Genomic DNA, 72089 nt, shown 5'->3' on the forward strand with positions numbered 1-72089 from the left:
AAATTCTTCATTGCCTACCTTATCCTGATGTTGTGGCTTTTTTTTTTTCCCCATGAACCTTGCAGAAATGTGACTGTCTTACAAACTGAGCTGCTAGGCAAAGGCAAAAATGTTTGGAAGTGTTGGGGTGTCTTTTTGAGAGGGAGAATGGTGTGGGGAAAGGGATGGGATGATGGACAAAGCTTCCACTCATAAAGCTGTTAAGCGCAAAAAGCCTGACAAGGGCAGACTTCCCAGTTGTGTGGATTGTAACCGTGCCTTGCTGATGCTTGTGTAATTCCGAAGGTATCACTGCTGCTGTGCTGGAGGAGGTGGCCCTCACAGAATTGTGCTGTGTCCAGTGTGGTGCAGTGAAACAGGGCTAGGAATTGGTAATCCACAAGCAGCACTATGCAAGAAGCAAATAGCACACTGCAAGAAGGTGAATGTGTTTGCTTTGTTTATAAATTGGGGATCAGTATAGAAATACAGATTTATTATCATCTTTTTTTAAGCCTTAAAATAGGGAATTTAGGCCGCTGCTTTTGAAAATTGCATGCACTTAAAAGTACTAATAAGGTGTGGGAGATGTTGTAGAAACACCCACACAATTATTCATGCACAGGAAAAGATGTTTTAAGTAAGTGACAAACTGTGGGTATCAGTCTGTCCTAAAGGTGATTCAGTGACAGCCTGCAACTGCTTTAGTGGGGGGAAAATTTGAAGGTTAAAGGCTATTTTAATCTAGTAACCTAGTGGTGTATGCGCATTATGGGATTATGGGAAGTCCCTCTATAAATAAAGACCTTAGTAGTCAGCTCTAAAATCTCGTCACTGGCTGTATTTTGCCATCATTGTCTTGCATTCATGTGACTGTCCCTGTGTGTAACAGGGTGAGCAGCCACCACTCCTGTGGATGTCATTAGGCAGAATCTAAAGCACCTTAAAAGGCAAACCATACGAGCTGGCAAGTGCATTTTATTTTTAACCTTCTCTTTAATGATGTACCACAAAAAAATGCAAGTTGAAATATATTTTTCTCCAAATATATATATTTATATAATATATAATCTTAGTTAACTCAAGTATATACATTGTATAATAAATAATGCTTATAAAAAGAGAATTTTTCTGAATATAAAATAAAAAAAAATCAACCTCTACAACTTTATACAAAACTTTGGATACAGCAGATTGATGGAAAAAGATCTTCCATTCAGTGCTAGAATACCTGGCTACAGTAAAATAATTACAAGGCAATAAATGTTCTATTTAATATTAAATACCTTTTCTCGATTAAAAACAAAAACAACAACAACAAAAAACCAACACAAAAGGAGTTTTGTTTAAAGTCAGGTACTTGGAGTCTTTCCAGACGTAGAATTTAATATATACGTTAAATAGAATGCATGTCAGAAGATGGCTGATTTCTGGAACGTGGAGGTTTCTTAGAGCTCTGCTGTGATCTTTAATTTTAGAAAACTAATGCTTATCAGGGCGTTCAAACCCAGTAGCTCTTCATCATGCTCTACAGAGGAGGGACTAAGAATTTTGGTCCGATCACAGGTGTGAGTGTCAGCGCCATGTACTGTGCTCTTTATATGAGGGGTCTTCCATCATTTTATTGCTCTTTGCAGGACAATCTACTACTCCTTCCTGTGGACAAAGAAATGAGTGGAGTAGAAGACACAGCTATAGAGTTTTAGACATTTTTTGCAACTTCTGTGTTAAACCACTGACACATGAGAATTGGCATGGGAACATGGTTATGTGGGTCCCCTTATATTGGAAGAGCCTGCCAGGAAAAAGAGAATTTTTGTTTTGTTTTGTTTTTTAATTTCAATGTCAATACACTATGAAAACATGAGCCCAAAGCAAGGGACAATGGGGTCAAGGAGCACTGGTGAGTGGGAAGAGGGACAAATGCTGGTTCTTCTGCACTGGGATGGGTTATGGGATGTGTGCGGCCACACGTGGGGCCCAAATCCCTGCTAATGGCATGGAGCCTCTGTGCTTGACGTGGTCCCATCATGAATGAGTTGCTGATAACTTAAATCCCAAGGGAAGGAGAGGCTGTGCCTGGGATTGTGACTATTCTATGCAGATGGATAAAAGTCTCCCTTCCCCATCTGCCCTTGCCTCTCATGCTGGATGAAGTGGTTTGAACAAGTCTGTCAGATGGGAGAAGGCAAGAAGGCTTGGGCAGGCATTTCTTCTTGCTATAGCTTCTGTCTCCTCATCCATTGTTCATGCTGAAAGCTGGTGTAGCAGCTAGCCTGGCAGACACCCTGTTATCAGGGAGGTGCTCTGAGCTCACTCTGGAACATAAAAAGTCATACTAGGGAATGCGTGGTAAATGGGTGCATCAGCGGTGTGCACCTGCCCAGATCACATCTTTGGCTGCCCTGGAAACATGGCAGCAAAACCTTAAAAATCTTCTCAGCAGCTGCACGGCAAAGAGCACGCTGGAGCAGTGGTGTGACCCTGCGTGAGAGATTGCAGCTTTACCACACGGGCCCTGCTCTTCCCTGGGACTTGGGCCAAATGCTGGAGGAGCATCTCTGGATTCTGGTTTCCTGCTGTGCTCCTCAGGGGAATTTGGGGAGGTGGCTTTGGAGCATGGGGAGCAGAGCGAGTGAAGGGGAGACTGGCTGTAAGGCTGTGTGTGTACTCAGGTTTGTTTCTCCAGCATAACCTAGAGCTGGAAAGAAGGGGCCTGGCTGTTGGGGGTTGGCTCCTTCCCTGCTCCTCGCCACAGCTGCTGAGGCCAGGCCAGCCCATGCCAGCAGGTGGGGGAACATGGAGTTGTTCTCCTTTCACTGTGTTAAATTCATTTCCACTTGAAACCCTGCATGAACATCTAGGTGGGCCAGACCTGCAGAGGAGGTCAGAGCTGAAAGCTGTGCGTGTTGCGTTACAGCACACCGATGGCCGTGGCTGTGCGGGCCTGTTGTGTCTCTGCTCTGCCCCTGCTTCTCCCCAGACAGCCTCTCATGCCAAGCAGCATGAGAAAAGTCAGCAGATAAGTGATCTCATGTGTCTGCGGTGTCGGGTCTAGCCTCGAAGTGTCTTGTGTGGGTGAGGCTGGGTGATGCTGTGAGTCCTCTCGGCAGCGCTGCGGCTGGTGGTAGGAGGGTGTCTGCTCCGACCAAATTGGCCAAGAGCACTAGGATTTTTTTGTGCCATCCTCTGAAGTGTGAGGCCACCATGTAGAGGCTGATCCCAGGGCTGGTGACCCCCTGGCCCTGCTCTGTAGCAACCTCCCAACAGTTGGAAACCTGCCTGTGTTTACTTGCAGGTGTGGACGTCATAGACACGTATGCACTCCTGGCAACTCACGTAGCAGCACCAGTGGAAGATGCAGTGACACTTCTCCTTCCGTTTCTCAGTTCTGGTGTTATGGCCACGACCACAGCACAGCAAGTCACAGCCGTCGATCCCATGCGAGGTGACGTTGCATGTTCTGTCCCTTGTCCCAAAGGATCCTGTCTCTGGGTTGGGCTCGCAAAAATTGGGGGAGTTCTCATAGTAGACCAGATCCCGCTCTGTCGGTGGCTTGAAAAGAGCATACTTGGCCCTAAGAGTTTCTACCCATCCCCGAGATTCCCGGTGCTTTTCAACCACCATCTCAGAAGCACTGTCATATTTATCCTTCAGGTAGTCACCAATGGCCCGAAAGTCAGGCTGGGCCCACCAGCAGGTCTTGACTTCGCAGCTTCCCGAGAGACCATGGCACTTGCACTTCAGGTGCATGTGGTCCAGAATGGTCTGTCCAGGGGAGAGAAAACAGGCAGTCAGCAGTGGATTACAGTGCCGCGAGCTGGTTTTGAATCACCTGCCTCTGCTACCTGGATTCAAACATCTGAGCTTGGTCTGGAAGGTGTAGGGTAGCAGTTAATGCATGGGAGCTCTGGCACGTGGCAGAAATATCTCTAGCTAGATATGTAGCACTGGAAAAAACACTGCTAAGGTGGGCAGCTTCTCTAATCCTCAATCTAATGCCAAAGTCTGATCCTTTCAAGAGAAGTGTTGGGATCCTCCCTGTCCTATATGTTGGACAATGAGAACCCAGAGCAGTTGAGGGCTGGAGGATGTCTCTGACACCCAGATGTGGACTGACCCCCTTGTCATGGCTTTGCTAACAACCCTTCATTTTTTGCCCTGAGTGTACTGGTTTGCACTAGAAAAGGAATGAAATTGTGAATCTAGGGTAATTATACACTCTCTTCCCCAGAAATCTCATCCATGTGGTGCAACATGATCACTGATTTTTATTGAAATTGTTAGACCTGTTTTTTTTTTTTTTCTTTTTTAATTTATTTTTTATTTTTTAAACAGGAAACTCAAATCATTTAACACAAGTTAGAGATTTGAGCTCTTGCCCTTCCACTTCTGTCTACTGTATTATGGAACAGTGATCTCGAGAGTTTGCTCTAAGCAAGGTCTCAAGCTAATGTGGTTAAAACACACTCAGTTTGCAAATGGCCTCGAGCAGACAGCGGCACAGGTGCCTGCTTACAGCCCGAGTCCCCAGGCTGGGGCTGGTTGTGCTGGGCATGAGGTGTGCTTTAGCTCTCCTTAACCTCCACCTTCAGGTTAAGAAACCTGCACCTACAGAGAGTGGAAATGCTGTGCCCTGGAAACACCCCTAGAAAGCTCCTGCTTGGGCACTGTTGCGGTCCAGTTCTGGAGCCAGACTGGGCCATCCTTGCAGGCATGGATGGCCTCCACTGGGCCCGCCGAGCACTCACCGTCCTGCCGGCCTCGTTATTGTGTCTGTTCATGGCCGAGCGGGCGTCTGGCCGGTTCTCTCGAGCATCTGCGAATTCCCGGGACACCAGTACACCAAAGTCGGCATCCTCGCTGCATCCCCCCCATTTCCAGCCGTCTCCTGGAGGCCCTTTGTGGTGGGAATCACAGCCGCAGATCGTGGACGTGCCCTCGGCACAGGAGCGGGTCACAGCGAAGGCCACACCGGCTGATGCGATGGCATGGACAAAGGCAGACTCTCGCGTGGCTGGGAATAAAGAGAGCCCATGGGATTATCTGTCATGGTAGCACTTTTTTTTTTTTTTTTTTCCTTCCCAACATTCTCCAGTGTCTTCCAAATCTCATTAAGTCACTAAACACTATTTTACTCATTTTGCAATGAATATTTTTGAATACAGTGCTGCTGGCTGGCATTGCTTTTTGAAACACGTAGGCAGGAGCAGCAGTTAGGAGAGAAGCGTGGCTCCAGCTCTGTGTATCACAAGTGAGGTATGTGATCCAGCACAGGGGACCCTGCTTAAACAAAATGACCGTGAGAGCTTAAAGGGCCTCATGAAAGAGTTACTGGAGTAATTAATAAATACCCTGGTCTAGTGGGAGGTCTCCCTGCCACTAATAAACTGCCTAATACCAGTTCCCAGTGGGTGGGAACTTGAGCTTTAGGGTCCCTTCCAACCCAAACCATTCTGTTATTCCATTCTGGGATTGTTTCTGGTCTGGAAACCCAAAGAGGACTAAGGGACTCAGTGCCTGGAATTCGCCCAAGGAGAGATGAAGTAACTTCTCTACATGCTGAAATGGAGAAAAGGCAGATACAGATGATACAGAATAGATGAACAAAGCCTAAGCACTAGTGATTATAGTTAAATTAATCTAGACTAAACGAAGTGACCGTACAGCAGTGGATGCTATTAGCCACCAAAAAACCTTCCTGTCACCACTGAATTCCATGCATGATGGCACCAAAGCTGTCCCAGAGATGCTGCACACCAGCCCAAGCAGCTGTGAGCAAAGACAGACTGTGGGGCTGCAGACTGGGGCCCTCCTCACACACTGTGGCTTGGATACACTGTCCCCATTTTAACTTATATTTCAGAATTAAGCTTGGACTTTCTCACCCAGAAAATGAGTTCCTGGATGAGGTCCCTTCTGACCTTTTGCAGGCAGCAAGAGACTGTCGAGGTGTCCAGCCTGCCATGAGAGTAACAGCAGAGGTTTATTCACCTCCTGGTGGGGGACAGACAACAGGATGGGGCAGGCTGAGAGCTCAAGATGAGATGCTGGGCCTGGCTGAGTCACTTCTGCTTCAGCTTCACGTGTCAGAGTATCTTTCCAGGCTGAAATGCCTTTGTAGAGTGGTTAACTGTTCACCTACACACATTTAACCCACCTGGCTCTGTAGTAGACTAAAACCAGCTGAGGGTGTGAAGAAAACCTTGCAGTTGCTCATTAATTAGTAAACAATCCTGGAGGAAATCAAAGCAGATGAAGCTCAAGTGTGACAAAGGAGGCGAAATTCTGAGTCTGTAACTATTGGCATTCTCCATGTACGCAGTCACAGTGAATAAATTTTGACAGGGACAAAGCTAGAGAACTCCTGAAAGCACTGAATGCTGAATAAAAGGTTAAATAAAATGTCCAGGATGCCCGAGTGAGCTGGGAGCTAGGAAGGGCAGCATGTGTAGATTCTCTGTGCTAAGAGAGAGGAAATGTTTCAGAAGAACAAAGATATACCCGGAATCCACATGAAGATGAAGGTGCAGGGGGTTTAATGAACTGTAGCATCTCTGTCCATCACCTCTTCCAACCGTTGCCACGGCAGGGGGACTTTCAAGACCTCCCCTTCTCCGGTTGTTCTGTGGGGTCTTAATCCAGAAAGGACGTGGACTTTGGATGACGGCAGCCAAAATGCACATGGGTATGGGAAAGACACCAAAACCCATAAAAATGTTTACATTGACTTGATGCTTCAGCTTGTTGGCTCAGAACTGGACAGTGAGATTGAGCACACCCTCAGCAAGTTTGCCAATGACACCAGTCTGTGTGGTGCGGCTGACACACTGGAGGGAAGGGATGGATGCCATCCAGAGGGACCTGGACAGGCCTGAGAGATGGGGCTGTGTGAACCCATGGCCCTGCACTTTGGTTGGGGCAATCCCAAGCACAACCACAGGCTGGGTGGAGAATGGATTGAGAGCAGCCCTGAGGACAAGGAGCTGGGGTGTGTTGGTGGACGAGAAGCTCGATGTGAGCTGGCAATGTGTGCTTGCAGCCCAGAAAGCCACCCGTACCCTGGCTGCACCAAAAGCAGCGTGGGCAGCAGGGCGAGGGAGGGGATTGTGCCCCTCTGCTCTGCTCTCGTGAGATCCCACCTGGAGTCCTGTGTTCAGCTCTGGGCCCCCAGCACCAAAACTGCCTGCTCTGTGCCTGAAGCCTGCAAGCTCACATCAGGTGCCTGAAGCCAAGAAGCTGCTGCCATTCTTTGTGCTCTGAAACCTCTCCAGCAGTCCTGCATGCTGCACTGCACTGTCTGAGCATCACAGCCATTCCTTCCTCACCCAGTGATGGGTTCCAGAAACATGAGGACAATCTGATTACGATGAGTTGTTCTGGGCAGAAATGAGCAAAGCCCAATATTGAAGTGCACCCCTTAGATGGCAGTGTGGGTGGCTCTCCCGAATAGCACACCCAAAGCAGTAGCTGGCATGAAGCAATCAAGACAGATTTTCCTAGCTTCCTGCTACCAGACAAAACTTACGAGATGTTAGAAGCACCAAAGAAAAAATACTATAAATGAATATAGCCCTGTTGAGGTTCTCTTTGTCTGTTCTTGGTCCAAACTGCAGAGCATTTTCTGGAAAAGAGATCTCACAGCTATTCAGTCAAGACCTGGTCATGGAGAACTTCAGGACTGACTTCCCTGCATCCCTCATGCAACTGTGCTGCTGAGGCAGAGGTGAGTGCGTTGTCTGAAGAATGAATGAAGAGAACAGGGAGAGGCCACCAAAAACACTGAAGACCTAGATCTAGCTTTAGACAATGGAAAAGGGGATGCCCTTGTCTGCTCTTAAGTGTACAAATAAATGGTGGCATTTTCCTACCATGTGTTCTTTGAATTTAATGCCACCTCATGCTGGTGCTCTGACTGATAGCCCTTTTAAAGCAGGCAAAGGTCTAACTTCTTTGAATTTTCAACCTGAATCAGTTTTTTTTTAAGCCCAGTCAATTTAGATCCTTTGTTCCTGAGCTCACATTGGTTTTTACTTCAAGTAGCCTTTTATGGTTCTTGCATTTATTTCATGGTATTTTTTTTCAGAGCAAACCTGACATTTTACTATGTTTCAACATTTGTTTATTTTTTCCATAACATGTTGCCTGCTCACTCATCAGACTGTCTACCCATCTCTGCATTTATTCCTGTGTTTGATTCCTCTCTCCGGCATAGTGAGGAGAAGCAAATGGTTGTGCCCAGCTGAGGACTGTGACATGAAACTTTGCTCCCTGGACTTGAGAGTCTGGGGTCTTGCTTTAGTGACCTGGATGCTCAGCTACGGGGCTCTGCTAGAGATGTTTTTGCATTTTGGAAGTAATATCTCATTCTCAATTTTTTTCCTTAGGGACATTTTTTGGTCACACTGGTTCAAAGCATCTATGGTTGAACCTTACTTCCTAGTGGGTCAAAGTCTGCATAGGTACAGCACCCTGGTGAATGACACTGGTGTGCTTTAACCACCCATGGCATCTCATAAAGATGAGAGCTTCTCCCTCTGGGATAAGGTTGTCTCAAAACATCTCCAATGGATATAGTGGAAGTGCCTTTCTCTTCCTGAGAAAGCTGGAATGGCCCAAGGCAAAATTCGGCAGCCCTTGATGGCCATTTTCTCTGCTTGCACTCTCTGCACAAGGCCTTTGTCTTCTTCCTCTGTGAATTTATGCAGCTAATTTAGCACTTTTTCATAAATTCTTTTTATCTCCTTCAAAGTGTCTTTCCTTCTGCTCATTTACATTTCATCTTGTCCTCAAATATAGCTTCTAGCCCTATCTTCTGCATTGTGTGGGGTAGGAAAGGGAAGCAATAGGGATGTTTGGATGCTATCTAAGCAGCTCAGAGACCGAGTGGCCCAATGTACAGGAGAGTGGAGTTGTGATCAAGGTGGATAGTCAGTGACTGGGATATTCCAAGTACTGCTTCTGGTGCATGGTGCCTCGGGTACACTGCAGGAGACATTTCCAGGTGACTCATGGGTGTAACTTGCCTAAGTTATCAGGGCAGTATTCAATGGATGTGGGATGAAAACAGAATTTTTCCCTGACTCAAGACTCTGGACACCGTCCCGTCTTCCCAGAGCAGGGGTCATGCTCTTGCCTCCTGCCCTGGGGAGGTATTGGTTGTGCCAGTTTTTGCTCCTTGGCCTGTAGTTTTCACTGCTGAGGTGCAATCTAGCTCCTGGAGCATCCAAAAATCAAACCTCTCAAGCAAATCTAATTTCACCTCTTGTAGGCACTAGAAAGAGGCAACTCATGGGTATGTGCCAGACAAAGAAACATGTCTCTGATCTGACGTTGGGAACTCTTATCAATGATGCCAAACATAGTCCTAAATCAGGGCTGCTCAATCCTGTCTTTGCTGGTGGGATTGTGCCATAGTTTTCACTTTTTTTTACTGAAATTCTTCTCTCCTTGACATTCCTGCCTCCAATATGCCAGTACAGGTCCAGCCTCTGTCTGTCAAGGCAAAGCCTGTTTTCCTTAGTTATTTTTTATTGCTGCTCATAGGGGGACCACTGGGGGCTGTGGGCCACAGGTTGAAAATCACTGATCTAACTCAAATTTTTCAGCCTGACAAAGGCTATTTGGGTGGCCTGTGATCTAAAGCAGATCAGATTAGATGAGCTCGTGAGCCCTTCTGGCCTCAAACCAGGACAGCTTGAGGACAGAGGGGGAGGACACCAACCACTCTGCTTGCTGACGTGGCTTTGCTTTGCACCCTGAGGGTAGGGGAAAGCAACGGGCACAGGCTGAAGAGCCACTGCGTGTTTCGAAGGTCTCTCGTTAAAGAGCATGTCACTGGGACAGCGGGCTGTGTGACAGTGGCTGTGTCGGTGCTGTGGACAGTCCCCATGAGCTCAGCTGGGCTGCACCGTGCTCACCGGGCAGTGGCACAGCATGCACCAGGGGCCACTCGATGGCCACCGACCCCAACCCCTCCAAGCCAGCCCCTGCAAATGGTGTTGGGGCAGGGAGGGGGTGGCAGGGAGCGAGCTGCAAACACAAATGCGTCGCCTAGAAATTCTCCCCTGGGTCTGGGCGAGGAGCCGGGAGAATTTCCCAGAGATGAAATGAGGGAGCAGAGTTCCCAGAACCAGGGGAGGGGCTCGCGAGGGAGGATTAGAGCGATCTTGACAGTGCACCACTGCGACTGTCTCCCAGCCAGGCCCGTTACCTGCTGGGACACTCAATTTGCCATTGTTCCCGCGGTGTCACACTGTATTACCAGCATAATGCAGAATGTTTCCGCCGGCCAGCGTACCCACGGCACAGAGCACTGGCATTCCCCAGGAGCACCTCGTAGCAACGGGGCAATGTTCCCCTGTCCTGCCGTCACCCTCCAATCCCGCCAGCCGGGCTGGGAAATCCCTATTGATGGCTCTCCCCAGCCCCCCGCCACCGGATCAGAATGGCTAAAGGGCGTGTGAATGGTGCAGCAATTTGAAACGACTGCAGTGCTGGGATGGTATCACTCGCCCTGCCTCACAGTAGGGGAGGAAGCTTAGCTCTTTCTCATCAGTATAAGCTTATTTTTCTCTCTCCCTCTCTCCTTTCCCTCCCCCTCCCTTTAAGCTGTTGAGTTTATATCAAGACGGCCCCTGATCCCACACACCCCTGTTTAGATGCAAATGACTGCAAGTGTCATGGCTGAGAAAAGCCATGGGTTATCTTGGTGCGGTCTGCCTGCCTTTTCACAGCTCGTGTCAGGGGCTTAGCCGAACTCACAAGGACCCCGAAGGCAGCCCGGGCCCAGCTGCTTTTCTGCACCTGGCCCGGCCGCCGTCACGCTCCTCACGGCCGCGCACGGCAAGTGAAGGACCGGTGGAACCCGCAGCAGGCTTGAGCCTGCCTCAGAGCTGAGGAGCACCCTCTGGAGAGCTGTCGGCATCCTCCTGGAGACTGAGAGCGAGCAAAGGGCGGCTGCTTCATGAGGAGATGGGGGAAGAGCGGATCCCCTGGTGTGCAAGAGGTGGAGAAGCAGGCGAGGCCGCTGAGGCTCCTGCTGAGCTTGGTCCTGCAGGCCCAGCCCTGCCCGCAGCCTCTCCTCTGTCCTGGAGATGGTCACCAGGTGCCTGTGGTGCCATCCCGCCCCTTGCGCTCACAAGAGGCTCCTTTTGGGCACTGTGCTTCAGCCAAAATCCCAGATTTCATCGCTAACACAGGGAATTATTGCTTGCTGTCCCAGCATGGCAGTGAGTCACGTGGCTGTTGGCTTTGGTGTAGGACTTGGCTGGAACAGACATTGTCTTTTAACAAAAACTGACCTTATTTTAAGAAAAAAAGAGAGAGAGAAAAGAGAGAGAGGGAATCAGGTTTTTCTTCCCTCTTTGTCCTAAAGCTGCCCCAGACTGCACACCTGCAGTATAAATCATGCTGGAGAATTTGCTTGTAAAAACATGATCTTACCATCTTACCCCAGATTCTGGGGTTGTTTTTTTCTTTTTCTTTTCTTTTCTTTTCCTTTCTTTTCTTTTCTTTTCTTTTCTTTTCTTTTCTTTTCTTTTCTTTTCTTTTCTTTTCTTTTCTTTTCTTTTCTTTTCTTTTCTTTTCTTTTCTTTTCTTTTCTTTTCTTTTTCTCTTTCTTTTTCTTTTTCGTGGCCCAGGTTAGAAAAAAAAGACATGCAAAAAAGAAAACTCTAAGGAAGATAATCAGTGGCCTGAGGAAATCTAAGGCTTGCCAGCTACTGCTGCCCCTGTGAGCTGGAATTTTGGGTAGGGCAGTGGCACATGGGTGGAAACCAGGTTGTTCAAGGCAGAGCCCTCAGCAGAGGTTGGTGCTCAGCAGCCCATGAACAGGATCATTTCAGCCCCCAAGGTTTCTGCTGTGCTGTAATGGCAATGAATTTGTGTGAAGCCACACAAGAGACTGCAGAAGGAGATTAGAGTCCTATGGTTCAGCTGGAATGAGAAGTGAAATGGGGATGTGATGCGAGGCTGTGAGAAGATGCAGGGGCAGGAATCCCCCTGACTGTTTCAAGGATGGATGCCAGCGCTTGAATGATGTGCCCAGAGGGAGGCAAAGGCAAGAGCAACCAAGAGGAGGCTTCAACCTGTGTGCCATAAGAGGGGTCTGTGCAGCTGAGCTGCAGCACGTGGCTCCCTTGTTTTCCTGCACTGTTCTGCTCTTTAGACTAAGTTTGATCAAATGGAAGCAACTGTAATTAATATTTTCATAGTTCCTTTAAAATGGAATTATCCCCAATTTCTTTTCAACCTGTATTAGACATGATTTTCTGTGCTACTATAGTGAGAAATACACCTTTGAAGTTTTTTTTTCTATAATACCAATTTTTTTTCAGTCTACCAAAGGGAGAAATAAATGAGATTAACCTAAATGTCACTCTGATACTTAGAAGTGATTCCATCCAGATAGTTATCATAGCTTAAATATGGGCTATTTTGGGCTTTTATTTGATGTCTATTGGTCTAGTGTGCAGTGCAAACTGCAATAATTATTGTGATCTTAGTTTGAGCTTTACTATTAATTAATGGTTCTTAATTTGTGGGGCTACACCCCTCTGTGTGTCCTGGCTAGGACTGTGGTTACCTGAAAGCCAACAAGTTGAATGCGGCGATAATCACTACAGGTGCTCAGGGCCTGGCTGGGTGTAAAACACAGGTGGGGGTTGTAGATCTTGATTCTGGGTTATGGGCTTACAACTCTTGATTTTGTTGTTTCTGCAGCTAGGGAAGGTGGGACTACAGCCCAGGAGACAGTGATGTTATGAACAAACCAGATGTGTCCAGCAACCTCTTCCACGGCCCCCTCAGCAGGGACAAGCAATGTTGGTCCCCAGGTTCATCACAGCCAATGTGTTCTATTGGCAGGACAGAAACATTTTTATTGCCAACATTAGCTCTTAATTCAGCTGAGAAAAATGGCTGAAAACATTGCATTTTTCCCTACAGCTACTCATGCTGCAAACCTTGGGAACTGCTAAGTACTACTTAAGGTTACTCATTGGTACATAGATGAAATGAATCCAAACCCTTCTCTGCTCATTAATTATCAAGGCAGCAGTGAAAAGACATTAGCACATTTTAAAAATGTAAATAATAACCACAATCAAGTGGCTTGGACTTTGATGTATCATGATTTCTGGATGATATTGTTTATTTTTAACTGTTCTACTTACATGTTAGTAAGACGTGAGAATTAATATGTTTTTCAAGCTAATTCCTAGCAATACAATCTAGAAGACTATTGATACATTATGGGTTGATTGGGAAAGCTGTATAGCAAATATGCTCAATATTTTTTCTTCTGTCAGAAGAGTTTCAGAGCTATAGGTGATATTTTATTTTGTCAGCTTGGACTGCATGGAAATGTCGAGGCATGTTAGCATATGAGGTTTTGCTCTAGTCCCTGCAGCTGAAAGAATCTTAAAATATTCTTCATAAATTCAAAGTTCAGTTTGCTCATTAAAGGGAGGATGGTTCAAATCCAAATTTTTAGTGCTTTAACGATGACAGAAATGGTGGTGAGAGATTTTTCAGTGCCTGAATGCTATAATAGTTCTTTCATAACATGCTTAAAATTTTTATGGTAGTTTTAGGGGAAGTTAAGAATTTCTGATCTTGCAAGTGCTGAAGTTTAGGACATGTATTTATTAGGTAGCAAGTTTGAGTGTGACAAGCCTTGGTGACAAATTGCTTGATTGTTAATATAGCAGTTATCCCAAAATCATCCTGGTAAAGCACATAGAAATTGAATCTCGTGGTCCCTATTAGCACTCTAATGTGACTTCACAATCCTCATTTCAATAAAGATTCTTATTTTAATCCAGATGAGTCATTTTCTTTGAAATATGCTACTGATATTGCAGGAAACTGCACTGTTATTGGAAGGTTGAATCTTGAAAAAAAAAAACATAAACTATTTACATGCAGAACATTGTAAGTTTGTAGTAAAGATTCACAGTTATGTGACACTGCAGGAGGCTATTAGGAAGTAGTCTAAAGTCCTAGCTTTCAACCCTAATTTCTCCAGCTTCTTAAAAGGCTGTACCATGAGGTTCCCCTTTCCAAAGTAGCACTGTAAGAATAATTTATTTGAATACATGAATTCTTTGAATATATGGACTTCACTGAATTGTAGTAATTCAGGGTGTATTGACACCAATGAAGCTAAACTTTAGAAATGATTTTGGTTGTATTTACGAAGCTATGAAACCAAGCTGACAATGTCGCTTGTCCCTCAGTATGGAGTCAAGAGAAGGCATGCGATGGACATCCTGGCTTTCATACCTCCCCTCTTGCATTTGAGCAGTCACCTTCAGAAAGACATTTCTAGTTTGGTTCTCACAACAAAGTCTTCCAGAAGTCTCCTTTCAGACTGCATTTTTCTGCAGCTAGATAGGTGCCTAGCTATCTTGGTGCCCAATATCTCACTTTTCTCAGTGTAACGCCCAGACCTCACTGGGATTTCCAACCTTATTGTGCCTCATCAACATGTTTCCAGTGTTCCCAATCTGTGCATCTGGAAAGGTGGCCTTTCAGGAGGAAATGATGAGGAGGAGCAAGCACTTGTGTTTGGAGAGAGGAGAGGGAAAATCATTTTGTTCTATGGAAGAAAGAAACTGGAGAAATTAGGGTTGAAAGCTAAGACATCAGAATCTTTTCCAACAGTCTCAACGTGTTCCCAGCAGGATGTTCAGGGTGTGTTTTGGCTGAAAACCAAATGGAAAGGAGACAGCTCTCTCTGCCATGGCAGTTGCATCTCCCCCAAGCCCACGACTTTGCTGTTTACCTTTGTCCAGGACAGGCCCAAAGATTGCCAGGCTGTCATCAATGGTGGTGCAGTTCCAGCGGCGGCCTCGGAACTGGTGCTGGCACTCCTGGATGCCCAGCTTCACCCCCTCTGCCACGCTGGGCATGATTTCTATGTAGTTCCGGCAGAAGCGGAGCTGCTTTGGGACGAGGCCAGGGATGGAGCCGCAGAGGATGGGCTGGGACCCCAGGGAGCTGTACTGCTGGCCTAATGCGAGGGACCTGCAAAGGAGAGAGAACAATGTGAGGGGTGGGAAACCATGTGGCATCATTCTTGCTGCCCCTGCATCAGTCCCCAGGGGAATTCGATGCGTCGGAATGATCCAATAATCCAGGGAGAGTGAGTCTTGAAAAAGAGGGATTTTGTAAGAAAACAAGAGACTTCTTACTGCATAGCACAGAAGGACTTTCACACCTGAAGATACCCTGGGCTGCAGAAGTGCATGCATTAATTTATCATTCTTTGTGGACACAGAGGGAGGGATTCAGCTCCCTACATGGAAGCACCTAAAGCCATTCACAGTGGTCCCAAGTATCTGAGACTTCCCCAAGGGGCTGATGGATCTGACAAGTGCCCTGCAGGGAGCTGTACCAAGGGGAGGCTGGGCTGTCAGGAGACACTGACGTGAGGGTTTCTAAAATTTGGCCAGTGTGGAAAGTATCCTGTCTAATGCTGAGTTCATCACCACATACTGGAGAGAGGCTGGTCTGGAGTCAGGCATGTCAATGTCATGTGGTCGAGCCTCTCAATGGTCCCAGAAGATGTTGAACCACTATGGTTCCACCCTGACGGACATCAGCCTCTAGCTGCAGCTGTGAGCCAGACAGGAGGCTGGAAATGCATGGTGAAGGTGCTGGACAGCAGATTGGACCAGGTATTTTCCTACTGGTCTAAGGAGCTGTCGGGTCCCAAGCAGAAAACATGTGGATCAGATTGTTTATTTGTCCAGAAATGATCAATGCAGGGTGAAGATATATTTGCTGAAAAAGATACCTGCTATTACACAAAAACAAGGATAGTCCTGCAGCTACTGCTGCTCAGCATCCAAGCCCCCTTCAGTGTATATCCAGAACATGTGGTAAAACCTGTGAATGAGCAGGTGGCTCTGTAAAGGAGAAACATGAAGCACTCAGTTGCTTCCAGTACAGAAATCTCAGTCCAGATGTTATCATGGGCAAATACCAAAGAGCTTTGACTTAATATGTCCATATCTCTCTTGTATTGGGGAGCTGAGAGTTGAATAGAGGATGCCAGATGAAGTATCTTTTTCTGCATACTGCTTTGTAGTTGGCCTGCCCTCACTCTGCATTGCTGCATGGGGTTATTTCTCCCCAGATTCCTTGGTTGAACTGCACAATATTCCTGTTAATGACATTCCTGTTCCATTGCCCAGTCAGTAGAGGTCCCTTTGAATGGCATCACAAACTGGGGTATGAACCATTACTCCCAATATTTTTTTCTTTCCTGCCCACTCATACCTGAAGAATGCTTGTGAGCTAATCAATCATTTTATAACCACAGATTAATTCACGTTGGCAGAGACCTCAGGAGGTCTCCAGTCCAATCTCCTGCCCAAAGCAAAGCCAGTTTTAAAGCTAGATTTTGTTTCTCAGGGCCTTGTCCTTCTAGAATTTGAAAACAACCAAGGATAGAGATACCACTGCCTTATGGGACCTGTGGTTGACTATGCTTGTCCTGAAATGCTCATGTTAAAGCAAATGTGCTTATTTCAACAACTGCCAAACATCACTTTTCAAGAGGTTGCAAATGACTCATCAGTTAGTCCCAAATTGGTCATGGCAGCCAGAGAGGCTATTTGCACTAATATATCCTGATATCCAGCTCAAATGCTGAGATTGCACTTGATCAATATGCTGTAGAATTCTCAGCCAATTCCCAGGGTCATTACTTTGCATGTTAAACAAACAGATGGAAATGGCAGAGACTCCTGCCCCCAATGAGCTGAGTGTCTTCTGCTGTTTTCCTCACCCCACATCTCACTTTTCCCTGGAGGATGCCTAGGCCTGAGGCACATCCCATAGAAACATGGGGATCTTCATCAAAACTTGTTGTAGGATAAGCAGGTGCAGTAAAAGTTGGTTTGCTGGGAACAATATTGGATAATAAATGGCTCTGGGAGAGCCCTTGTTGCTGATTTGACACCCGTAAGTGGTTGCATTAATTGCACCCTAAAGATTGTAGGATGAAAAGGAAATCCCAGGGTACCAGCTATGGAGAGAAGTCACTTTGGCCCATTTCTCCTGCACCTCCCCTGCTCAGCAACCCCACAGCAGGACAGTTCTGCAGCTGCCAACACTTCAGGGCAGAGCACAGGATATAATTTTCTGACGTCATCTCCAACACGCAGCAGAAGGACACACGACAGAGGGGCATGAAGATACCGTTGGGAGGCAGCACAGTATAATGGGCCGTGCACGAGGACTGGTTCCCAGAGCTGCTTTGTGCTTCCAGCTCCCACCAACTGAAATTTGATCAGGGAAGACAGCATTGCTGGGAAGACCTGTCAGCTCTAAGCAACAGTTGTAAATAATCTTAACCTCACCATCCATCCAGCAGGGCCAGCAATGATGGAAACAAGCAGGGTGCTTGAGTTGCCTTCCCCCAGACATCTGCTCTCGCCGATGGATTCATCTGTTCAGAGATTCCCTGCACTGTTTCATACAGTGTTAGAGGTGAATTCTGTATTTAGTGTCAGAGCTCACAAGGCTTTGCCTGTGGCAGAGGTTTCTTGCAGCAGTGGTGTTGGGTTGCCCTGGTGTGCTGGCCATGGGCTCCACCCCATTTCATGTGTGCAGGCTACTGGTGCTGCTGCTCACCAACAAAAATCTTGCCCTAATTTCTTATTTGGATCGTAAATTTGATCTTTGGGGTGCTTTAACACCAGTGGGCAGCTCACCTCCACCACATTGCTCTCTCACTCTCTCTCCTCAAAATAACAGGACAAGAAAATACAATGAAAAAGTCTCATGGGTTGAGATAAGGACAGGGAGATCACTCACCAATTATCATCATGGGAAAAACAGTCTCAGAATAGGGAGATTAATGAAATTTATTGCCAACTAATGACAGATGAGAGTAGTGAGAAACAAAAGGCAAACTAAAAACACCTTTGCCCCATCCACCCGCTTCTACATCCTCCCCATATGCGGTGCAGGGGTACGGAGAATGGGGGTTGTGGTTAGTCTATATGCTTCAAATCTGCCACGCCTCCATGGTCACTCTCTGCCCCTGCTCCAACGTGGGGTCCCTCCCACAAGATTTCGTCCTTCCTGAACTGGTCTTGTGTGGGCTTCCCACAAGCAGCAGCTCTTCAAGAACAGCTCCCACATGGCTCCATACCACCGGGTCCATCCATCAGGAGCAAACTGTTCCAACCTGGGTCCCCTGTGGATGGCAGCTCCCCTCAGATCCCCTGTTCCTGCATGGGCTCCTCTCCATGGGCTGCAGCTCTGGCCTGGGGCCTGTTCCTGTGGGGGCTCTCCATGGGCCGCAGCCTCCTCCAGGCCACATCCACCTGCTCCACCGGGGGCTCCTCGACGGGCTGCAGCATGGGGCTCCATGTGAGACCCATGGGCTGCAGGGGGACAGCCTGCTCCACCAGGGGCCTCTCCACACACCACAGGGGATCTTCTGCTCTGTGCATGGAGCACCTCCTGCCCTCCTGCTGCACTGACCTTGGTGGCTGTAGGTCTGGTTCTCTTGACCTTTTCTCACTCCTATCCCCCAGCTGCTGTTGTACAGCATTTATTTATTTATTTATTTATATTATTAAATTTGCTCTCACAGAGGCACAGCCAAGAACACTCATTGGCTTGGCTCTGGCCAGCAGCAGGTCCCTTTGGAGCTGGCTGGAGCTGGCCCTTATCTAACATGGTGCAGCTGCTGGACTCTTCTCACAGAGGCCACCCCTGCAGCCCCCCTGCTACCAAATCCTTTCCACGTAAACTCAATGCAATCATTCTGGGAAACAGACCCCATACTTTCCTGTCTTTCTTTCCATGCTGGCAGCCTTCCTTGCTATCAGAGCCTACATTTCTCTAGTTCCCATTGCATCAAAGGGAAATAGCCTTGTGTATTTTCCCAGCATCAACTCACAACCCAGACATTTTGCATGCTCGAGGGCAGAAGCCATAAAAGCCAGACAGTTCTGCCTGTCCGGGGGACTCCCTTTCATCCCTTCGTGTACAAGTGTGAGTGGACAGATGTGCACATAAAGGTAGGCTTTTGTGTGTGTGCGTGTGAGCACAGTGCACAACACAAGGAGCATGAGTGCCTATGGCAAACACATGGGAAATCCCTTTTTTCTTTCTTTGCTTAATCCCTTAAATCTCTCAGGAGTCCCGACACTGTCTGTCAGGCCAGTGACTCCTTTTGTTCCCGTCCAATAGCACTAGAGTGAGCAGAGCAGTGGAACCAGCAGCCTCGAGTTGACCCTCCATGACTCCCATTGGTTAGGGATGAGCTTTTGAAGCCCTGGAAGGAGATGGGCTTGTGCAGACCCTTGTGGATAGGTGCGTCCTTGAAGAGGTGACTCATGTCTTTGCACTGCCTCAGTGTGGAAGATAATGTGCCCACCTCTCAGCTTCATCCTTCCTACAGAGATGACTGACAAACTCATCTGTTTGGGTCACTGGTTGGACATGGTAATGAGAAAAATTTAACCTAATAGTATTTGACAGGAGCAGGATTTGATCAGATTAGAATTGCACCAAAACATATAAGTTTTTTATGTTTGCAATGTTTGGAATTTCTACGTTATGGAATTTTTAGGATGAACACTAAGAAAGGTTTTCTGCTAGCAATAGCAAAAGCTGCTAGGACATTTATTTTCTTCTTTTCTCTCTGCAAGAGAGTGGAAGCTGCATTACCCAGGGCCCTCAGGACCGCACATTGCCCCACAGGCTGTCTGTCAGAGCTGGGTTTTGCTGCTGCAATGTGCTGTAAAGGAGCTCTTTCTAGCTCCAAACTCAGCAGCTGAACACAGCTGAATCTACATTGCACTTTTTTCCATTTTTTTCCCACCATATTGTAGACCTCACCAGCCCTCTGGCCAGCTGGGCAGGAAAGCTTTGGGCCATAGAACTGCATGTCTCCAAGGGTGCGTCTTGTCCTAAGGAGCTGGACACTCCCAACATTGCAACCCTTCCTTGTCTCCTCTGATAGATCTCCCATGGAAATGTAGACATGCTCTGGGGATCCTGTACAACACTGTGACACTTCCCTTAACTAACTCAGTAAAAGGAACTTGTGTTTTCATCCTGGGAGCTCTCAGCAGACTTAAAGGGCCATGCAGAAATACATGGTAGTGAACATCACAGATGATGCCGGTGGTGGTGATTTCAGTGCTGAAGTGAGGTCACAGCAATCACTGGGCCTATGGGACATACATTTGTAAGTGCTATGTGCCTGGAAGCTCAGACTTTATTTGGCTGCCTCCTATCCTGGAGCCTGGGCTGACCTGCACAAAGAGCCAAGTTCATGGGTCTGCTGTGTGAGTGCTCGGGGACATAGCATAGCCACCTTTTCTCTCTGTCTCAGAACTGATTAAATAATAAGTGCTTTTCCTAAACTCTTTGAGATCCATGGCTAGAAACAGTCCTTGAGGGCACCAAGGACCTGGTAGAAAGTAGGCTCTTTTAAACCGCCCTCCCACAGCAACTAAAGCCACTGCAGCATAACATTACAAAGCGAATGTCTTCTTGTGCCCTCTACCATCCTTTCAGTGCCCCAGTATGGATCCCTGCAATATATGTAACACACTGGGAGAACTAGGAATCAGCAGGACAAAAGCAGATCACAGTTCAGGTTTCTTGTTTGCCACCTGCTAAGAGAAAACCTTTCTCTGCCTGAAGGATTTTTCTTTGTACCATTTTCAGATGTATTTTGTCATTTTCCAGTTCTGGGCCATGTTCTGCTTAAAATGGACAATTGTACAGTCTGGCATCCTACCATTTTACAGTGCTTAGTGATGTCGGGATGATACATTGAAATGCACACTAGGAGACAGCAGTTTTCATTCTGTCTCTTTCTCCGTATTTAGTGCTGCGTGAGCCCTTCCTAGCTGCCAATTAAGGTATTTTGCCTTTCCTAGCAGGGGCATCATCACACACTTGCTTTCCAGGTAAGAAAGGGTTGTACAAAATCACTGCAAGCTGATGTTACAACATTGCATGTTAAACAAAAATTTTCCAGCCAGACATCCAGACCTTGTTGGTTTCATTTTGGTACATTTTTAACTGTCTGACTAGCTCAGCCTAGCTCATGGGTCTCACTCCAGCAGATGACTTTGTCAGAGGTGCCCTTATATACAAAGTGCTTCCAAGCTGCTAATTCTGTTCTGCTGCCTGACCTTAGAGGGGTTATTATGTCTGGTATAATATTCAAATATTTTAATTCTTGCAGATTGCTGACTACAGCTCTTTGTGAATAGAGTAAGACACAAATTTTGGGGTTTGTCTAAAGATCAAGAGCAGCATGAGGGATATTTTTGCAAGTAAAAACATGCAATATATATATGAGCTTGAGAAATGCCAAGTCTTGACTGAATAGGCAGATCAGATGAAAAGACGACAGAATTTGAATACGGAACACTATATTTTGCTAGAGAACTGGATATTATTAATGATCCCACGTCTTTGTTCACAAATCACCTGCTACTTAATCTGTGCTGAACATGCCTTGAGTGGGCCCTTCTGTCCCTGGTATGAGATATCACAATTACCGCAGACTCTCCACCAAACTTTGCAGTCGTTGCTAAGCTATAAAAAGCAGACCGAAAATTAATATGAGAGAGAGATATTCAACTGCCTAAGCATTGGAAGCTGATCCCCCAGATGAGGGCAAGTCTCATGGGCATGAGCATGGATGTAGTTTTGCTGTATTACAGCCCTTGAAATGCTCTGTAGACATTACACGGTAGTGTGATGTGAACTTTTGAACACGAGGGCTTTTTTCCACTTGGTGTGTTTTCAAATTGCCTCATTAACTAGCTTGTATGAACTGCACGATCTGCACAAAATCAAGCAGCCCACAAGGCCAGTTTCTGCCCAATTAAGATTCTGCCTTAATTTAGTCACACCTGAGGACCAGAAACCTTTCTAAAACCTTTACAAAAGCAAATGTTCACTTAGAGTTTCTCCCAAAGCCATGGTTGCTTAGAAATAGGCTAAGTATCCATCTGGGAGCTCTCCCAAAGGAACATCCCGGGTTGTTTCAATCCCTCTAGGTCCCTCATACATGACTTTTGTTTATTGTCCATAAAACTAAGTCGTGCTCTATGAAGTCATTGTCTACTATTTACAGCTACGGAGATCCTCTTCAAGGAGGGCTTAATCCTTCCACCAAGCATTGCAGGACAGAGAGACTTTCCCAGTGCTGGGAAAGTGACCCATGGGAGGATTAAGCAGAGGCTAGGGGTGGCCAGCCCATGTTGTTTAGGGGCATATGTTTCATAGCACCTGCTGGTTAGAAATTTGGACGTGCTCCATTCACAGAGAAATGTCGATTATTTCTAGAAGAAGACAAGGGGAAAGCTCTTAATGATTATGATCCTCTGAGAGAGGTATCGTTGATGCATGTGCTTGTATTTTGAGATATCAGAATGATGATTTCTCAGGTGCTACAGAGATGCTAAAAAGAAGGCTGCTTAGGGTTTGAGAAAGTAGAAGGAAGGGCTAGTATTTTATTTTAGTTTGCCATCAACACTGATGTTGAAACTGAAACACATCACAGACTATATCTACACAAAATCAAACAAAAAGCCTTCCTCATGTTGGCCGAATACCAAATAGCCTGGTCATTCTGGAGTGATGGTCTAATTTCCCTGTGACCTATTATTCAAAAGTATCACAAGTAACAAAGCAGCCAAGCTCAATAAAGCCATTCTTAGAGTTGACTAACACATGACAATGGCACTAGTTTAGGGGCTTCTCTAAGTGGGGCAAAGTACCACAATTTCACTAAAGAAAGAATTGCAAGGCCTCTGGCTACTCTCCAAGAATCTTGCAGCATGAAGCACATGAGTGTGTTGTTGCTGAAGTGTGCAGAGGTTGATGCACTCTGAATTCACACCTGGGCTTGCTGTGAGCATGTTTCCATCCTGTCCGTCATCTGTGTGTTTTGGAAATAATGTCCAAGATGGTGAAATATCTTTTGCAAGAGGCTAGGGGATCAGGTCCTGCTAGGTATGAAGAGCTGCCAAATCACAGAGGGGCACTAGTGAACTGTCATCTGTTGATGTTATGCCTAACAGGAAGCAAGCTGGAAAAGCTTGGGCTGTGGGACACTAACTCAGTCCACTGGCATCTGCTGACAGATACAGAAGAGGCCAAACTAACTGTTCTGCCTGCTCTGTGATCCTAGGAGCTACTGCCAGATCTTGGAAAGTCAAGCAGTGCACAAGAAGGAAAAGAGTGAAGAAAAAATTAAATGCTACTTATGTCACAAAACTTGCCTCAAGGTCACCGGAGGCTGGCTTCATACAGAAGAATATACCTGGGCCAGCAGCAGCCTCTGAAGAGAGATGGAGAGTGTGATTCCTCTGACTAGATGTATGGGTCTGCCTGGCTGAAAGGGCCGAATACCAAGCCTGACTGCAGACATGTAAAATTTGGGGAGGAAGATCCCCCTGCACTCCCAAGCTTGTGGATTTGCAGCTGTTAGCAGCAGTCATCTGGGGAGTACTCCAGTGACCCAGGAGAGAGCCCAGACTAGAGCATTGCTGGGCTGAACATGAACTGCTGCATTATGTTAATGCTGATTGCTAAATTGTCTCATCCTCAAATCTGTCAGGAAAGGAAAGACCAAGGGAAGTGTGCTTTCAAAGTCCTGCATTGGAAAGGTCTGGACCACTCAAAGTTGGATGGATGGGTGAACTCAGCCCCAACACCAACACATAAAGAAGACAAATTTTTCTGATTTCTATGAGATGGGGGGGGTCCCCAGCCAGTTTCCTAAGGGCTCAGAAAGCATCAGAGTAGGGTGATGGGTCTGATAAAGAGTGGGTTGACAGAAACAGTACAGCACAAAAAAAGTATATTATGCACTAGGGAAAAGGGGCCAATTCAGGCAATATGAATGAAGTGCCAGTGAGTGGACGGATGGAAGAGAAGGCAGGAGAAGGCTCGCCATGTAGGCAGACTTCAGGATTACTTTAACCTCTGAATATTTAATCCCAGAGAGATAAGAATGAGAAGAATGGCAATGGGTATAGTTATATTTCAAGAAGGGAAAGCCAGAGAAGGAAAAAGGTAGGATGAGACTGAAGGAAACATCAAGATGAGCATTGGAAGGAGGTAGCAGGGGAGGAGCTTGCTATGCTCAGTTCTGGTAGACCTCTGTGAGTGTTCATATTCATGTTTACATTCAACATCAACCACCGTTTTGTGTAGTTCCTACTGTACATTTTCAATCATTAGAAGAAATTGCCAAATGATGCCCTGTAACAATAAAGCATCCCTCCTAAAAAGCGCAGTCCTATGTTTGTTTTTTGTTTGTTTGTTTGTTTGTTTTTTCTTTTCTTCCTCTATTCTAAAAAAAGTCACTGATGTGAGTGAGATGTGGTTTCCCTCTTGCCCCTCATAAGTTGCATCCACACTCACAGGCTTAGTGAAGCTTAAGGGCATATAGGGGTGCAAGGAAGATGCTTCACTCAGAAGCCAAACATTCATTGAGGGTTTATATCATGAAATGGTTTCTTAGCTGAAAGTAAAAGTTACACATTGATGGTGTGGTCAGTTATTTCAACACTTAATCTCCAAATATATTTTCTTCAATAACCCACTGACCTACCAAATAATCTGCATAGTATTTACCATCTCAAATGCCTGCATTTTGCAGATAATGTCCCTTGCTAATCACAAGGTAGGAATGCGCTAATCCTCAGCTTCTGTCTGCTGGATTATTTTACAGGCAGTCAGAGGATGTAAGCACGAGGACCTGGCTGAGCTCCCATGCATTGAGCAGCAACAATGCGCTCTTCCACTGACACATTTGGTTTGGGGTGAGTGTGTGGCATGTGAAAGATGACTGAATCCCACTTCTGCCAAGAAGATGAAAACTTCTGTGTGAGGTCAATGTCCTGGAGATAGGACACTAATTCTAGGAGGGGACCATCTCCTTATAAAGTAGCTTCTCAGTATGCAAGCTCTGGGAATCAGGTGTTTTCCCACTGAAGACTGGTCTGCTCTAATTTTGAGGTTAGGACTTTTTTCACATTCATGTTCCTCCTCTCAGACAATGGAAGTCTGTTGCACATCATGGACCATCTTTGGTAGAAAAGACTGACTTACAGTCACACCACAGTCTCCATCTAGATCACCTCCAAATGTAGGAGCCAACCCCTGGTGAGCACTTGGCTGTGTAGCTCCTGGATGCAAGGCAACCTGTCTCCCTCTGCATCTGGCTTGAACAAAATGTACTAGAGGAAGCCTTGTGCTCTGAAACTGCTAATTGGCCAACATCATTTGGGCAAGATAAAAATGCCACTGGGTGGTGTTTGGAGAGTCATGTATTCAAATGGAAATACCTGTGACCCTTTTTTTTTTTTTTTTTTTTTTTTTTTTTTTGATGCTGCTAGCCTTGCTGTAAGGACTTTTAGGACCACTAAGCAGTGTCACCAAGTAGCTGTGTGCTGGCTGGTTCACACAGCTCCACGATATAACAGCCTATGGTGGTCCCAACAATGCCAGATGTGAACCAAAATTATTGCACATTTGAAACTTAATATGAACTGCTCCTGCCATCCCACACTGTCCATTGCAGTTGGCCATTATCTGGAGGGATGGTAAATACCCAGGGTCGTACTGTCTGATGCCATAGGCATCAATCCTTTTTGGGCAGGGTATGGGCACAGAGTGAATTTCCTAACATGCTTGATGCACAGCACTCCGAGGAGATCCACTCTGGTGGGCCTGGGAGGAGGCAATGACTTGCAAGCAATTGGAACAGATGCAAGGAGTGGCAGAGCTCTCACTCAAAGATTGTGAATTTTGGGGTTGAATGGAAGAGCAAGTGCAGAAAAGAAGGTGGAGGCATCCAGCTGAAAAAAATCACCATGGTGGTTCAGCCATTTGAAGGTTAAAATCCTTGCAGCACTAAATCATTTTTTAAACAGTTGATTAAAAGATGTAAAGATTGTGGGAGTCGTTTGTTTCTGAGTTCACTCATAGTTCCTACCGCTGAAATGGCTCAACATGTCTGGTTTGTACCCAAATCAGCGGTTGCTTGTGACACCAACAAGGCAAACCACTTACTGGGCTTTGTCAGTGTGGGTTTAACACATCGAGGGAAATTGAGGGTACTCTCTTGGTGTTGGTGACACCAGACTGGGAACTCTGCATGCAGTTTTAGGTCCTTTTAGGTGAACTAGAGAAGTAAAGAAAGTGGTTGGTCTCCAACAGATAAGATCATGATAGTCAGGGGTTGAGAGCATGTTGTGCAGCAGGAGATAAGGAGGGAACTGAGCTAGTTTAGGAAGGACAAGAGAAGGCTGAAGGGTGTCTAAAAGGCCTACAACTGTATGTGGGGAAGTTGCAAATGTGATGGAGCCAAACTCTTCCCATGGTACTGGGTGATATAACAAGCTGAGTTTTGAAGTTCAGATTGGCATTAGGAAAAATTCCCCTTGCTGGAGGGTGCTGTTACCCTTGGGGGGGGGGTCTCCATCCTAAGGGGTTTGTAGGGTTCAGCTGGACAAGACCCCAGCTGCCTTGGGATGATGCTGGGGATGGCCCTGCCCCACAGAAAATTGGACTGGAGACCCTGAGGGTCCCTTCCCACCAGCACTGCTATCCTTGGCCTGTAACAAGCTCAGATTTAAAGGCAGAATGGAAAGTATCTATACCCTCAAAGGCACAGCTGTTATATCTGGGAGTGAGGCAGGAGTGTGCTGGCAGAGGCTGCATGAGAAGGAAACACAGTTTGGGACAGAGAAGGAGAAGGAAGGGAGAGCACAGCTCCTGGGACAATTGTATAGGTTGCAAATCCCTATGCCTCAACAGCTGTATGAGGACACAAGATGATGAATACCTCTAAAATAACTGCAGCAGAATCTCACTTTTGGTCAGCATTTCAGTGGTACCTGCCTGTTCCCTGTGTTTGCTGCCAAGGCAAACTAGTAGACTGTATTTTGACAAGGAGAAAACAACTTCAGATTTAAACATGCATGAACTCTGTTGCTAGTTGGACACAGAATTCACACACCAGTCTATTTGCAGAGGTTTATATCTCATGCCTTCTGACAGGATGGAGGTGGCAGCTCTCATCTGCGAGAAGCATCCTTCTTTAGACAGCCCTGTCAAAAATGATCACCCAGCTCTGAAATATACAGGAATTAACCTGAAGATAGCTGAAATTCAGTGCTACCATTTGTGTGCTCCTTGGTCTGGTCTGGCAGGGACTGTCAGGTCCATGGGCCCTTACACTGATTGCTACCAGGTTTCAGAAGAGCATAAGTTCTTTGATACGAAAGCCTTTAGGGAAGTTCAAATAGTGTCAGTACAAACAGGTCTAGACTAAGACCAGAAATAATTTGGCATGTGAAGATTCATCTGGATGATGAGATGGGTGCAAGGGCCAGGACGTGCTGGGTGCTGTTATGCAGGGTCAAAGTTTCACAACACATAGATTTATCTTTCTTCCTAACCTGGCTGTCGCTCACACCAAACTGATGGGACCTCCTGTTTTCTCTGTCACTGAGACCAGGTTCACTTCTGCACTTTAAACTCCATGTGGCTGCACCCAGTCTTACTGGGTATAGAAAAGCGGGCACCAATGGGGCACGGTTAATCTGGTGGTGTGAAGTTACTGTAGGGAAGATAAATTATACTCAGCCCCACTGACTACACAGAGACTTAGGGAATGACGTTTCAAATTCGGTCAAATGAAGTTGTCCTTGAGGCCCAAATAATTCAATGCCCAAGGGTTTTTCTGAGTGATGACCAGCTATAGAGGAGAATCACCAAGGGCAGACCTCTAAGGCCTGAACAAGGGCAGATCTGCAGTGAGATTTTTGCCACATGAACTGAGTTCAATCTTGTTTTTATTCCATTTTGTTCCTAGATCCTTTTCTCCTGTGGGCATAGGATGAGCTGCACTTGCATGTATGAACTTCCCACCCAACACCCACACCCCTGAATCTCCTCTGCCAATATGTCATGCAGCGTTCACTGTAGAAGTTGTAGCTGAACTGCAATAAAATAAAATAGGATGACTTACCTGCCTTGCCTACCCAGGTGTTCCCTCTGCCAATTACTTTACTTTCAATTGTGCTGAGTTCTGATGACTTAGAAAGTCATTTTGTTTTTCTTTGATCAGAAGAGAGGAGAGACCTACCACAAGTGAAAGGGTGGGAGAATGGCTGGCAGGGAGCACCAGGTGTTGACAAAGGGGAGAGATGGAGCATTGGTTCTGCCCCTTTCTGAGAGGGGTAAATTGTTAGACTGACTTTGCTGTATGAGGTACCTACTGTCTAGGTAGAAGTCAGCTGAATGAGGCTGAAGAAATGCAAAACCTCTGGAGGACACCTAATCTGAACTTCCATATTCATCTCTTAGGTAGTGCAATGATATTTGGAACATGGAAAGCTCAGAAATATCTATTGAAAGGGTAGTAGAAGGTGCCAGATATCAAGGTTCTTCAAGAATGACCCTAGTGATGGTCATCATGTGGCTGTGATTGCCCAGCTGCCTGCTGTGGCACTCTGCTTTTTCCTTGTCGTGACAAAACCTCTCTCTGCTACCAAGACAGGAGGTAGGATGAACTGCGATAGGAAGTGGCTGGCTCTAAGATGAGTAATGAGCCGGAAACAGGGTCTAAGGCATCATGACTTGCTGGCACTGACCAAACCTGTAGGCAGCAACCCAGGGACAGTGCAGATACAGCTGATGCCTGATTTGCAGCTTTCACAAAAGGTCACTCTTTCTGCTACACCCATTGCTACAAGACCATCTACTCAAAATTGCAATGTAAATGTACTATTGATATTGTCATATCAAATGTGACATCTAACAGCAGATGGCTTGTATAGAAGTCAGTGCAGTACTTTGTTGAAGCTTGTGTAGACTGTAAGTCATAGCCTTGTATAATGGTATCTCTATGAGAATGCAACCATCTCCTTTTACATTCAGTAAAGCTAAATAAGACATCCAAGGGGGAAGACGGCAGTGTCATGTTTATGAAATTGGATTACTCAGCTCCCAGGCTCTGAAGGTTGCCTACAGCTTCTCTCCTGGACATGCTAAGGATGGTTTTGTACTTCTGTTGCCTTCATTGAGTTCTGGCCAAGTATATGCTCTCTTATCCAGTCAAGAGCAAATGAAGCAGCAGCCATTACTGCAGAAACCAGAGTGTTTTATGCCTCCTCCTTGTTCTAAATGGGATGTTAAACATGGAGAGGGGACAAAAGAGCAATAGCAGTGAGCTGAGGCAGTGGCTTATGTTGACAGTTTGATTGGTCTATTGGAAAGACTTGTGAGAGATTATTTAGTTACAGTGAGAAGAACGGGAAGATTAAGACTTTCTGTCCAGCAGAAGAGGGCAAGACAATGCCTGGCGAGTAGGAATTCAGACCAGTAAAATGCAAAGGCACAAGTCAAAGAAAAAGATGAATGTCAAACACTTGTTGCAGATTCTATAACTGGATGTCTTCAGATCCAGCTTGTCCTTTTCTGAAAAGAACAGTTTGAGCCAATACAAATGAATCTCTCACCCTTGGGGTAAAAAGATCAAATTCAGTGGTTGCAGCACACAGACCTGCCTGGTTTTGCAAAAAAAGGATTTATTATTATTTTTTTAAATTTATTTTTTATTTTTCTGTCTTACAACTTCATAAAAAGGGAAAGCCCAGATGGTCTGTGTTTTGGTGGGATTTATGCCATAATGGTCCTCTGTGCTGATCTATAGTGGCTGTGCTGTCAGAAGCAGCAAAATAAAGTGAATGGTCTTGGGCAGCATTAGAGAAGCTTGGATACAGATGTAGTGTGAGGGGGACTTATCCCTTATTTCCCCTCTAAACTGAAGTTAATTCCTCCATTAGCTTTTGGTAAAATGTCATTAAGTTATTACACATGGAGGGACATAGGAAATAACATGACAACTACAGATCACACATGAATCCCAGAGTCCGTAGTGCAGGGGACAGAGGAGGATGTTGTGTTCCCCATAATGGCTATACTGAACATCCTCCCAGTACATGCCAATGGCATGTGATGCTGAAGTGTTTTCCTCAAAGAGCACCGAGGAATGTTCCTCTGTCCCCTGTGGATTTTTCTTTGTCCTACCTCCTCTGCTGGATCTGCTTCATTCCTTTTTTTATCCAAACAAGCTTTGTAAAACAGTTAGCTTTAAGCATTTTTCATGTGCTCTGCCTGGCGTGTTGCAGAAGCATCCACAGTGAGCAAACACCAGGGGAAACTGGGGTCTGCTCCCACCACGCTAGGAGACTGGCCAGTTCCCCCCCATGTCCTGCAGTGTCTGTCTTCTGAGCACCTTCTTAATAGTCTCAGTTGGGTTTTGAGTCATGATAGCTCAAAAGCAGAGAGCCCTGCTGCAGGGCCCAGAGCAGACCTGCATCTCAAGCTGGGCCCTGTAGCAACTGCAACATCTCTGAGAAGAGTGTCCCTGGACCAAACTTGTATCGGTTAACTGATCTAGTTCAGACTTTCTGCATAGCCTTTGCATCTTTTAGTTCCCCATCCTTACTGGGGATAATTTGCTTTGGAGAGCAAATGTGTGGAGAAAGCATACTTCTCAGGCATTTGCTATAGCTGTGCTACAAGCATGGCTCATGCCCTGCACACCCAGCTTGTAAAGCAGCTTCCACACTTTTCCCATGTAGACAAAGCCCTTTTTGTCGGAGACTAAGATATTTCCTAGATCGGGACTTTGGTTGCCTCCTCTTAGCTCATGTGAACAGTTGTGTAGCATGGAGCTAGGGAGTGAGCTGACGTGACTTTCATGAGAGCAGTCCAGACACCTGTATGTGCTGACATTAGTTTCTGACAAGAAGATGAGGAACACAAGACATTGTGGTTGAGAAGACTGTGGCAAAGTTATGTCCTCAGAAGGAAGACCTGCAGCTTCTGCTAAACTATTGCTTTTTTTTTTTTTTTTTTTTTTTTTTTGAGTGAAAAGAGTCCAAAGTGAACAAAATAATAATAATTTATGTTCCCCAGGATCGTTTCTTATTGTACAGACACAAACACTGTCTCTAGTCACATGGAATTAATAAGTAGCAACCATCATTTCAAGCTAGCAAGTCTTCAAAAGCATTTACCTTCTTGCAGGGGCCTGGCACAAAGGTGCACCAGAGATAGTGGTGTAGATGTGGTTGGAAATCTAGTGATGATAGTTAAAAAATCAATTAAGTTCAGATGCTTGTGTCAAACGGAAGGAAGATTAAGATACTGGCAGTGTTTAAATGACATGCACAGGAGTTTCAATCACACAGGCTAAGAAGAGCTCTTCACTGCCATCAGTTCTTTTTGGAGGCAGAAAAAAGTGTGTTGCTGGACATTTCATTGCCAAAAGGAGAGAGGAGAATGTGAAGCAAACTGGCTAATGGAAAAGCAAGAACTACCAATGCTGGAAGAATGTGGTTATAAAACCAGTAAGGCTACAGCAATATTAATTCATCTGTTACAGTGAGTCATTGTCAGGTTGTATCTATCTGTAAAGTAGGATTGCCAGATTATGATTGCATTTGGTAAATGGTTTAAAATAACTTCCAGCAAAGAATACTAAAACATCCAGAAAATTCTAGATTAACAGATTAGAGCAGTTTGATCACATAGTCCCACTGTTATAATGCAGCTTGATAACATCCCATAGCCCCTCAGCTTTGGGTTCTCTGAGTCATGTTTGGTTAAAACAACAAATATTTCTTATGTTAAAAGGTGGATGCCATGTACCTGGCCATATTTACTCTATCCATTAGTCTGGACAGGGAAATGTGTGTGAGGAGAACTGAGCTTCTGATTAATATGCTGGGCAAGGAGAGCAATACCTGTTGTGAAAAAACACAACAGGATGACAGTAACAGACTTCTGGAAGCTCTGGCCCAACCTGTGATGTGAAGCAGGATAACCACTAACACTAGGCCTCCAAGGGTGAAGCTTTCCTACCTCCATAGGCACCTGCCCAACAGCTGCAGCACTTGTGCATTATTCTTTCCAGGGATAATGCACATAAGTCTATGGGGCCTGATGGGATTCATACTAGGGTACTGAAAGAGCTGGCTGATGTTGTTGCAAGATCTCTCAGTTGTTTTTCAACAGTCGTGGGAATCTGGAGAGGTCCCAGTCAACTGGAAGCTGGTAAATGTTGTTCCAATTTTCAAGAAGGATAAGAAAGAAGACACTGGAAATTACAGGCCTGTAGTTTCACTTCAGTGCCTGGTAAAAATATGGAGAAAATTATTCTGGGAGTTATTGAAAGACAACAGTCATTAGTCACAGCCACCATGAGTTCACAAGGGGCAAGTCCTTCTTAATGAACTCACTTTTCTTTTACAACAACGCTACCCATTTAGTTAGTCAGTAGATGCGGTGTTTTTTGTTTTTTGTTTTTTTTTTTTTAATTTTGGTAAGGCTTTTGATTCTATCTCTCAAAGTTTCCTTCTGGACAAAATGTCCATGCATACAGCTAGACAAGTACATAATATGATGAGTGAACAATTGGCTGCTGGGTCAAGTTCAAAGGGATAGAGTAAATTGAGTTACATCAGGCTGGTGGCTGGTCACTAGCAGGGTTCCTCAGGGCTCTATTTTGGGGCCAGTTTTCTTCAGTGTTATAAATTACCTGAGTGCAAGACTTGAATGCATACTAAATAAGTTTGCAGATGACACTAAATTAGGAGGAGCTGTTGACTCCCTCAAGAGCAGAGAGGCCTTGCACAGAAATTTTGGCGGACTACAGGGCTGGGAAGTCACCAGCCATATGAAGTTTAACAAGAAAAAGGACTGCATCCTGGATTCTGGGATGGGGCAACCCTGGGTATATGTACAGACTAGGAGATGAGAGGCTAGAGAGTAGCCATGTGAAAAGGAATATGGATGTTGTGGTCAACAACAAGTTGAACATGAGTCAACAGTTCTAAATACACTTCAAGGGTTCAGCATATTTGATCAGGTCATAAACAGCCCCCTCCAAGATGTAGCTGACCCTTGGTCTTTCTGTTGGGTGATCCTAAATATGATTGATATTACATCTTGCAAACGTGGAACAAAATTGGCATATCAATAGAACCACCTTCAGCAGTCACATGTGGGAAACTACAGCATAGGTTGCAGAAGATTACAGAGCAAATCTTCTTGGAATCCCTGTCCAGACGCATCACAGACAAGAATATAATTGGGAACATCCAGCATGGATCTACCATAAGAAAATTGTGCCTCACCAATCTGACAGCTCTGTGATGAGGTGACTGGCTCTGTGGTGAGGGAAGAGCAGTGAATAACATTTACTGAAGCTTTATTAAGCCCTTTGAGATTATCTCCCATAGCATCTCTATTGCAAAAATGGTGAAATATGGACTAGAGAGATAGACTGTAAGGTGGCTGTGCCACTGGGTTCAAAGGCTAGTGGCTCAAAATCTAACTGGCAGCTGACTATGGTATGCTGGAGGGCAGGGCTGGTCTTTGAAAGAGTATTCTCAACAGGCTGAGAAATATGCTTACAGGAACCTTATGGGGCTTAGAGAAAGCAGATGCAAAGCCCTGCTTCCAGGGTGGGATGGCCCCATGCAACAGGACAGAATGGGTGTTGATTCACTATAACGCAGCTTTTCAGAAAAGAACTGGTGTATCCCCGTGGGCAGTAAGTAGAGCAGGAGTCAACAGTGTGTCCTCCCGTGAAAAAAAGGTCACCCCACATCCTGGGCCTGCATTAGCAAGAAAGCAACTAGGAAGTCAACGGATGTGGTTATTTGCCTGTGCTTAGCACGTGAGTCTTATCTGGAGATAATTTTGGGCTCCCTAGAACAAGAAAGATATAGACATATAGATGGGAGTCCAGTAGAGTCCACCATGATGGTCAGGGGGCTGCTTTGTGTAGCACCTCCAGGTAAGAGACCTACAGATGATTCTTTTAACCTAAATTATTCTATGATATGATTAGTCACTGAGCACTCCACAAGGCTGATATGCGTGCTTGCTCAGTGTGGCTGTGAAGTTCTTAGTGACAGACACTTGTCTCTGAGCTGTAGATATCTAAATATTAGTTGTCAAAGCTGCAGCTGGTTGTGCTAGTTCCTCCTCTGGTCAATAAAGAACAGGCACCTGTGGAAGGGTGCTTTTCATTGCACTCCAAAAAAAGTACCTGTGACTGGATGATAACTCACCTTCAGTGATGCCTCAATGATCAATTTAGACTGAATAGATGTCTGGCTGAGGGAACTAACCCTTAGGTGTCCCCATTAGGAACATCTCCATCTAAGCTAGCCACTTAGGCTCCCTTTGTAACAAATGGAGAAAATGATGTGCTTTTAGAACATGATGCACTGACCTGTTTTACCTGTTTGCTTCTGGATGAGGTTCTCTGGACCACAGTCTAGACATGTAGTCTAGACACAGGGCTTTAAATTGTGCCTACACATCTGTCTTATATGGCTTTTACTGACTTTTGATTTCCACAAATGCTGTATGAGGGTGCAAGCAAAAACCACGAAGGGTGTTTTTTAAAAGGTATGTAGGAAAAGCCAATATGCTGTTTAAAAAGCCACAGAGATGTTTCTCACACAAGCTAGCACAGGAACACGTACCTTACCCATAGCAGTGCCCTGCAAAACCAGAGCCCTGCACACTGTTTACAGAAAAATTCAGAAAAGCTGTTTTGGAATCCTTGAATGTCACGGACTTCTGTTCATTTCTCATTGCTCAGGGTGGGTTTGACTATAACAGAAATACGTGAATGCTCAATGCTCAGTGAACAGAGTCACCCATGCATGAGTTGTGTACCATTACCTGTATCACCACAGTTCCTCTATCTGCATGCACAAATGCTATGCAGGTAACTTATTTAGGTAAGTGCAGTGACAGTTGAGCTTCCGAGCAACAAAAGACTTTTCTATTAAGATGAGAGCAGATTCAGAGGGTGAGGCACGGAATGGATGGAGTTAAAAGAGTCCAGCAGGTGAACGCTTAGCTCTGCCTTACAGTTCTAGACATTGTGTGGGCAGGTAAGAAGAATAAAGAGCATTTAAATTATCTTCTCATTACTCTGTGTGGAACAACGAAACAACTGTGCAGCTGATGGAGGAGCAAAGATGTTTTGAGGCCACTATGCTGGTTAATGGACTGGAGCACCTGACACATGAGGAGAGTCTGTGAAAGCTGGAACTGTGTATCTAGGGTAGAGAAGGCTCTGGGGGGTTCTTGTCAATGTATAAATACTTGATGGCAGAGAGAAGATACAGCCGGGCTTCTCTGAGTGTCTAGTAACAGGACAAGAGACAATGAGGACAAATTGAAACACATGAAATTCTGTCTGAACAGAAGAAAACTTACTGTATGGGTGGTTGAACACTGGGACAAGTTACCTAGGGAGATCATGGAGTGTCCCTCCTTGGGACATATTCATTGTGTCAGCTGGACACAATCCTGGGCAACCTGCTCTGTTTTCTATTTGACTCTATTTTGAGCAGGAGGGTTGGGCTACCTTGTCTCCAGAAGCCATTTACAACCTGAGCTGTTCTGTGATTTTGTGACTAAATATTTAGTCCAGCAGCAACACACCATGGATTTAATGCTGATGGATTGAAAGCATTGTCATGGGGCTGCTGGGACAAAACTTACTGAAAAAGTCCTGGGATTTATTACATTGTGAGGGGAGGATGGAGAGACATATGGCAGGGGAAGACAGGACAAAAAACAGGACGTACCAAGTGGTTTGAATGCCATTGCCACAATGGCAATGACTCTTGCAAGCACTCCCACTCATTTGCCTGTTTGAATTTTCTTAGATTGCTGGAAGCAGGAACTGGCATCTGTTCTGTTTGTCCAGAGACAGCATAATCCAACCTGCTAAGGCATTCCTTCTCACCCTCCTCTCTATCTCTCATTTCTCCTCTTTTCTCCCTGTGTCCTCCTCAGTCTGGCACTGTCAACACAGATGGGAACTGCCAAGGCAAAATCACAAAGTTACAAAATTATGTAAGGCTGAACCAAAATTGAAATAAACCATGCTTTTTTAACACCTGTCCTAGAAATCCTCTTGTTTCCAGTTGGGGAGTTATCACCTGACATCACCTGTTGAAAATCCAACCCTAAAATCCATTCTCTTTTTAATGGGAGAGCCTCTGATTCCACAGATATCTTTCCTTTGCATACACTTCACTCAGTCACATTCAGTCCTCCTGCTCCTGGTGTTGCCTCCGTTCCTTTGATCTGTTACTCATTGCAGTCCTCTTGCCTCCTACTCTTGCCTTAACTATCCCTCCTCTTCTCACGTCACCTGCACCTTTGCTTTCCTGTTTCCAACCATCCCGTTCCCCCCTTCTCTGCCTCCAAGACCTATTCAAGGCACTGAAAGTTTTTGTTTGTTTCTTTATAACCTGCCTCCTGGTATTCATGCAGCTCTTGTTTGTCACCTCAGCCATGTTGCCTCCCTTTAAAGCTCCCACTGTCTCCCCAGCTCTGTTTTTCTCTCCAGAAGTCAGTGGATGTACTCTATCCTCAGCTGTCCTGCCCATGTCCTTGAAGAAACAGCTTGGTCCAATGTCCTTTTCTACTACCAACCCTCTTTACAGTCTCGCAAGTTGTCTTTACTCCCTTGAAGCCAGTCTTCTTCTGCATGATCCTGACCTCCACATCTCTCATCCTTGGTGCTTCTACATTAACACCCTGCTGACCACTCTTTGTTCTTGTGGTCCTTTTTCCTTCTTGTAGGGGGACTGCAGCTTTCTCCTGAGGTTTTATAATGCTTTCTGAGCTGGTCAAGTCAGAGCCCTGGCAAAGGCCAATTTGAGTCCAGTTGGTGGGACACTCAGCTTTCCTCTGCTGCTTGATCATGAGGTGAGTGAGCAAACAGCAATAAGTACAGTTATCTGCCAAAGCTTGTGCAACCTCCAGATGTATTTCCTCAATAGACCCACATCAGCCTACATGCAAATTTGCAAATGTTTTTCATATTACCCCACTTACCAGGCTTTGGTGATGGTACCAGCACTGTTGCCTGGCCCTGGAAATACCTTCTTTACTGCAGTGTGGGAACAAGGTGGTCCCTGGTTTGGAGCCAGGAGAAGGAGGGTTTGCAGAGGGTCATTTCGGTAGCACTGCTGGCCACAGAGCTTGGTGGTGACATGAGTGATTGCTATGGAGGAACTGGGGGCAGGACCCGAGTGCTCCTCAGGCCAGTATGGGCACGATGTCCAGCTGAAATGTCAGGGTCTCAAGTAGCCTTGCGGAGAAGTCCTCTCCTAGCCTGGACAGAGAAGGGGACTCTGGCAAACCACGACCTAAATCAGCTCATGGGGTTGCCCAGCCAAGGTATAGGGAGCAGGGTCAGACCTGAGCCCTTTGCTTGTGCCAAGCCCAGTTCCCTCTAATGTCAGAGGCTCTTTGCTGGAGGAGTCCCCACAACAAAGTGCTTCATAACAGAGCAAGCAGATCCCTCCAGATTACTATCATTTCCTCTTGTCTGAGCATGGCGTTAAGCAAATGAATCTGCAGTTGCATCCCTCGCATTATCTCTCTGCCTACTGGTGTGTGGATTAGTGTTGCTGCAGCAACAGCAGTTTTGTAAGATGAGCCCATTTTGGGAGAGCTGCTCCAGTTTGGGTGACTCAGGGCTCTGTCATGGGCTTGAAAGTGATTTGGCATCTGCCTCCACCCCTTTGTTTTGGCATCTCACAAGGTTCAGCTCTGACTTATTTGCCAGCAAATGCTAGAAGGATTGGAGGAAGGGGGGTAGGGCCTGGGAGTTAGAATCTGCTTCTCTTCCTAATGAATGCAGCCTGAATAAAGTTGCTGACAAGGGTGTGCGTCCAGGAACTGGGATCCTTTATGTTCTGTGTATCAGATATAAATGTTATGTTCAGTAATGCCTGGTCAAAGCAATGTCACTCTCAGTTTAGAAAACACAATCAAGTGATTCGCCATGGGAGAGAACGTATTCTGCACGGGCTGTGATAATATTATTCACTCCGTAATTTACATAAATGCATATAATTTGCATATGCAAATCTTTGGCTTCCAGGCTGTGCCTGCAATAAACACAGCAAGATTTTTCAGCACTGCAGAATCTTTTCTCCAAAGAGTGAGATGCTGAAATCCATCTGGAGATCCACTCACTCCAAACTGCCAGGGCTGTGGCTCTGCATATAGACTGCCTGTGACTAAGACCACATCATTTGTTGGTGCTGCTGCTGCCTCTTCCAACACTCACACTGCCAGTCCTGTCTGAAAAGCATTTGCAGCAATGGGAGAGACCACGACTCAAATTTGCCTTCCCTTCTGCATCTTCTCCCAGAATGGTGCCATTGGAAGGCTGTGTTTCCTACCAGGGAAGAGGAGGTGGTGGGACAGTCATTCCCGAAGGGAGTCTCACAGAAATCAAGGGAAGGAAAAGAGACTTCTCAAGCTAGGTCTGCAGGGATTCTGGCTATCCCCTGTTGGTCAGCCAATCCCTCTCTGCATGCCTCCAATTGGGGTGTTGTTTTAGAGAGGCCTTGGCAGTGGTTGACTTCATTAAGTGGTTAGTACCAACTCTCTGGAAATCACCCACTGTGAGGCACCAATGTCAGCATCAGAAAGCATTTGCCCAATGATCAGATACTACAAGAATATCCCATTTAACACTGTGGATGGGAATTACCATATCCACCCAACTGTCCCACAGTTTGGGATGTGATCTAAGCTGTATGCTTGTGTTACTTCTTTTTGGAGACTTCTTCAGTGAGCCCTGAGACAGGGATTGAAGATAACAGGGGTGATTGTACTCTTATGAATGGCCTGAGGTTACCCCAAGAAGGATATGCCCTGACCTACGAGGAGACAGCAAGTGCTGTGGGCTCATCCAGTGCAATATAGCTGGGACTAAGGCACCTAACTCTGTCACATCTGGATGAACTCGCTCTTAAAGTGTTTTATGTCAGATGAAGTGTGGGAAAGCCCAGCTGAATCTTTTGAAAGCCAGATCTACCATTAGTCCTTGTGGTTTATTGTTGTGATAAATGAAACCTCAGCCACTCTCCTCCCATGGAGAAGACGGCAGCACTCAGAGAAGAGGGGTGCTGTTTTCTAGAAAGATGCCCTAATATTGCAGAATATATTGAACCAGTCAACACACTGGGTCTGCTTCAAAGGTCAAGCTACCAGTATCCTGTTTTCCTTAGCAAGTTATCTTTGCTATGTATATCTGAAGGTTCCAGCAGTCCTGTTTTTCTGGATTCAGGAAATCCTTGGATTTCCTGAGCTGAAGCTAATTACTGGACTATTATGTTTAAGGGCTACCAGTGATGTGATTCTCAGTAATTTTCTCTAAGTCATTTCTTACCCCATGATATATGTAGCCCTCAAAGCACTGCCTGGGTACAAGTTCCACAATCTAACTACGCACTCCTCCCTGAAGGTTTAAACCCAAGGGCTGATAATTTCTTTAGCAAACTTTGGTTCTTGTATCCCAAGAAATAACCTTCTTTTCTTAGGCACACAATTGTCATCATTCAAGATCTGCACGGCCTGTATGGTATTCATTCATAATTGTCTTCCCCCAAGCTAAGAATCTAAGGTAAATATTGTCTCATCTTCTGAAGCAATTCAACCCTTTTGCTTGCTTGTTGCTGTTGGCTTGTCTCTGTGATTTTCTCATTTCATAAACCATTTTTGGAAAATGCAATGATCAGACTGCAAACAGACCTCAGGATGCAATAATGGACTGAAATAATGACATGCTGATACTTTCTGTTTTGAGAAAAAATCCAGCAACAGCTCCTAACAGACCTGCTGTCAATTGACAAACATGTTCATAGAAAGCTGAGCAGCAAGGTGCAAAGCTTGTAGATGGTTTACAACTCTGCACGTTAATTATTGAGCACTGAACTAGCAATTGCAGAGAACTGTTCATTACATAATTGCATAATAATGGACATAATTTCCAAGATGGTTGTAATAGAAAGTTTAACCTCTATCTGTGTTGTGCAGATTAGGGATCCTTATCCCAGTTTTCATTACTTCACAGTCATTGACAATTAATCTGGTATTTTATCATCCAATGAGTGCCATCCATTCCTGCCTTCTGTGGTCACCTTTATGTTGGACCACCCAGAGTAATGTGTTACATCTGCAAGCTTTGTCACATCACTGTTTACATCTTGCATACATTTTATGGTCAGGAAACCAATTGGAAAGAATCAATCTGAAAAATGATATCTGTTCTTAAAGGTCTGATTCTTGCTGAGAAACTTCACCCAGAAATTTGTTCTTTTTAATCACTGGGGACCTGGCATTCTTTCTGGCCAAGGTCAGGTGTATTGTGCTTAACTGAGTTCAGAATACCCTGGAAAACTTGGTGGAAGATAGGAACTTCTTATTTTGTTATACAGTGCATAATGTCAGGCAGAAATGGGCTGTTGATTATTACTAAGAATCCTGAAGCCTGATATTACTCAAGAAATGGCTGAATGCATGCAGTAAGAGAGAAGCACAATTAGAACACAGGTAGGGTTGGACACCAAAGACACAAAATCTGGAGGCCGTAAGACAACAGATGCTGTACTGATCATTGTTAAGGATGTGTCCATAAACCTCTGACCCAGGACATGTGGGTTAGACTAAATAAAAGTAATTATTGCAGTGCAGGTAAGCGCATTAGTACTAGCGGTATGGTGGAAGACACCACCATGGCAATGCCATGTCTACCTTGCTTCTGGTAACAACTGTGTTTAAAGGCAGCAAAGTTAATGTAGCAAATGTTATTTCTGAACATCTGGGAGGACTTGTTTTTTCCTCCGGATATGAAGGGTCGATTTTCAAGAACTTCAAGAACCAGACCTTTTAGCGTTTAGATTATAGCATTATCATCATTGTCTCTTCCTGTTATCTAGCTATTCCTACTTTACCATGTAGTTCCTTAGTACAAGATACCATGTATCTGATCATGACACAGCTGAGGTATGGGATATCTGAACTATTGGCTGAAGCTGAAACAATATCTCCTACAATAATATAAATATTTGTGTGAGGTTTGCAGGTAGGTCGTGACCCAGATACATTGCACATGCAGATGATGAGAGTCATCTGATGAACTTGCAGACATTTCAGCTGAGACCATTGTCCTGGTCTGCCACCATAGTCCAAGGAGGAAAACAAGCTCTCATCTCATTTTAGACTTCTGCAATTCAAAAATCACAGAATCACAAAATTGTAGCATGATATAAATGTGCCCTTGTCAGTAAGGCAGCTAAGATGTAGCTGCAGATGTCTCCAGCAGGATGAGAGGGATAAGGAGTGAGGAGTTCAGTGGTACCCAATGGGACCACGATGGAGTTGTGAAATGCCCCCTGTGACAGTTTTCAAGGATCACTGCAAATTTGTTAACTATTATTCTTCACAATTGCTAGAAAGTAATTGCAAGAAAACTGGATGTTTACGAGACATAGAAATGGGATCAGAACAGAAAAAAAAATCAAGAATTTATCAGCTAACACTAACCCCTTCTGTTTTAAACTTGAAGAATCTATTTGTTGAAATGGAAGAGGAAGATCTCTGGTGTCTGAGCCAAAGCAATACTACAGTGGCTCAGGAAAAGTATCTCTCTTTCAAAAATAAAAGGTCCAAGTACTGGGAAAGATGCCAGTTAAACTTGATTACATTTGTAAGATTAATTAAAACCAGAAAGGTTCAGAGAACTGTGAAAAAGACAAATTAGCAAATCAGGAAACCTATCTTTAGAAAAGGAATTAGAAAGAGTTTCTCTCCTTTTCTATAGAAAAATTTGCTTAGCAAATCATAGTTCTTTCATGTCTTCAGAGATGGCAAAGCAACTGCACTAACAGTCCTGGAGATGAACACTTTTGTTACAGGGTAAATATTCTGTTTTTTTCAAGCCCTTTCAGCCAAAGGTGGCTCACAGTTTTTTCTTTGGTGACAGTGGAGATAGATATGCATTATTATTATTATTAATAACAAATGTATTTTATCAACAAAAATGTGTAAACTCATGTGCAGTCAGAGCATGTGTAGTGTTAAAGAGGCACATTAATCATAGCAAAATTTTTCTTAGCCTTTGCTCCATGGTTGGTACTAGGAAGTGATTTTCACCATGTTGCACTCTGGATGTAGCCTTTAGCCTGAAAATTCCAGGAAACAGGCTTAAATGATACCCCCATATCAGAAGCATTTCATTATGTTCAGTATTACTCTAATATTAACCTCCAAACTTTAGTAATATTAAACCACTTCCATTTGTAGATACGAAATGAATCTTAGGTCATCAAAAAAATTAAATTGCATCTGCCAGCAGGAGGCTAAAATTAAATTTTGACTAAGAGACATAAGCTAATCTGTGTGTATATGGGATATGCAAATTAAACATACAGCCAACTTTCTGACTAATACTTCCCATTTCAGATCCTTTAGGAAAATCACGGATAGATCCACTGAGTGATACTGGGAACTGATAATGAATGAGATTATAGACATGTGCAGCAGCTGATTTACATCAGGTTTGTCTCATCCCAGCAACAGCCAGTGGAGAATAGGTATTTAGATTGCATAAATTGAGTCGCTCTGTCCATAGACAGAGAGCAGTAAGATGATTTCATCCTTCCCAAGATCAGATCTAAAGTAGGTTAATTTGAGGTCTTCTTTATAGAGAGGCAACATCTTTCCTACAGCAGCAAATTGTGCCTTGATGATTTGCATACAGTAGGATCCTATCTTTGTGGAAGATAAATCCCATTGCACTTTTGCCATAGATAAGTATTTTCACAAGTAATTTATAACTCTTCAGATCTATGCCACACTGGGCACAGTTTCCATTACAAGCTTTATTTAGAGTCATTGCCTTTAGGAAACTGAGAGTAAGAGTGTGATTATAGAACGAATGCCAGCATACAAGATTCTTATTTCCCAAGTTTGACTGTATGTCTTGAGACATGATGGTATCCATATGGACACACATAAAATCAGCTCAGAATCCGTCTTCAGAAACCTTCACCATGAGTTTCATAGTGTAAAAATGATAGCAGCAATATGAAAGTATTTTTTGGATGCACAAGAAGGCCTTCACTTTTGTCAAACACTTTGCTGCCTGGCTGAACTCTGAACACAGAATTCTTTCTATTTTAATGTTCAAAAGTGTGCACTGACACACTGTCAGATACAAAAACCAGCCAAACACTTGAAGACAACAACTTGCATGAGGACAGCAACTACCAGCTGCCAGCAACCTACCAGACTAGACTGGGATGCTTCATGAAGGCCTAGCAAAAATTTCTAAACATCTTCAAGTTGAGACAAATTACCATAAACTCTACTTTGTTTGGACAAATCAGATCTACAACGCTAAGAGAGTTAGCAGCTGGACACTAATACCACTGCTAACCCAACTGACCAGAATTTATGTACATTAAGTATGCGCTGATTAAAGCAGCTTCATTCTCACGATGCAAAAGGAGTACTGCACTCTTGTTCGTATTGAGATTTCTGCTGGCAAATCGACTAACAGCTTCTGCGTAAACATTAGGTGAGATGCATTTCTAGATGACTGGCCTGTCTGCTGATGATCGCTAGAAATTGAGATGTATAGCACACATCAGATGAAGACATTTTTCAGTTGAACGAATTTTCCAGTTGAATACACAACAGAGATAATGGAAAGTGTTGTGCATTATTTCTACTTATTTTCATTACACATGGCAGTTCTTCATTCTTTAATATTTTATATTTAAAGTTTTCTTTGATGTTCCTCATAAGTTACTGCTTGGATCTTCTCCTGCCTTTTCCTACAAAATCCAAACACTGGTTTAAGTTAAACTGTTTACTTAGCAGTGGGAGGGCCCAATGAGCATCACTGAGACCCTATCACCAGTGTCAGATGGGAGATAGCTTTCTACCTGCTGGTTAATGTCCCTGCTTTGTGGGTAGTGTTCAATGGACCTACATGACAGCAGTGGAAATCAAGTACCTGCAGAGCAATACCTGAATTATGAAAGTGTAATGTAAAAGTCAGAAGCAATTGAGTGACCTAGAGTCAAATCCTTTGCAGGCTCTGTGTATTGTGCCTGCAGGAAGAAAGGAAGGGCTGAAGGCATTCTTGCATCTCTCCTGGTCTTACAGAGCCAGTAAAGCAGCGACTGAAGTGCAGCAGCTTGAGATCTACAGGCCCAAAATCAAACTAGTGAGAAAACGTTAGCTAAAGACCTGTAATGACACATACCTGGGCACAGAAGATGTGTAGTGCATAGCAGGGGTGGCATGAGTGGCCATCAGGTTTCTCCTTGACACAGGTGTTGGGCTGTATGTTGTCATTGAAAGCCTTGAGCTGTAACATGGCTGAGTTTGCTTAAATGTGTCCAGGATCCCAATGAAACCCCTCCTGCCCACCACCACATATAGTGGGGACTCCATATTACAAGAACTGTCTAATACCGCATGTTTTGTAGCACTGCTCTTATCCCTGGAAAAGGGTGTATCATAGACTGAGAAATGATGATTGGAAGAATCCCTGGAGGTCTCTAGTCATAGAATCATATAATCATAGATTGGTATGTATTGGAAGGGACCTTATATATCACCTAATTCCAACCCCTGCCATGGGCAGGGTCACCTTCCTGCCATGGGCAGGGTCACCTTCCACTAGACCAGGTTTCTCGAAGTTCCATCCAACCTGGCCTTAAACACTTCCAGGGATGGGACATACACAACTTCTCTGGGCAACCTGTTCCAACGTCTCACCACCCTCATAGTAAATAATTTATTTTTTACATCTAATCTAAACCTACTCTCTTTTAGTTTAAAACACCTGCTTTTAGTCCAAGCATCTGCTCAGAGCAGGACCCTCCCCTGCACCAGCCCAGAGTGGTGGGGCTTGCTGCAGCCAGGTCCTGCAAATGTCCAAAGATGGAGCCTCCTCACCTCCACGATCAGCTGGCCCAGGTTTGCACCACCCTTTCAAGCAAGGAGGGTCTCCTCATGTCCAGCAATTGTCCCTTGATATATCATCTGACACTAGCGGGAAAAGACTGTCTCCATCATGTTTGTAACAGCCCTTTAAGAAACCATAGGCTGCTACTGAATAGCCCTCAGTATCCTCTTGGCCACAGTAAATGAGCCCAGATCCCACCATCTTCCCTGGTGAGCGATGTGCCCTAGATCCTCATCATCCTGGAAGCATCCACTGATCAGTCTTTAGTTTCTCTACATGCCTCTTGAACTGGGTGGCCAAGTCTCTACACAGCATTACAGGTGCAGGCCCCTCAAGTGCCAGGCAGAGGCTAACAGCTTTCCTCCACCTGCTGGCCACACTCTTTCTCCCAATGTAGCTCATCACACAGTTCATTTTGCTTGGGATAAGCAAAACTGTGAGTTCACATTGCTGCTGGTCCTTTTCACCACTGCTCTTACTCATTTGGTTCCCTGCCTGCATGCATACAACTGTGTTGGAGAGGTGTGACATGTCTACCTGACCACATCAAGGTGAGTGGTCACATCAAGATGAGAGCTGAGAAGACAAGACAAGAATGTAGAATGGCTGCCATGTGAATTCTACAGCACCCCACAGGCAGCCCTGAGCTACCAGTACCAAGGAGCCAGAATTCACCCCTGAATTTCCAGTGTTTTTCCAGAGGTTCTCTTAGGCAGGTGCTTAATTTTGTCATGTACTGCTTTTAATGAATGATTCAAATGAAAAGCAATCGGCTTGCAATTAAACTGCTTCTTAAATGTTATTTGTGACCATTTAAATTTGCTTCTAAATTTAGTTACAAGAACGTTAAGAGATCCCTGACTTAAGGGCAGAGACACTTTTAAGTCAATATATGTGAGTCAGAGCATTTCTCCACGTGTTGGAGCCATCTGGCTCCAAGCTCATGTTGGCCCTGCAGGACAGAGTGGATCCCTGGGGCTGGGACACTCCAGCTGAATGGCTAGTTTTCAAGAGAATGAGACTTCCTGATGTTTAGGGAAATTCATGCCTTTCTTATTGCTCCTTACTATTGTGTTCTAGTAGCATTTTGAAGCTGTTACTGTACTCAGGACTCCAGTGCACTGCACTGTGTAATATAGGTGAGACAGAAAACTGACAAGAGACGCTGACCATGATAAAACTTTGCAAAGGCTTTAAATGTGTTGAAGTTCACAAGGCAGTATATCCTCAGAATCTCTCTTCTGGCAACGTATGGGGTTGCCCAAGTGTGCTGGCAGTACAGCACAGCTGGTAAGCCTGAATTTCTGCTTGAGTGTTTGGACAAAACTCAGATATATTGTCTGATATTTGGGTGGTCCTGTGCAGACCCAGGAGTTGGACTAGTTGGACTTGATGGTCCTTGCAGATACCTTCAAACTCAGGATATTCTATGATTATGATTCTACAATCCTGGAAAGCTCTCACTATGTATCATGGACTAATCATGCTGTTTGTCTGGGTGGTGATATGGATACCTCTGGGTCATGCCTGTTTGCAAAAAAATGCTGAGGAAAGCCTTTAAAACCATAAGATCTTTGTCACTTGTGTCCACTTAGTTGCTTACAGCTGTTTTCATGAGCAGCCACGCATCACCCCAGTGTCTCTCCTATTAGCTCTGGCCTCACTGCAGTCCTGGAGTAGCTTCACCTAGAGCTCTGGCAGCCAAGCTTTGACACACCTAGGGGAAACAGTCTGCAGTGTTACCCACCAGCTGCCTACCTCTCCCTGCTGGGCAGTGTTAACACAGCAGAAGGTGGCACAAGGTTATGCCTCAACTCTTCCAGTTCTGAGCTTTGTGTGCTAGTGCAAGCTGCTGGTGGAGGGACTTTGGTTTCAGGTGCCAGAACAGGAGTGGGAACAGCACCGCTGGGCTTGCAGGATAAGTGCCATCAGCTCTGTCACTGACACTTTCCATTATTACCTTATTCATTTTCCCCCAGAACTGGATGGATTTTAAGCCATGGGAAGATTATATGTGGGGGTCTTCTATTTCCTTTGTACTGCTGCAGCAGCTGGATTTGCATCAGGAAATCCACTCTTGTAGTGGATTCTGCAATGCAATTTTAAGTATTCCTTTTGAACAAAGCTTTAAGGGCTGCATGCATATAACCCACAGGCTACAGGATATAAATGTATGAACCTTCAGAGACTGTCAGGAGTGTGAAGTCTCCCGTTCATTCCAAAAAGGTAAGACACTGAAAGCTAAAGAAGACACGCTACATGTCACCTCAAACTGCATCTACACGCAAATGCTTTTCACATGTGTTTTTCCTAATGAGGAGCTACTGTGGGACTGGTGAGAACATGATTTTAAGTTTCTGTCTGCCTTTTTCTAGGGGCCCAAGGCCACCGGGCTCCTCAGAGAGCTGCCAAAGCCTCGAGACTCTCTTGGAAATGTGTCTAAAGGATGGAAATAAAATTTAATAACATATCATGGACAAAGTGATTCTGCCAATTGCCAAATGATCTACTTAGAGGCAAAAAAATACTGGATGGGAATATGTAGGTATATGTAGGTGAGAGCCACAGCTATGGGCAGTGACCTATTGATTTTGTGTCCTCAGGAGCTCTGAGAAGACTGGGGCTGATTTCTTTACCTCCTGTTTTCACCACTGGCTCCAAATCTGGCTCCTTTCCCCAGGCTAGTCACATGCCAAATGTTTTGAGAATTCTTGCCCCATTCAAAGGTGAATGATGCTGATGGAAGAGGAGAGCATTTGGTGTTGTTTTTTTTTTTTTTTGTTTTTTTTTTCTCAATTCATGGGTGGAGTTGTCTCCCTGATTGTCTTCTTCAGCCCCTGCACACATATTAGCATTCTGGCAGCACTTTCTAGCTGTTTCTTGGGCCTCAATATCTCTGTCAGACTGCACTGACAGAGCTCTGGGCAGGGGACATATTTTCCCCTTCATCTAAATTTTTCAGGGCATTACCAGAAAACTTTTGGTACAGCTGTCATTCTGTCTATATGCTTCATTGACAAGTCTGTCATACCTTGATCCTCCCCATCTCACACATATGCTGTTATCCCTGCTGTTAGCAGAGCATTTGGGATTAAAAAACTGACTGCAGGTGTGATTGGTGTCACCATCTTCCTGTCAGCTGGCACCGAAGAGGTCTGTTGGCATGACCCAAGGCTGCTGGCTGTGGAGCTCATGTGCCAGCCCTGGCCTCGGTGCTCACTTTTCTTCCATTTGTGCCATCACTGCATGGCCAGGAAGGACAACAGTCCTGGCTCTCCATGGCTTCACCACATCTCTCCATCTTTTCCTTCTTTGTCTCCCTTTTAGCAGCGGTAACCCAGGCAGTGCAAGCATTGGACACATATCTGTGGAAGCTTTTACTGGCTTCAGTTCCTCATGTCAGCATTCTCAAAGGTAGCACATAGACAACCTTTTCCCATCTGTGCCCCATTTGTTCCTTTTCACTGCTGTAATAGGATAAAGGCATGTGAAAAGTTGGCCCTATGGCAAAATAGCAGCCCCTGCTCACTGAAAACTACTTCTACGGTCTGTACTACCCCTGGATCTTGCTCAGGCATAGTCTGGAAGAATTCTGGTTGTTAAGGGACAGGTGACTGAACACCACGGGCTGTGAACTCCAGGCCCTGTCCCTGTTGGCTTTACAGCCCAGCAGCTCCAACATCCCGCTGCTACCAGCAGGCCTGGGCACTGCAGACCTGGGAATGCACCACAAAGTCATTTATTTTGCATAACACCTTTTCAGACTTCACCCACATGCTTCCCATGCCAAATCTCTCTGCCTGGCATGTAGCATTTCACCACTGAGGCCGGGGACAGGATCCACTCTCTAACATGATGGCATGTGAGCTGAAAGGTTGCTGTTGAACTGTGCACTCTCTAGATAGTATGACCAGAGGGGACAGATCCTTTCCTGAGCACTCAGTGAAAATAAAAATCCTCTGCAGATTCGTCTTTTTGCTTTTACCCCTTCTATCACACTGTCACTGCTCTCCTGCTTGCCTGCATCATCTGACTGCACTGTGGAGCAGTGGGATTATTACAGCCATCCCTGAGCCCATTTAGGAGGTGCCACGACCCTGTTCTTATTGCACTTCTTCTTCTTTAGCATGTTCAGACACTTCCTCCTCACTACAGGAATATTTTTTCCCCATTTATGCCCCAAAGCAGAAATTATCCATTTTGATTTTGCTGCAGAAATATTTCCCATACAGGAGAAATATACCTAGAAAGGTTGCCCTAGCATGACTGGGCACTGTCAGCAGTTTCGGGGTCCTGCAAGCAGCACAGCATTCCCGAACATCTCGGATTAAGCAGAGATGGATTTATACAAGGATAAGAAAGCACTAATGATGTCCTGTCCTGCCTGGCTTGGACACCTGTGGGAACCCAGTGCAGGGGACTGGGCTGATCCATTTCCCATCTTTGCTTCCCTTCCTGTGTCTTGGGGCATGTTGAACCCCACAAATGGGATTCATCCCCCAAAGGCTGCTCTATGCTTGCCTGAAGAGCGGTGGATTGAAAAGACAACCTGAAAAGCACGTGTTTTTTCACACTATCTATCACAGTATGCTAGAGCACACAGTACATAAAAACTCATCTCCACAGGGCAGACATTTAAACCTTTGGTGAGACAGAAGAAGACTTTTAAATTTTGCGTGCTGTAAGAAGCATTGTCTCTGCCTGATCAATCAGGAAACCATGGCCCCCAGTATTTCTCTCTTGCTCCTTCAGCCTTCAAGAAACCTTGAAAACCCTTTGCTGTTTCTCATAGCCTCTCCCTTATCCTTCGGCCCTATACAGGGCATTTCACCACACCATTTTAGTGCAGTAAAAATGCTTCAGCACTTTGGATATTGCCAGAATTGCCCCAGATATGCCAGATGCAGATTTATTGAACAAAATTCTGTGAGTAGTTTGTTTGACTCCCACCTTTCCCATGGACACTGCTTGCCATGCCCTCGGTATTTCCATCCATGACCAGCAATCTTACGTGTCCTCTGTATTGTTCATTTTGGGTGAACTTCTGTGGTTTGGGGGAAGGCACATAGTGCAGACACCTGTCTGCAGTGTCTTCTCCTGAAAACAGGGAAAAGCATTTTGGTGATGGGAACATTTTCACTTCACAGGGAAAATCAGACCTTTTTGTCAAGGAGATTTGGGTTCCTCTCTCTGAGAGTCAAATTCCTCCCAATTCAGGTGTTAAATCCTAATTTGTATGTGAGCCTGAGGCAGGTCAGGGACCAGTAAAACCCTGGAGGGCTGACGCCAGTGCCAGGAACCATTGCACCATCCAGTTTCCAGTAGCAGATTGTTGCCTTTAGATCCAGCCACGCAATTTTGACCTGTGCTACAACCCACCGCGCACCCCCACTCAGACACGCTGGTCCCCAGATTAAGGAAAAAAGAGATACCAGGAATCAAAGTGATGTGGTCTTTATTTCAGTAGGCTCCCCTGCCCCAGGCTTAAGCCTTGAAGTTAAGCAGCCACGCTCAGGGCGAGGAAATCATTTAATTCTTTGGGAAAACATGCTGTGATTTAGCCATTTCATGAACCTGCATAGCTTTTAAACGCTTCCTGAGCGAAGACTTCTCATTGTATGCTTAGTCTTTCTCTTCTGGAACTGCACATTTTCATTCTCAAAGTCCACAATAATAAGCAGATTATTTAAAAAATTAGCTTTCCTTTCACATTTCTAAATATTCCCAGATATGGCAGTCCATTTCCAAGTTCACTCCCGCCTACTTCTTGCCATCTCCATGTTGGCACTGAAAGGATCTAATTCAGTAATAAAAAAAAAAAGACTTTTCTGGAAAGGCGAAAATAACTGAAGAATCTCAGTTGTGCCAATTCCAACATCTCCCTCTTTGCCCTACGGATCTTTAGGCTTATAGACCCTACCTGGCACACACAAAACTTAATGAGATATATTCCAATGAGAAATCGTACATGATAAAGACAGAAATTATCTGAAATACTCTGTTATGCAACTTGCTGTCTGCTGTGTTTAAATGACCTCAAATGTTGTATTCCCTATTTTTCTCATTTTAAACTGCTCCCAATTACCTTTTGTTTATATAGTTATTTATATTGTTTTATTTATTTTTTAAAATAAGCAACTCAGATAATTTAACAGCCACATTATAAGATATAACCAATTATTTTATTATTGTTATTTTTATTGTTAGTGCAAGAAAATAAGCGACATTTCCATAATTAGAAAGAATAAAACCCATCTTTGAGGAATTTTGCTAATGAATATTTTCTCAGGTGCCATTTGTGTTCTCAGCTTATTTGCTGGACTAAATTCACATAACAGAATACAACAAAAGAAGAGAAAGAAGTCCAAAAACTGCAGCAGCCGAAGAGAAAATAGAATTATTTTTTTTTAATAAACATTGATCATAGTTTAATGGAAAGGAAGAAAATACCTGCTAAACAGTCATGCAACAGACAAAAATTATATTGCACAAGAAAATAAAAACACATCCCTTAACATTTAAAACAAATGCCTATTTCTACTGTGACGAAAATGGAGAAATTAAGAGTGGTGGGGAAGACTCCATTTGAGCAAAAGGAAACGAAGACATTGCCCTTTAAAAATAATCCCCAAACTTTTCATTAATTACCAGTCAAATCTGAAGAAATTATGCTTAGAATCAAACATGCAATCATGGCCAGCTCAGCAGTGCTAAGGTTGAAAAGGAAGGAACACGCATACACAAAAATCCCATAGCTAATAATTAATTAATTCATTAATCAATCATAGAAAGAGGGAAGGGGGGAAGAAATCTTACCACCAAATTGGGTAACCGGCTAAGACCTTTGTGCCACTGAAGAGAAAAGATAAAATTAATCCAAGCAGGTGGTAATCCATTAGTCCAGGCTGGTGCAAGGGGAAAATCTCAGCGAAGTTTTCAGAAAAACATTAAGTGTGAAAATGAAGAACAGCCCCCCTTCCAGGAAAAAAAAAAAAAAAAAAAAGGAAAAGAAAAAAAGAAAAAAAAGAGTTAAACAAAGTCCCTTGAAGTGCGGATGACTTTCTGGCTTGTCAGAAACACACCTCTCCAAGCCTTTTCCCTGTAGATCATCCAAAAGCGTCTATTAAAAAGTGCAGGGCTTGGGGATGTCAGCAGGCAGCCAATCAGACCGCATGGCCCAAGGTAAGGGATGAGTCTCAGCTCAGGGCTGTCAATCATGTTCTCCTCCCCCTCCACCCCACAACTTTGTTCCTAGCCCTCGCTTCCACAGACAAACCATCTTCGCAAGAGACCTTACTGAGGCAGTGAGATTGTTGGTGGGTGTTTTCCTTTTTTTAATTTTTAATTTTTTAATATATGTTTTTAAGTTCATTTAGCAACTCAGGATGCACAGACTTTGCTTCTGACTTGGCATGCCAAGACTTTGCAAGGTAAGGATGAAGGGTGATTGTGATTGCGCTTAATTTCACGGTGGGGGTGAGATAGGCAACTTATTCTTTAGATGGAGAGGGATGTGAACATTAACCCTTGCAGGAGCACCAAAGAAGCAAAATAACCCTCTGATGGCATGTCAATATGTTGATCTGAGTCACATGGACAAAACTGGTTGTAAACTTTAAATGAAATCTGCATTGCCCAGGATTTTCAAAGTGTGTGGGTGGGATGGATGGAGGAGGGAGGCAGAGGCAGTCCGGATTTCTTTTGAGAAAAAAATGCCATGTCATGATGAGAGCGGAGGAAACAGAAGGGAAGATGTCCCATTATTCAGTTTCCTGTGAAGTGCATCCCTGGATGCAGAAAGATGAAAATATTAACCATAAAAAATACATGCATGCGATAAAAGTAAAAATAAACAAAAAATAACCACAAGCAATGTCAGTTCTCTAAAGATGTTGCATGTTCCAAATAGATTCAGCAAAGATTTTCCTTGAACAACCTTATTATTATGTAGGGAGGCTGTTTTTACAGGAGCTATTGTTTCAGGGTAGCAGATCTAGGGCTTAACTCAACAGAAACAAGGGAGAATTCAAAAAAAGGTGTTTTTGCTCACTGAGCATCCTCAGCAGTCATGTTGCAGGCAATGAAGCTGCCCAGTTTATAACCACATGTAGATTAGCTGCTTTAGGAGCCTCTGCAAATTTTGTGCAGAGCAATGGCTGTAACAGGTCCAAGATCTTGGGCAGCCCAATGCATCTCATGGTTTTGAATGTTATAGAGCTTCTCCTGCTATTAAGGCTCTGAGTGCAAATGCATTATTTGTTGCTATTTGATTACTGGGATGCACCTGCCTCATCCTACTGTGTTTCTTGATACCCACTTAGAGATTTTAGTATATTTGGACACCGAGGTAGTCCCAAGCTGTTCTCCTAAGTGGTAGTCAGTTTCTTGACCATCATTCACCCAAGAAAGGACATCCCATAGCTGTCTTCTCTCTGCTCACCTCTTCATCAGTCCCTGCATCTGCAGCAAGCACTATCAGGCCAAGCTTCTCCAGGCTCAGTACAACAGCTTTACCAGCCCTCTATGACCCCCTGTATATAGAGATGTCAAAGCAGGCTCATTCCTCTTGTGAAATTTCAAGTCCCAAATGATTTATTAGGTGTAGTTTGTCCTGGAAAATCTCTTACCTGACACCCAGCTATGTTTTACTGAATACAGTCACTTGTGTTTAATTAAACAATGATTTTCAAACAGGCATTTGGAAATAGACAGGTTTAATCTACTGTCCAGGTTTTTAGATCTGAAGCATTGACCCTGGCATGAGTCTGACCTACTACTACTGTCCTGAACAAATTTTTGTCACAGCTTTGGGGATCAGGAACTTTTCCCCAGCAGATACTTAAGATGTAGCCCACCTTTTCTGGGCTTCAAGTAAGTTCAGTGTGATGCGTGAAGGTGGTCCTGTGTTTCTGTCCCTCTGGTCCCAGTGCCAGAGAACCATCACAGACACTTCTAATTTACTGTAACTGATACAGCCATGGAGTGGGTGAATTACCACTAATGAGCCTATAAAGATTTATCTGACAACAACAGACCATAAATTGCAGCACAAATTTGCCCCTCTATTGGTGAATTTTTTGGAGCTCCTCAAACAGAATAATGATTGAAAGTACTGAATAAAAGCACTTCAGTAATTAAAATGTCAAATTGTTGAAGAGGTGGAAAAAGGAGAGACTAAAGTGATATCTCAGGTGATACTACAGGTAATTGGCATCCCATGGGGGAAAAAATCCCAAATACTGCAGACATGCAACTGGAGAAAGCTTTTGAAATCTGAATGGAGTGACTGGTTAGAGCATGTGTGGACACTTGGAGAGACAACAGAGAAACAGGATTTCCCTACCAACGAGGTCTTGGTGGCTGGGAAATTTCTGTCCATCGGACACTGGGAAAAAACAAAAAGGGCTCGTTATTCACTTCCTGACACTACAGTTTATAAATCAAGCAAATAACAAACCATGAAGTGATTCTTCTGCAGACAACCAACCGTAGGAAGTAATCTATGACCCCAAACCTGGAGACTTTATTTGCTGTTTACTCAGAAAAGTTGTGCATTGGACAGAGATGTCAGTGTTGCCTCAGGCAATGCTGTATTACAACGGCAGAGATGGCACCCACCCACACCCCAGTAACTGCCCAGCATCACATCAATGTGGCCACAGGCTGTTTTTGAAAGACGAATAGCATATTGGTTAAGATTTGATTCCAAGTGCACTGAAGCCAAGGGAAAGCTCTCTTTAGACTCTGACAGGTATCTGGTGAAGATTCATGTGAGTTGCTGGTCCTCCCTGCCTTTTAACTTCTTCCACTGCTCTCTCTCTCTTTTTTTTTTTTTTTTTTAATTCTCTCTGAAAATCTTGAACTGTTTGCTCAGCCTCAGGAGGAAATCATGATGTCCTCCCAAAAGGGAATATGTGTTTTGAGTGTGCTTTGGCTTGGAGATCCTGTGAGATTTTGAGAGCTGAAGGTCCCTGTTGGCCCCGTGCCTTTACACATGTGAGTCCTATTTGCTCCTATTGAAATGAGTAGAAAAATGAAGAAAAAAAAAAGACGTCTACAGTTGACTAGTTTAGTTCCATGAAATGTTAAAATGGCAGTCATTTCTCACCAAGGAGTATGATCCATCTCACACGGGTGAAGAATATGTTGTCTGTGAAGCGAACAGACTTACTTTCAGTCTTTTCTGCTGTAAAGTGAAAATCCAATATGAACATGCTAAAATTATCCCGGGGATTTTTCATACTAACCCGAACAAATACTTCTAACTTCTACATCAAACATTAATTTGAAATGTATTTTCTAAGAGTAAATGGCAGTTATCCCAAAGGGTACAATTTCAAACTTTTACTCACAGGTATCTCCATGTGCTGCTGAGTGACAGTTTTATTTTTATTGAGGTCTCTTCAATCACATTGGTCTGTCTGGTTTGGCAATATTGATTCTTTCAGACCAGTTTCAGTATGCTCAAAAAGAAGAAAAGAGGAAAAAAAAAAAAAAAGAAAAAAAAAGAGGCATCCAGAGGTTTGTCTACTGGCATTTCTTGAGGCATTCCTCAATAAAATTCCTGTTGCCTTTATAACATCAATATGAATGGCCTTCTGTATTGTGCTAATGCTGTGGTACAACCCACTGCAAATTTGCCTGCTGTAGGTACCGAGGCACTGAAGGGGATCCTCTGGTTTCTTCTAATAACAGTCCAGAAAAGTAGCGTTCTAATGGCATTGAAAACACACTTGTCTTTCCCCTTGGCATAACCCAGAATGGTGCTATAACTTTTGTAACTTTTCCTTCTCTTAGCTTCTCTTCTTTTTTTTTTTCTGTCAGAATCTACCAGCAGAAAGAAATGAAGAGCCTTGGGAAGGTGACGGGACCATGGAGTCTCCTGGATTTGCTCTCACTATGTGTTTCAATGTACCGAACCACCAATGAGTGTGAGACCCAGGAACTAAAACCTTTCCTGCTATGATGCAGCTGCCCTTGGTGGAATTACCCCATGGTCAATGTGATGTGAACAGGCTGACTCAAACCACACATGAAGAGATGGATGACCTGTGCTTGATGCTGATGGAGGGGATTCAGATGCCTAATTCTGTGTGTTGGGGAAGGCAGAGAACATAAGAGACCTGTGATCCATGGTGCAGCACTAAGCAATGGCACCGGAGTGCTAGATTTCCATATCAGCTCTGTTTCAGTGCTGGAGGGTGCCTTACCTGGATGCTAGAAGTTGAATTGCATATTTGGGCAGTTCGGGGCATAGCCAGAAATAGAAACTGAGAAGGAGTGTTCCTCAGTACCATGGACCTTTGGGGGGTCTCAAGTCCCAGAAACCTCTGAATTTGTTGTTTTGAAGACCCATATTTTGGTCTTAGTATCTAAAATTTAGGTAAAATAGCAAATTAGTTTTTTGATGGCTCTAGTCCTCAGTCCTAAAGTAAATCCTTATTGGAAAGTATGTAAGAGCTGAAGAAATCCTTCCCCAAACCATGAATGAACCATCTGAGTCCCTTCCATTTTAAACTGCTCAAATCCTATGTGTTTCTGAGGGTAGTGTTTACTGCTGATAGGTAATACTGACTTTTTTCTCAGTTTTCATGGCCACATTGCTTCTCTTTTAGATCCTTATGTTTCCTCAGGCTCTAACAAACTGTCCTCCTTTGCTGCTTCCAGTTCTTCATATTCACATTTAATGTTAGCTGGACACACCAAGGCAGCATGTCCTTTCCTCAACAAGAAACAGCATCATGAGCAGATTTGCCTAAAGAAGGACCTCCACAGATATTACATGACTTCTGGTCTTTGGACAGGAACATATTTGCCTAATTCCATGTATCTTCTCAACATATTCCATCACCAGTGATGTGGGGAACATGCTCCAGGATCCTGATACTTCATGGACCCACCTAGCATACCACTCAATCCTGTTAGGTGCCTCATCTCTATGTTTAGAGACACAAATGGCAAAGTTTAAGTCTATCTCCAAGTAAGCCTAAGGTTTATGCAGAGCTGCAGAAAGGCTGCCTTTCATGTTTGCCTGTCTGCTACATCCAATGGAGCCCTGCCTGCAGGTGATGTGTAAAGCTGTTAGGTGCCTACAAGAAAGGTAACAGGGTACTTGCATCCACTGCAATAGGAAGATGGATCTTTACCTGTTCAGGTGAGCAGCACAATGTTGTTGCTGCTTGATGTTTTTCTGGAAAGTTCTCTTTGCTGAAGACACAGGCATAAAGCAGGGAAAAGCCAGACTTTAGCTGAAGGTCTGATGGCTGCTGAAAGGATGGTGATGGAAAGCTCTTAGTTTAGGAAAACAACTCACCATTGTTTTTAGTGTTTTAGCAATAATTTATGACTATTATTTCTGAAAATGCCCTTACCTTACTCCCTTCATTTTTTCACACTCTTCATAAGCCATGTTACAGAAATCCTACATTACTTGATCAATATTTTCTGTATCCCAGAGATGCTAGAAGCTCTTTTGTACCAAACTTTCACTGAGATATCCCTCAAGGTCTCATGACCCAGAGACTGAGACTTCTGTGTTGGCTTTTGTTTTGTTTTGCTTTGTTTGTTTAGAAACAAGAGATCAATTGTTCAAAACACTAGTGGAATGACCTGTTGTAGTACCTGTTGTCATATCCAAACTCAAGGCATTTGGGTTGTGCTCTTGGCTTTGCCAGTTACTCCTTGTATGATTTTAAATGCACAGGTTCCTTATTTGTGCATGTATTTATTACTTGGAAAACTTGGGAAATAATTGGTCCTGTGTGTTTCCTATTAATTCCTTCAGGAAGGAACTGTCTCACCCTTTGTGAATACCTTAGCTAGAACATCAAGGAACAGCTATGAACCACAGACTTAATAATAAAAATATTTTTATTATTATTAATAGTACTGCTGTCACTAAACATATGAGCAAAATGGGAATCCCAATCCTTGTATTTGAAGGGCAGAGGGAACGACAAATGGTGCTCCTTGTGGTTAAGTATTTCTCTTCCTATTTATTATCTTGTTCTATGCCTATAACTTGTTTTATATCTTATTCATTACCTGTAACTTGTTCTATGTATATTCACATATATCTTATTCTACTCATATATCTCCTTCTTGATCATAGGAAATTCATGAACTGCAAATATTGACTGCTGCTTCCTCTACCCCTACCAATAAGAGAGAAATCTAAGGATGTTTTTTCTCAGTGCCTGGGTGTCACTGAACCGGAGCTGTTATAGACTTTCAATATAAACATCTTTCTTTCACTGTTATTTACTTTAGCACCTTTTAGCACCTAACAGTTCAAACTCTAGTTAGATTTTTCAGATATTTCCTCCATTTTGCCATGGAAATGTTCAGAGAAAAAAATCACCTAACGAAGCCCTAAGTCATAGTTTTGTCTTTTTTTTTTTTTTTTTTTTTTTTTTTTTTAGACAACTTAGAGCACAGAGAGCTAGCACGGAAACACTTCTCAAACTTCAGTAAATACAAGGGCATAAATACTATGTTTAATGGCATATTTTTTTCCTGAAACAGTACCATTCCACACTGTATGACGTCCCACACTTGCTTTAGCAACAGGCTTAAAAAGAGGTGGTAGTTGTGATAAAGCTTTTAAGTCTTCTCTATTATCTTTCTATTTTTACCACGACATCTGTACTCTCTTCTGAGGTAAGGAGGCATTTTAGTCTGGTAGGGGAGGACACTTGTCCCATCAGCCATCACTTGTTAGTGGGACCATTGTTTCCAGATAATTTATAGGGTTCTGTTCAGACTTCACCTGAGTGGCTCCAGGCAGGCTAACACCCAGTAGGAAAGGTCTCAGGAAGACCTCTTGCACATTGTTGTGATCATTCATTGGTTTGAAGCAATAGTTCAGGATGCAGCAGTGCCATGACTAGGGTGGTTGAGTGTAGCCCTGATTACCAACATGTGTGTATGCGGTCTACATGTAGCTGTGTGTGGGCAAACATAGATGGCTGAGGGTGGATATGTAGATCCATGATCATAGGTGTCTGTAGTCTTGTTGATGGGGAAGGAGCCTCAAGACAATTCCCAGAGCTTTCTGGGGAACTGGTCCACTATAAAAAGCACTGCATGGTTAGTGCATGTTGTGTCTCTGAAATTATGTAGTGCAGAGCAGTTTTACACCTTCTAAACACATAAGGTGTAAAACATGAGGCCAGCCTTGCTCTACAGGAGAGGCAGAGCTGCCTTTCACAACTGCAGTAAATCTGACTAATTGGACTAGCTGAGCATATGAAGAAACTATGCCGCAGGTCTTGGGCTTGTTTGAAGACAGCTCTGTCTACCCTGACATCTGGAGGAATGCATCACAGGGATGGGGGGAAGGGATGGAGAGCAAAGGGAGCAGAGTCATTCCTCTGTCTTCTTTCCTTCCCTGGGACTCCAGACTAGCAATATCCTGGAGGCTGAAGAATACTTGGTGAAAAATGAGACTAGGTATTTTTGCTGCAGGCTGTGACTTTCCACAATGTTTTAGCTGGAAAGCATGAGGCCCAGTGATGCAGGCAAGTGCTTGTGCTGTTGGAGCAAAAGGAGCCACATGCATTTATGTCAATATTGCGTATCTCCTGGGCTGTTTGGTCAGCCATGCTGTAGGGTAACAGTAGGCATGGCCACTGGAGCAATGTTGGGGCTGGAGACCTTCTCCTTACTGAGATTCTACTACCTGCCCAGGCTACAGTACCCATCTATACTTGTACCCATATTCTCGCACACCAACTCTGAGCATTCCAGCAGGGAAGTGTCCAGCATAGACAATACAACACAAGAGAAGGTATAAGCGATATTTTTTTTTGCTTTTATAAATGTCTTCAAGGAGCTGTATCCCATCCCAGCCTGCAAATGCTAATGGTAAAGAGAAGGTAAATGTTGATGACCTTGATCTCAGTCTTTCTTGCACCTTGGGTTATCACTTGCATTCACAAAGAGGGTGTGAAATCTGTGTTGGATGTGGCATTGCTGTGCACCGCCAAGAATTTGACTGCCCAAGGCACTGCAGGCCCCCAGCAGCCTTGCTGTGCCTGAATCCTTGTTGTAGGAGGAGCTCTTCACAGACTTGGCTTGCTACGTAGCATCTAGCCACATACAGGCATGAAAGCATGGGTTCCAGGTCCAGACTGACCTATGTCCCTTCTGAGGGACATGAGCTGGGCTAGGACTGAGTCTGGGTTCGATTTGCACTGGCTTTGGGATCAGCTTTGGGCTGGGACTGGCTTTGGGCTTGGTTTTGCTGGGCTGGGGCTGGCCTGGGCTGGGGGATGAGAGAGGCAAGGGCAGCTGGCTGGAGGCTGGCAGGAGGTCTGGAGCAGTGCCTGCAGAGCAGCCTGGTAGGGATTCAATCCGGGCCTTTGGCAAGGGAAGTTTTAATGACACAACAACAACAACAAAAGAGGAAAGGGGGGAAAGGAAGAAAAGGCTCCTGCAGGGTTCGTTGCCACGGAGACCCCAAGGAAGTTTGAACCAGTCCTGCTCTTTTCACAGCCGCCTTTGAGCCAAGGAGGGAATTATGGCTGGCGATAAAAGGAGACATGTGGCCCTTTGCTCACAGGGACCGGCCTCTGCAGTTACGAGTCTTCAGCTCATTTTCCCCCTTGTCTCCTCCTGCAATTATACATTCAGATCTCAGGAAAAAAAAAATCTAGGGCAAGTCGTGCACCCTTTGCCCTGGGGACCCATCCCTGGAGGGCAGGCCGCTATCTCTTTCAGCCCATTCTTCCCCCTGCCACAGCACGCCACCCCCGTTTCCTCCGTAGTTATGAAAATGTTACGTGCTCAGAGCAGATAAACAGCTTGCGCTGACTGTCATAGCATCGGCCCCATCATGAAACAGCCTCCCCAAGCAAGGGGGGCTGAAGACCTTTTCCAGGGGAGCTGCAGACAGTTTTCTTGATTGCCACAGCTCTTGTTATTGGGGGAAGATCTATTTTGATTGACCCATGGGGATGCTGGAAATTAAGGTGAAAGGGATAAATTTGCCTTGGCTAAGATCTGTGCCTTCTCTAGTTTCTCTGGTGACAGTTGTAAATAAATGCAAGACAAAAAGTTGTGTTGCAGCACTCAGGTGCTTGACTCTTCCTCATTGATGTCCCAGAGCTGGGTACTTGCACTTCCAGTCAATAGCATAATATGCTGCAAAAATTCCTGCTTGGGTCTGCTTGACACTATATGCAAGGGACAAAAAGGCAAAGGGATGGCAGAGGCGCCAGCAGGAGAAATGTGTCTCTGACAGGCAGAGCCCAGCACTGGAGCAAAGCACACCACAGCTTGTAGCTGTCATCTCCTTTCCAGCTGGACTCATCTGGGATAGCAGAACCCAATTCTCTTTTTCCATGTGCTGTCAGGGTTATTTGGCTCTTCTGTCAAAGTCTTGGACCTTTGGTGTTGAAAGTCTCATGGTGAGCTATGGAAGAGCAGGTACAGCTGGGGATGGTGAATTGGTGGTGAATAAGGCTGGGTTCTGCTCTCCCTGCAAACTCTTAGGACATTGCTCCAGAGCCCATTTCTCCCTTTTTCCACAGCTGATCTGTGGTGTTGGGTGCTGTGACTGAAGACCGAGGGACAGAGAGGAGAGGCCAGACGAGGTTGGGCAACCTGCTCCCAGCTTCCACCCTGCAGTGGTCTTCTGCCATTGACAGCCACTCCTGGAGCCAAACACTGAACAGGACTGGAGGTTTCAAACTGCCAATACTGGGGCTGCACTGATGGAGTTGATATGGTTGTGCAGATTTATTTTCTTTCCATAAGCTTCCTAGGTCTCCTTTTAAACCAAGAATTCTCTTTGAATGAATATTATTGCTTGTCTAGGCTGTGGGATCTCCATCCTTGGGGATTTTGGAGAGACAGGCAGACAAAACTATGAGAAGCTTTCTGACATTAGCCTTGCTTTCAGTAGGAGGTTGAATTAGAGACATCCAGACATCCCTTCCCACCTGTACTTCTATGAGTTGATGAGGATATTGTATTAATTGTTTAGCGCGCAATTAATAATTATAATACCAAACATTTAAATAGTCCAGAAAAACTTCACAAGAGTCATATGACTGATATGACAAAGCCAAGATAACACGTATTTACTCTCCCTGGCTTCATGCAGCATGTAAGGAGTGTGGTAGTCCATCTAAATACCATATAAGTATTATATGCAAAATGTAAGCAAAAGTTTGTCCTCTGGAAGCTGTCCTGAAAGAGGACATCACAGTATAAATTTATATGTGAATCCTGCCCAGAAGCTGAGTGGAATCTGGTCAACTTCCCATTCCCACTTATGAACCTCTCTGCCAAGAAGAAACATTCTCTGAATGAAGCGATATTAATATCATTAACTGAAAAGCAGCTGGAACAATTGCGAATTACTTGGACAAATGTTTGCAGACATGTTTTAGCCTGCCTTTGCCACATTTTAGCCTTCTGTGTAGCTACAACTTTCATACCCTCCTCTGTTCCCCAGACATACAATCATGCATCCCACCTTCTTAACTCCCAAATGAGCCTTTATTTCTTAGCTCCTACCATGGACCTGTTTTGCAGAGCAGCTGATAATTTCCAGGCTTTGTGCTTAGTGCTTTCACAGTGCCTGAGGACACCCTTTCCTGCTTTCTTCAGAGGAAAATAAAAGGAAATTGCACGCCTTAGAGTGTATGAGCATGATTTTTCATCATGTAGTTTGGCAAACGTGCTGCTCTTGAAGGTTGTGTGGCCAGGGGAAGCTGCTATTGGAACATTGTTTTTGATCCCTGTAAATCCACTTCTGTTCCATAAAAAGACAGAAAAGCCCACTGGAGCATCCCCCAGCCAGTGTGATCCTCTCTGTACCCACCCTGTGTTGTTTCCCAGTCCCAGACAGAGCAGTGAGGGTTTCTCAGGCTTGCCTTGGTGACTGTCCTAATTTAAATTTCTCTGTCACAGTGTTGTAATTATCCTTCTGGGCTTACCCCCTCAGCTATCCTGGTATCCTGTTTGTGGCCTATGTGATGAATCACAGCAAAGGACTACTGAACTGGTGTAAAAATACCCACTGTCCCTTTTTTTATGTGTGAATCTCTGTGTATAACAGGGTCATCTTCATATATTGCTCACTTTGTTTTATCACATTTCACATTACCACATTAACACAAAGTGCATACAGGAATTAGTTGCTTTTCCCTGTATCAGAGTAGGACCATTGTCTCTACAATCACAACTGTATCAGAGCTGGGATGTGCATCTTATTGTCCCTGCTTATACTTTTGCAACCAGTGACTGATACTCAGTTGCCAGTGTTTCTCAAAGACCATCTTTATTTTAAAGGAAGACTGTTAAAACATGCAGTGCAGGCAGCACAGTAATTAATGGTGACCTGCAGACCATCTGCAGCTCACGAATGCTCTCTGTGGGTTGTGATCTGGGGAATAAACATAATTGGAGGGGGGTGACTTGCCAGAAGAGAATACATGTAGGAACATAGGACACAGTGCCATCCAGTGGACCTGCCACAGCCGACCACGTAGCATTAAGAAGTAGTGTGTCCATTTGCGATATGTGTTTAAGATCTGGGCTTTATGTGATGTTTCCCTGGTACTGCTGCAAACAAACATGGGCTTCTCAGCAAAGGTATGCACAGGTAACATATTATAACTCTGAAAACATCTTCCCCGTGGTTTTAGGTACCTAACAGTACTGGTCATTTAAGTATGGGATATTCTGTAAGGATGCAGGAGAACAACTCTTCTGGAAAAAAACATACACAAGGGACTGGTTCATCGCATCCTGTCTCCATCACTCTGTGATAGCACTGCTCCAGGGGATGCAGGGGTAGAAAAATCCAAGTTAACACTCACCTGTGTGCTTAGTAGCACTGTGAGGGCCGAGAGACCTCCCTCTGCAAACAGACACCTACATGCCTCATCTTAGATTTGGGGAGAAAAGGACTCCAGAAATGGTACAGTGGGTGGGAGAGGCAGAGGAAAATAGCAAGAACCTTTGCAAATTGCCTGGAAAGATTTCTCCTGGAAAAGGCCCTCCAAAGGAGGCCTTGCTCCTTGCGTGATTCTTGAGGGCACAGTACCACCTGCTGGCAACGCGATGGATGGTAGCATAGAGAGGGATGGGATACAGTGAAAATAAAATCCAGCCCTGGCAGCTTGCCTTTTTTCCAGAATTAGAGCAGTCCTCACATTTGCTATTCACTCAGTCTAGTTTTAAGTATTTAAGTTGTAAACTTAGGTGTTAAAGTCAAGTTGTCTTTGTGAGGGTGATTTATCTCTCGGATAGTCAGAATTGCTAATGTTCAGGCTATTATATTTTTCCATCTGCAAAAGGAAAGGAACACAAATTACAAAGCAGAGTCCAGTTCACCAAATCTCTGTGAAGAGTTTAATTTAGTAGATTTTAACTGCTTTTTACTTGGAGCTTTATTACACTGTAGTTCAAATTGTAACATTTTCAACCCTTCCCCTTTTCTTCACCTGGGTGGGCATTGCATCAACACTTCTACCTTCCCTCTTGGCCCGAATTTATTTCTATTCTGTCCTTTTCTATTAATCTCAGCACATTGTTTAACCTCTAACTCTCAAAGGCTCTACCACATTTAAATTTGTTTGCCTAAGAAATAGGAAATGATTGATTTGAGGCTGAACAGCTAATAGTTCATTCCTACTCTCAGAACACTCAAGTCTAGCAGGCACGCTCACTCTTTGTTTCCTCTTAATCACTTTCTTGCTCCTGTTCATTGCTGCTTGTCTTGTCCTTGGTTATTTCACAGAACAGTTTCTATCTTCTAGAGTGTGTAGCTGATTGCAAATAAAGCTACTATCCCACACAATGTGGCCAGGAAACTGTGGCTTAAAGCAAACCCAGAGGATTTAAAACACAACTTCTGAAAACATTTATTAAGCTCTGTGGGCTCAAATATGATCTAGGACTTGGTCCCACGCTTGGAACATGGCCCCGCTGGTCGAGGATAGGGAAGTGTCAGGATGCTTCATGGTTGGCTGACTCTCTGGATGTTGTTTTCCTAAACCTGACTCAGACTATCTAAGTGCACCTGACTGATGAGTTGTATGTTAAGTGCTTTGAAAACAGTGATTTGTCCATACCTGCAAAATTATCGACTTGTACCAATGCACCAACTGGCAGTTGTGGGCATATCTGGCAAAAGTGGAAAAGGGACCAAAGTGAAGACTACAGAGCTGAATTTAAGATGCTTTGGGTAAGGTCCAGCTCACATAAGCTCAGAAGCTGACAGTTCAGGACTCAGTTCAAGCAGGTGGTCTAAAATGTAGTTCATGCTGTGGCTGAAGGCTTTGTCTACCAGACTACATGTGAGTCTGGGGCTGGATGTTCCTGGAGAAAACTCCATGAGACATTGTGAGCCCAGCTAACTGTTGACAAAAGACGACTGTTCTCCACATCTTTTGTCTCTCCACCAAGGGTTGTGCACCCATACATCCCACCAGGAGCCAGCATGATGGCCTCAGGGCCCTAAAAAGGACCAGTTCTGCTCCTTGATTTGGTAGCATATGGCAACAATAGCCTGTCCAAAGTATTGGTAAGGAACATGCTGTTGGGAGCAGAAGGGGGGTGGAGAAAGCAGGGATAGAGTGATTCCTCTTTAGGCAGCAGTGAAGTGTGAGACTGGCTGTTTCTCCTTTATTGGCACCTTCAGCTTCTCCTATTGGAGCCCAGCAACTCTACATGGACTGCTTGAATATTAGTTAAGATCAATAGTTATTTTCCATCCACCTGAGACAGCTCCATTTAGACCCTTCTAAACTGCTGGTCTTTCCCTAGGACCTTGGCAAAATTGACAGTGTTTTGGCATGACTAGACCTTCCATGGACAGCAAGATGGGTGAAATCATCCTTTCCAAGTTTCTGTTGTATAACCTGTCTTCCTGGGCAGATGGTAGAGATCCCCTCTCTGAGATGAACTTTGGTCTTGGTGGGGCTTACTAAGACTTAAAAATCCTCAGCTAGGGCTGGTGGGGCTCTCCCCTACTAGGTGACCTCTCCTCTACTCTCCTCTTTCCTCAAAGAAACTTGCTCTCCTTTCCTATCTTGAGCAATCACACAGAAGTGTAGGCTCTGCTGACCCCTCATTTTGGCTCTGCATGCTTCATTTTTAGACTTCAGTGTCACCAGCCTTCCTAGCTGTCCCAACACACCATTTTGTCTGGACAAACAACACCCAGATGGCTCACTCCAAACTGCATCCAAGGAACACTCCATCTCCTTATCCTGAATCACTGCACTAATGTAGAATGGCAGGATTTTTTACTGTTAAAAGGAGGGGAGGAAATCTAGGGTTTCAGTTTCTATTCAGGTCCAGACTGGAAATTAGATTGTAAAATCCAGCATAGAGTAGTGGAGGTGGGTGTGCTCACAGTACAGGTCACAGCACTTTTCACAGAGCTTCTTACTGTGGTGAGAGAAAGACTCTGGAGAACATGTACTTCAAGGCTGCAAGCCATCCTCCAGGTCCAGAGATTCCTGTTGATAATCCTCCCTTTTGCTTTATCTGCATGTATCTCAACTATTGCTTCATGGGGTCATTGTCTTCCTTGTCAGTGTCCCCCTGCCCTGGTCAAATTTCTGTCCATGGGACAACCATAAGTCTGTAGCTACCCACCACCATGGGTGACTGTGGATCCAACTATTGGTTCATGGCCCTGTTGCCTGTCCAGACAAGACTACTCTAGGAAGTCCCCACCAGCTGCTTGGATGCCCTCAGGGAGTGGTGGGCATTTTCAGAGAAATTTCATCAGGTTCCCTTCTGCTTTTCCCTTGTTTTCAGTTTTACAAACTTTGTAATTTGATTTTACTTTTGATCTATTTCCCAATTTTCCCAGTTTTCTGTTTTGATTTTCAAATTGGGCTCATGTCCAGCAGGGACAATGTGCAAAAGCAGATTCCTTGGGAAAAGTACAAGAACAGAATGTGCAAGTAGAAACACTTCCCCTGAAAAATGGCCTAGATAGTAAGAATTTGCAGCTCAGGGACTTCCCCAGCCCAAGGTGGTGTTGATGGTTTTAGTAACAGTATTTGTTCTTTTCCATAAACCTACGTGGTTTCCCTTAAACCTTTGCTTTTATGACACAGTATAGCCATCAGTCCCACAAATCCTGGTAACAATACCTTGGTTGTGTGAAGAACTGCATCCAGTGATTTATTTATTTATTTATTTTAAATACCAACAGCTGCCTTAATTTGATGCCGCAATAGTTACCTGTTCTTGCTCACTCTTTTTCAGCCACTGAAAGACCTCTACTCTATTCCTATCAATTGGCTTCTTTCCAAACTGAAGAATCCCAACCTACTCAGTAGCTCCTTCTACAGATCACAGAATCACAGAATCACAGAATTTTCTAGGTTGGAAGAGACCTCAAGGTCATCGAGTCCAACCTCCAACCTAACGCTAACAGCCCTCCACTAAACCATATCCCTAAGCTCTACATCTAAACGTCTTTTGAAGACTTCCAAGGATGGTGACTCCACCACTTCCCTGGGCAGCCTGTTCCAATGCCTCACAAGATGCCCCTATCTGTCTTCAATCACCATTCCTGTAATTTTCTGAACTTTTCCTAGTCCTATTGCACTGTATTTGAGATGGAAGTTGGGGCTGACCTATGCCTGTAGTTGGACTTAAAGCGCCATGAAATCAGACTGCCTACAGGCAACAGTTACTGTTTCTTGCCATTCCTTCTTACGTGAACTAAGGAATGTTATAAGCCATGCAGATAAATGATCAGCTGAGTGTTAGCAAAACTGCAGAGCAATGCTTAGTCAAGAAGTAAAAAATCAGTTATTGCCCTAAAAGATTACCTGTGATGGGCTGAGGATTTAGTCACTCTTTAGTTGATAGCTGGGGGAAAAAAGCACCATTTTTATAGGATGATGCAACAAAATGGGACATAGGATGTCTACAATTTGAACATCCATATCTGAGCTAATTCATTCATTTTTCTTTATGGACAATGAGTTTCCAGTATACAATAGGTGCTTAATTAAGTACAATCTTCTATAAAAATATCATCTCAAATCTCCAGGATGGACATCATGCTGGATAGAACATCAGGAATTACTGCTAGAGACCAAGACAGGAAACATAACTGGAATACATGCTCTTCTAGTCTCCCCACTGACAGTGAATAACCTGGAGAATCAGAGCATGTACTGGGAAAAATGAAGATAATCAAAAGTACTGAATAATGACATTACTAAAGGAGGACACTTCAGCTGGAAGACCTGGGATCTGTCAAAATAGTGAATGCAATTCTTACTTGGTCAGTTGCCAAGTTGTCCGTGGTTGTAATTCCTAACAGCCATGGTAAAGATCACTTGGGCAGTTCAAGCACACTCTGTACATGCTGTGGCCTGGAGTTAGGAGGTTTGGTGGAGTCCAAGCATGGCTACTCACGGTATTGGTGCTGGCTCGACTCAAAGCTTCCTTCTGCTATGAAAGGAAGGGGTTTTTGTTTCACAGGTTAAGATACCTGTGCAAGCCATGGTCATTCCATGGAGTCTCAGGTACCCTCCTCAATGTATGGGGCCTGCTGCCAGGCTCTTTGATCAGGAAAGGGTTGGATGGGCTAATGTACAACTTAATGTAGAGTAGGGTGGATTTTGCAAAGCCCCTGGGTGGCAATGTGTAAGCATTGGCTTTGCCAATATGTATGATCAATGTCTGAGTATCCTATGAAGCCAAACTCCAGCATAAAAATAGTAGGAATTTTTCTTTAGTTCTCATGAATAAAAATAACATTTCTCCAAAGTGTTACAATTTGTGCCTCTTTCTTCTCTGTCCATTAATATCTAGTGGCAACTGAATTTCAATTAAAAGCTCCTTAAAACTCCATAGATGAAAAAGCTATATGAATTGTGGGTATTAACTACATACTAATATCTCTACACTTGCTATGAATGGCCACAGGACTGTGAATATTGCTCAACTCAACAGTTGATTGAATTTACAAAAACTATTTGTTTTAGAAGAAATATGGCTATTCTACCTTGGCAAATGTCATCCCTGAAACTGCTTTTCAAAACAGCACAGATCAAATCACCTCTGAAATAAAATAATTTAACTGGACAGAGATCTACAATGACAAGTCCTGAAGCATCCTTGCTAGGAATTTGCATAAAGCAACAAGCCAGGACAGAAAACAACTGTTCTTTCTCCAGTCTTCTCTGAGTTTTACTGGCTTGTCAACTCCATGACAAAAGCTAAGCATTGACCATGCACTGGGCAGGTGGAAGAAGTGGAGCAGTTAGAACAGTGTTCTCACCTATACAGATAGACATGTTCAGGTACCCTTTTCCTCATTTTCCTTCCCCTGATGTTCTGTTGTGCCCTTCTCCTCCCAAGTCCTCAGCACACCTGACCCTGCACCCTTCCTCTCAGAAAGCCTTTTCCATTCTTTCTGTCAGCACAAAGCATTACTTGGCAGATGTGCTAAGCCACCCATATCTCTTGTCTTGGGCTTGCATCATGCCCATCCCCACTACCAAGTTTTCCTTCACATCTGTCCTGTCCCTCCTGACTCCTTCTCTGCTTCAGACTCCAACTTACTTTTCACTTGATCCTCCGTCTGACCCAGCTCTTCATTGATAAACCCAAATCATGCAGGCCCACTGCATTTTGCACCACAATTATCTTTACAAATGTACTCCTCGCTCCTTGCATGAGCCACCTTCCCTCCCCATGCTGGGCTCTTTCACACCTTGTGCACTGGATAGATGTTACTGGAAGAGGCCCTGCTGCAGTGGCTCTCCAGTAAGCCAAGAAGGAAGAAAGGTCTGGGGACAATGTGACCTCTCATATCATCCCCTGTGCCATCCCTTTGACATCTCCTGCTGAAGACTTAATCTGCAGTAATTCTGTCACTGTGGCTTGGAAAGCAAAAAAGCAACAGGTACACAGGTACAGGTTGGAAAAGCAACAGGTACACAGGTACAGGTAGGGTTGTCCTTCCTTAGCCCTCTTCCAGGTCTCCCTTTGCTGGCAGAATGGGGAGAGGAGGAAGAAGAGGAGGATGCCTACATGAAAGACATGAGTACAAAAACATGCACAGCTTGTCCGTAACCTTGATTTTTCCTCCCCTCAGTTCTTCACTGTGGGCATTTCCTCAGCAGGACTATAATATGCATAATCAGCTGTGACTTTAGGGCCACAACTATAACACCATGAAGTAAGTTTGCTCCCTCCATCTGCCCTACAGTTCCCTGCTCCTCCCCAGATGCTTATATACAATTTGAAACTACCCCCTTCACACCAGCAAAATATCTTCTGCCTACCCCAACTCTCTCGATATAAAGAGCTACCATCAAAAATGTGAAAATCTGTCTGTGGTTGTAGCCTCCAAGTTGTACGGGAAGACTCTTTCCTCATATCAGAGACACTTTTCAGGAGGCACAAGACAGATGTTTGTGTCCTCCCCACAACCATTTTTTGCCTGCCTCCCTTGACAGCCCTCAGTAAGCTGGCCTTTTCTTAAGTACTTTCTGCCTAGGATCAAAAGATGTACACACCAACACATCACACTCTTCTGCTGGCACTTTCTCACCTGGATCCTGTCCACTCCTTTTCATGCTTCCCCAGCAGGTTCCTGTGGGATTGCATAGTCCTATGGGGTCTATGCTTTTTTCCTCCCTATGCTAGGCTTCGCAATGTGCCTGGGGAGCTGTCCACAGGCCTTGGACATAGCAGCATTGGACTTCCAAGAACTGCCAGAATTGCTGTAAGCACCTTATTAGCCGCCATTTTCTCCAGGAGCCATCAGCCCTCCTGCCCCCTCTGATCTGCTGAAAGAGGTGCTGCATGAGATCTGCCCTGCCCACCAGCACTCACAAAGCAGACTTCCCTAAGCTAGTTCACTTGGACTGAAGCAGGTCAGGGAACACCCAGGCAGCTCCATTGGTACTCTGGGAAGCTACTGGCAGTGCTGAGCATCTAGGAAGAGGTAACAGGTTCTTGTGCACCAGAGCATCCAAATTTGGAAAGCAACTCCCAGCTAAAGAGTTCTGCAGATCACCAGAGGCTGCATTGTAGGCTTCTTTGCCAGAGATATCAAGAGTTGCTTGTGACACTGGCAACCACAGCATGGCATTCCCAATGTGTTTCCAGAATCAGATTTTGAGGCAGGCAGCTGCCTTCTTCCTGAACTGCTCCCATGATCTGGTGGTGTGTGGCTGGGAGTGTCTCTGCACTATGGCTGTGTCTGAAAAATAATCCCAAATGCCAAATTGTACTCTCTGGTGTGCTCTCAGCAAATGTTAATATCCATGCTTCCTTGATGCTCAAGCTTTTATACTCTGCTACCATGACAGCAAGAATTGATACAAGAAATGAGAAGACTATCAAAACATTTCCCCTGCCCCAAGTCATTCCTATACAATTTAGTGAAAAATAGCTTTGGAAGACATTCCTATACCGATACTCCTAAACATAGTTAAGAAAATCAGTGAGTTTCTATATTGTACCTAGTGAGTCCTGAGATGAGCAGAAATGGAAAAGAGCTTCTCAGAGGGGTAGGCAAAATTGAACTGATGCACCTTGAATAATTTGGCAACAAGATTAAGGTTTCAGGCTGCAGCAGAGCAGGCTCAAAGGGAAGATAATGACAAGTCAGTGATGTCCTAGGACTAGGTGTTGAGAGGCAGGAGACCTTTTCTCCATTAACACCAGTGACAGGACCCACGGGAACTGGGTTAAGCTGAGGCAGGGGAAATTTAGGCTTGACATCAGGAGGGGGTTCTTCACAGAGAGGGTGGTTGCACACTGGAACAGGCTCCCCAGGGAAGTGGTCACTGCAGCGAGCCTGTCTGAATTTAAGAAGAGATTGGACTGTGCACTTAGTCACATGGTCTGAACTTTTGGGTAGACCTGTGCGGTGTCAAGAGTTGGACTTGATGATCCTTAAGGGTCCCTTCCAGCTCAGGATATTCTATGATTCTATGATTCTATGACTACTGAGTAGTAGGTGTTCGGAACTCTGTAAGGGATGAAGCCAGTTGGGTTGTTCATCCCATTTTTCATGGCATCTGGAACTCCCATCCTACCTCCTTTATGGGACCACAGACTTTTCTGACATGCAGCCACATATCTTCCTCTGCTTCTCTTTCCAAACAACAACCCTATTCAGCCTCCTGTTCCTCCATGCTTCAAGGGGTATGGCCTAGCTCAAGACTGAACAAGGGAGGACAGCAGGGCT

The 72089-nt window shown here is 44.5% G+C and overlaps 1 protein-coding gene across 1 annotated transcript; it reads right to left on the reverse strand.

Annotated features, from left to right (window-relative positions):
- Positions 1–3267: 3267 nt before the first annotated feature.
- Positions 3268–51786, reverse strand: WNT3 (Wnt family member 3; the record flags this gene model as incomplete). The annotated part of the gene is made up of 4 exons (XM_082779343.1): positions 3268–3747; positions 4731–4996; positions 14768–15009; positions 51707–51786. The coding sequence occupies 4 exons, from the start codon at positions 51784–51786 to the stop codon at positions 3268–3270; spliced, it is 1068 nt and encodes a 355-aa protein (XP_082635469.1).
- Positions 51787–72089: the final 20303 nt, after the last annotated feature.

The sequence above is a fragment of the Aythya marila genome (genome assembly GCF_965140915.1).
Source record: "Aythya marila genome assembly, chromosome: 25".
NCBI classification, from domain to species: Eukaryota; Metazoa; Chordata; class Aves; order Anseriformes; family Anatidae; genus Aythya; species Aythya marila.